Here is a 72,089-nt window from a genome sequence, read left to right as displayed (position 1 = left end):
TGTGGCTAAGAATACATGTCAATACTAGAAAACTTGCCTGCTTAGTATATGTGAGACTCCGGGTTCAACCTCAAAGCAGCAGCGAAGGAAAGGGTCTTTTGTTTTTAGTTTCATAGACAGTCGCGGGCATAGTTCCGAACACCTGTTTTCTTAGCATCAGGAAGTTTAAAGTCCCACAGGAGAGAAGAAAGGTGAATAGGAGAAAACAAGGAAACATTTCCCTGGCAATACTACAGAGGTGCTGGCCACTGAATCTGGGGCAGTAAGTAACACAGCCATTCCTCCAGGACCCTAGAACAGCTTTTAAAGCCTCTAGTGGGTCTAGTACTCTGCCTCCCTTTTTGGTCAGTTGTTTCAGCAAACACTGTTCTTCAAGGTGCTCTGCGAGCTTCCGGCCCTTGTCCCATCATAGGTATTTGACTAAAGTGACAGAATCTGATGAGAGGATGGGACTAACATGAGACAAATCTGGACCCAAAGGACTCGGGCTGGGTATGAGGTGCAGTTACAAGTGAAGTTGAGGTAGCTGACACAGGAAGACTTCCCAGCCTTTCCCTTTCAGGTCCCTTCATGGAAGTAGTGGGTTCTGGCTAGCAGTGGCCTGTATTGTGTGGCCAGTGTCTGAGTTTATTTAGGAGTAGCTCCCTCTGATTGCTGCAGTAAGAAGTTTGGATGCAGGCTAGGCTGGCTTTTGGGAGCACAGGACGTGTTTGCAGATGTGCCACCACAACCATTCAAAACAGGTATGACCTCTAAGAAGCCCTTTCTAGCATCTGTTTTGTCCCTGTTTGAGGGTGTACCCATGGGTCATTTAACTCTTCAGTGCCTCAACACTTTGTGAAAATACACCACAGTTACCCAAGCATCTTGCTAGGCTTTCTGAACTGTGAAATGCATGTATTAAGCCAGGAAGGTATTTAATACAGGGACAGGTTTGTGTATTTACAGGAGGACAGTCCCCATTCAGTGCTGTACCAACTAGAAGTCATTCCCTATTTCCCCCCAACCACAGCCTGTCCCAGGTAACTGCTACTCATCCTCCTGTGTGGATTTGTCTCTTCTGTCTATTTTAGAATCATAGTATGTTATTTTTGTGTCTATCTTATTTCAATAAGATTCTTAATGTTAAAACATGCCACAATTCATTTATTTTTATTTCTGAGTAATATCTAGATGAATTATGTGGCACATATCCATTCACCGATTGGTGGGCATTTGGGTCGTTTACACTTTGGGATCACCATGAAAGAGGTTTGCATAGTTGTGCTTTTGTGTATATGTGTCTCACTTGCCTTGTGCATGTAGTATATCTAATGTAGAGAACAGGATCTTCCTTCTTCCTTAAGGGTTAGTCCAGTGTGGCAAGCCAGGGACCTGAGTAGGAACTACCCCTATTTAAAATGAGTCCACTTAAATGCAAATCAAAACAACCCTGAGATTCCACCTCACAACCAGTCAGAATGGCTAAGATCAAAAACTCAGGTGACAGCAGCTGTTGGCAAGGATGTGGAGAAAGAGGAACACTCCTCCATTTTTGTGGGATTGCAAGCTGATACAACCACTCTGGAAATCAGTCTGGAGGTTCCTCAGAAAATTGGACCCAGCTATACCACTCCTGGGCATATACCCAAAAGATGCTCCAACATATAACAAGGACACATACTCCACTATGTTCATAGCAGCCTTATTTATAATAGCCAGAAGCTGGAAAAAAAAACCAGATTTTCCCTCAATAGAAGAATAGATTCAGAAAATGTGGTATGTTTACACAATAGAGTACTACTCACCTGTTAAAGGCAATGACTTCATGAAATTTTTAGGCAAATGGATAGAACTAGAAAATATCCTGAGTGAGGTAACTAGTCACAAAAGAACACACATGATATGTAGTCACTGATAAATGGATATTAGCCCCAAAGCTGGGAATACCCAAGATAAAATTTACAGACCTGAAGTGGATGCTTTAGTCCTTCTTAGAAGGGGGAATAAAATACTCCCAGGAGGAAATATGGAAAGTGTGGAGCAGAGACTGAAGGAAAGGTCATCCAGAGACTGCCACACCTGGGAATCCATCCCACATACATTCACCAAACCCAGACACTATTGCTGATGCCAAGAGTTGCATGCTGACAGGAGCCTGATATTGCTGTCTTCTGAGAGGCTCTGCCAGAGCCTGACAAATACAGAGGCAGATGCTCCAGACAACCATTGGACTGAGCACAGGGTCCTCAATGGAGGAGTTAGAGAAAGGACCGAAGGAGCTGAAGGGGTTTGCAATCCCATAGGAAGAACAATATCAACCAACCAGACACCCCAGTGCTCCCACCAACCAAAGAATACACATGAAGTGACCCATGGCTCCAGCCTCATATGTAGCAAAGGATGGCCTTGTCAGGCATCAATGGGAGGAGAAGCCCTTGGTCCTGTGAAGGCTTGATGCCCCAGTGTAGGGGAAAGCCAGGGTGGGGAGGTGGGAAGGAGTGGGTGGGTAGGGGAGCATCCTTATAGAAGCAGGGAGAGGGAAGATGGGATGGGGGTTTCCAGAGGGGAAGCTGGGAAAGGGGATATCATTTGAAATGTAAATAAAGAAAATAGCCAATTTAAAAAAAAGGAAAAATAAAATGAGTCCACTTAGTGCTGCTTGCCTGTGCATGGATGTGGGACTGTGGGTAGCCTCCAAAGCTAACCATCTCTGAAGCAAAAGGATTCTCCCTTCCCAGAAGTCATTAATTCCCAACAGTTTCTCAGGTTGTCAGTATTTTTAACCCCGTTCTAAGAGTACAGTAATTTTCAAAGTTGTAACACTTTCTGCATTTCCAGTTTTCACCACAAGGTGTCGATAAACTATGCAGAAGAGCAGTTGAAGTCTTTGGCCAGCAGAGGGCCTCTGGTGTTCCTCGGAGATACCTGAGTGAAATACTAGAATTTCGTTTCTTTTCCTTCCCTTGCTCTCATTCCACCCGGGTCTGTCTTTGTAGTCTCTTTTTTTTTTTTTTTTTTTTTTGGGTTCTTTTTTTCGGAGCTGGGGACCGAACCCAGGGCCTTGTGCTTCCTAGGTAAGCGCTCTGCCACTGAGCTAAATCCCCAGCCCCTGTCTTTGTAGTCTCAACTGTTGCACACCAAAAACCTCACCAAGATTTCTTCCCCTGGGGTTGGAGAACAGTGGCTGGAGTTGATACTTATTGTAAGCCTGGCAGTGAGCTAAAGGCTTTCTGAAACCACTGGATTTCATTAACCAAGGGAATTCTGGGAACAGCCATGAGTTAACCTGGTGAGGAAACTGCACATTGAGAGTCAGATCCGAATAGTATTTCCACTGTGCTTTTACGGCATGCCCCAGAGGTGCAGCCTCAGCTGTCCCCTCCATGTCATGGGAAATTCCTGGGCTTTAAAGACTCCTAAGAAACCTTTTATCCTTTGCACCATGTGACAAAACCCAATGGCTGCCCTTGCATCTTTTCTCTAGTGGAAAACAAGCAGGCGGGAAGCATGACTATTCCTAGAAAAATATATTCCAAGACACCAAAGCCTGCCTGAAACCAGATGGCACTTGTATTTCCTCAAGGATCTTCTCTTTATGTGCACTTTCTGGCTGTCAGCGGTGCCAGAAGCTTAGCCCTGGTGGGGGTCCTCTCTGAAGAGATCAGAGGCAAAACTGAAGAAGGAGAAGAGTGACAGTGGCAAGGTCTTGGGAGAAGGTAGAGTTGCTTTCTATAATAACATATACCTCTCTTGACTTTAGTTACTCTGAGGCCAGAAGCTGCTGGCCTCTGGATCTACTGACAGTTGTTGCTAACAGCAGGGTAATTAGGTAAGGGATTTACTGCCGTCTCTCCCTTCTATGTCCAGGCAGCCAGACACTTCTGGTTAACTGTTTGTGAACCACGGAGGAAGGAAAGGAAAAGAATTAAAAGTCTTTATTCAGGCAGATATGCAGAGACATATTCATACACCCACACGCCGGCTGGGCCGGACCGTCTGTCTCAACTCCACAAGTATCCGTGCAGGCTTACATACATACACATGTAAATACAGACAGACGTGTACATATGGATGGATGGACGGATGGATGGATGGATGGATGGATGGATGGATGGATGGGTGGGGCAGAGCTCCCAAGTCAAGCCATCCAAAAACAAACAATTTTATTTCTTTTTTCTGGCCTTTTTATACCTTCTTAGACAAAAAGTTCTTTAGAAAATTACCTCAGAGATAAAATTACATAAAATGGGAGTTACAGAAGGATGTTGCTATTAAGTTCAAAGCAGTGTTTCCTTCTGCAAGATTGTTTTAAGATCAAAGCAACAGCTTTTTTTTTTTTTTAACATGGCCTTGCCTTATCATAGTGCACACCTGTGGCTTTATCCTTGGACCTAAATGTTTTTCCTTGAACACAAATTTGTCCCAAGCCTATTTCTCCTTTTAGTGTGATTATGAAAGCTCACTGTATTTACGCAGCCTTTATTTACTGTTAATGAGGAGTGGGAACATTCTAGTCTTGATTCTAACATTATTACATCTTTCTAGCAAAGCAGCTAAGACCATCTTTCTTCCTAAAGTTACTGGAATTAAATCTGAAATTCTATAGAATCATCAATTTATCTAAATAGCATTAATTCATGAAAGTTCATCTGTATGTTGATCTGCAGGAAATCTGATCAGTAGGGTGGGCTAATGCCCAGGAATTATTACATCAATTTAATAACGACAAGAAAGGCATATCAGCTACAAGAAGCAATCCTGAGATGAAGTCTTTGTGACCTTGCCATTGAGCTCGCCCATCACAGACCAGGTCCTGCCACTCCCCAATCAAAACAAAACAAAACCTCCAGGAAGGCCACCTGCTAGCCTAAGCCTATCCTAGATGGCTCCTGACACAGTAACTATCCCAGGTATTGACATGATTACTCTTGTGCTTTGAGTGTGTGTGTGTGTGTGTGTGTGTGTGTGTGTGTGTGCGCGCGCGCGCTATACTAAGTGTTTTCTTAGGGCAAACCTTTCAGCAGACAACTATTCATATTTTCTAGAAGGAAAAATGGATAACTTGGATAATCCAAGCCCTAGAAACCATATATATCCATATATATATGCCTACTGCAGTCTCTGCTACATCGACTTTTCGCAAGCTCTGGCTTTTGGAGCAGACCCCTTCAGTCTGGGATGCTGGTTTGGGCGTCTCATTTAAAAAAAAAAAATATATATATATATATATATATATATATATATATATATATATATATGATAACGACGATAATAATACCTCTGGGGTTTGAGGTTAGACTGAAGATGAGCTTGGACCGCGATGACGCAATGAGCTAAACCTGCACTCCCTCGTCACCAAGTCACTCTCAGATCGAATCCCATCTGCCCCCCACCCCGCACCCCTTTCTGCGACCTGCCCAGATGCCCCAGGGCTCTTGTCAGAAGGCTACGATTAAACAAAGGGCCACGCTCCCTCCAAAGCCCAAGCAAAGCAGCAGGGGTCGCCGGCGGGACAGCAGGTTTCTAAACAGATGCAAAAATGGGCCCGCAGCTGCCGCCGAGCACACCAGCACACTGTTTTCTAATTCCCCCTGCCTGCTAAGTGCTGATTACCCGGCTCTGCCTCGGGCCGCGGTCCTTCCAACCACCTGACTTTAGCCAGGGGGCCACTCAGAGAACAGAGCAGCTGGCAGGGCGCACTTCCGGCAAGGACCTAGCGGGGCAGCAGATGCGAGGCACTGATTATTCCGGGGGCGGGCTGCACTAGGGACCTGCATTTGCACTTCAAAGGGGTCTGGCCCCAGTGCTTCACTCTGGGGACCCAGTCTTGTTCTGGGGGAAATCAAGTTGCTTTGAGTGAGTTACCCACCCCCTTCCTAACAGAGGGGCGGGTTTAAACAACCCCTAGAAGTTAATGCCTACTGGCTAGACGTCCCCAGGGACCCTCCCCTGTCTAGCAGTTCTTCTCTTTAGTCTGTTTCCATCTGGACGTTCACGGGGTCACGGCAAACCTATCTATCTCACACTGCCTATGTTTTTTAAAAACAGTCTATGTTGCCCGAAGCTTTCCTGGCAATCACAGAGATCCCTCAGCGTCTACCCCTCAGGTGCTATGAATAAAGGTGGGTACCAGCCTGCCTCGGTCTTGATTCTTTCAACATCCCTTGTTAGGATTTGGACTCTGTGTGCGACACCCCCCCCCCAAATATGCTGATGTCCTAATCCCCAAAGACGTCAGAAGTGTGGCTTTATTTAACAATAAAGTAATTTTGGGTATGATTATTAGGATAAAGAGACCACAGTAGCCAGGGCAGAGTTTGGAGCGTTGTAGCCTCAAGGCAAGAGAGCCAGTGAACTGAAGAGAGAGGAAAGATTCCCCTCACCCCTATGCTCCAGCAGCTTTATGAGGGAGTGTGGCCTTACCAAGACCTTAATCTTGCATTCCTAGCAGCTTCAATCTTGAGAGAACAAACTATTGGCAGGGTAGCCTAGGTTGTGTTACATATGGTGGCCTGGGAAGAAATGGGTCCCTGAAAAGTAACTAAGTAGGTTGTTTATTTCACTCAAGTGGAAACCTCAGAGAGCTAAGGGTTGTGGATGTGCCATTTCTTGGCACTTTCTGGTGCCTCACTATAAAATGAGTCTACCAAGGTGCTAGGTGGAGTAACAAAACCTGATTCTCCCTCCTCTACCCGTTCCCCATTCCCTCCATTCACCCCAACCCCCTCCACACACACACAATGAAGCTTCCAGTAATTAAGGTTGACCAGGGCCCTGACCACTAATGAAATAGAAAGGTGCTGGGGCTGGAACCAGTTCCCCTCCTCCACTCTGCTCCTGAAGCCTCCCTCTCCCCTTTCTCTGAGCAGTAGTGGGTGGGGGAGTTGGTGTTATAATTACATGTATTTGTGTCTTCTTAGCCAGACAGCTAACTCTGAGGACAGAATTCTAGAGCTCATCCCCCACTGCCTCACCTCAGCACATATCAATTTAATTTGAGAGCCTCTTACATTGGATAGTGTTTGAAAATTCAAAGAGAATCAGCACAAAAGGAATCAGAAACAGTCAGAATTGTATTCTCCCTTATGGCTGTGGCTTCTATAGGAACAGAGCCTGCTGCCAGTTTGGTCTCCATTTCAGAAAACACACCCTTTTTAGAAGCTCCAGCCACATAGGTTGCCCATATCCTTGTGCCTCATCAAGGAAGATCTTATAAAGCATGTGCTGTGACATAGCAAAAGAAGCAGTGGTCAAAATGAAAGGCTTTGGGGACCCAAGTCTATGTGTATATCCCCAGCTACACTCTGGGCCCTCCGCTCTTCCAACTTCCTAAGCTGCTTTCACAGATGTGTGATTCTCCTTGCAGGGTTGGAACACAAATTTTAGATGGTCCTAAATCGTGACACTACCCTCTGTCAGCTAGCTGGCAACATAGCTGGTGTTGTTATCAGAGGGTTTAGAAGACAATCCTGAGCCCTGGGGGCCCCAGCAAGTAAGACTGGGCATCTCATCCCAATACACCAAGTGAAAAGTAACACTATCAAAAAGCTGAGAAAGGAGGTTTATTCACTGTGGTCACACTGGCAAGAACAAAGGGGTCTGTGACCTCCAAGTCTGCCTTTGAGTTTATTACAGTTGTGTTTTATAAAGAAAGAAAGGGAAGGAATATGTTTCTTGGAGGCTCAGTAAAGTATGGGGCTAGGGGGTGCCCCTGCGGGCCCATGCTGAAGCAACCCTTCTTCCTGAGGTACATGGTGTAGTGTAGAAGAGAGTTTATTCAGAGCATGGGGAGGAGAGTGGAGAAAAAGGCAGAGAGAGAAAGAGAGAGGGGAGGGAAGGGGAGAGGAGGGGAGAGGGGAGGAGGGGAGGGGGGAGGAGAGGAGAGGAGGGGAGGGGGGAGGAGAGGAGAGGAGAGGAGAGGAGAGGAGAGGAGAGGAGAGGAGAGGAGAGGAGAGGAGAGGAGGCTGGCCATGAGCACATGGAGAGAGGAATGGGGAGAGAGAGTAAGGGCCAGGAGAGAGAGAGAGAGAGAGAGAGAGAGAGAGAGAGAGAGAGAGAGAGAGAGAGAGAGAGAAAGGGAGGGGGGCAAGCAGCCCCTTTTATAGTGAATCCAGAACACCTGGCTGTTGCCAGGTAACTGTGGGGTGAAGCGTAGACTAAATGCCAACAATTACTGTGAGGTTCAGATTGAAATAAAATGCAAGAGATATGCCTAATTAAGGAATCTTGGTCAGGGTGACCAACTCCTCAGTCAGCAGCCTGAGGAGGTCCATTAGAGAGACTCCACCTAGCCAAGACTGTATCTTGGCTTTGCTGTAGAAAAGAATGCTGGGATGAACCAGTGTGAAACTGATTTCAGGGTTCTGAGTGCATTTTAACGTACATCAGAAGCACAGGGGCTTATAAAAAGAGAGGGGCTGAAAGAATAAGGTGGACACAAGTGTGAATGTGGCTTATCAGGATCCTGGTGATGACAGAATGGAGGATTCTGGATGGCTTTAGAATGTCGTTGCTCAGCGGTTCCTCAGTGATCCTGCCCTCCTTTATGTATGTATACGGTAGTTCTTAGGACGTCTGGAATTAGACTGTAATCTGACAAATAAAAGCAGGAGCTACTGGGGTGCACAAGGGAGTGCTGCATGCCCTTTTCCAGCAAAGGGGTTTCTGGCACGTTCTAGAAGTCTGCAGGTTTACAAAGGGGGAAGGGAGTAGGGCCTTAAGCAAATATTGATTATGTTTGAATTCTTGTTTCTCGGCTCCTTTCCAGTCCCGCATCACCACAATTTCCCATCTTGCTGTTCTGCTCACTGCTATATTAGTTTGCTCTCTGTTGCTACGATAAACACCGTAACTAAAGCAACTCAGGGAAGAGAGTATTTATTTAAGCTTATACGTCCAGATCATAATACATCACTGTGGGAAACTAGGGCAGGAGCTCAAGGCATGGACAGAAGCAGGGACCAGGAGAAAAGCTGCCAACCAGCTTATTGACTCACTCTGGGCTAGCTTTCCTACAGAGCTGGGCCTACCTGGCTAGTCAATCTGTGTGGATGTGTATATGTGTGTGAGTGTACATGTGTATAGATTAGATGTGTATGTTCATGTAGCTATACATGTGCGTAGGTGTGGATATATACCTATGTGAGTGTAGACAGAGGTCTGGAGGGTGCCTCACTTTGCTCCACCACGTCTGCCCAGGAAGATGACCTAGCATGTGCTCAGCATAGCCAGACAGAATGGGCCGGAGACCAGAAGCAAGACAGGGAGCTGATTAATAGTCAAATCTTCTCCAAAGACTTTGAGAAAAACCCTTGACCTTATACACACGGTCACAGCAATCTGGCAGGTTCTTGCTGAACAAGTCTCTTATAACTCGCTGCTTGTGAAGGCCACCCCAGGCAGAGGAAGAATCTGTTTCTAAGCTATAGTGCTTTTCAGAGCATCCTGAGAAAGGCCTGAGACATAAGTACACATCCACATGAATAAGCACATAGAAGACCACAATCTATACTCCTCAGTCGTGTGTGTGTGTGTGTGTGTGTGTGTGTGCACTTCTACATGCATAAAATACCTCAATGTACATAGGTACATGCATCCACACCGACACACACACACACACACACATATGTAACCACATCTATACGCATCCATATTCACATGCATGTATAAACATTCTCATTAACCTACATATATAGGCATCCATGCATGAGCATATACATACACACACATAACCATCCATACACAATAGATATATCCATAACCGATTCCCACGCATATTCTTATCTACACCCATACACATACCTACTGTGGTGGTTTGAGTAATATATGTACTTAGTTCCCAGCTGGTGGTGCTGTTTGGGGAGGTTTTGGAGGTTTCCGCTTGCTGAGGGGAGTACATCGCTGGGGATAAGGATTTGCGAGTTTAATGACTTGTGCCATTTCCATCTCTGCTTGGTATATGTGCTTCAAATTGTCACTCTCAGATTGCTTCTTCAGCCACTATGCCTATACCCTACTTCTATTCTACCCCTACTACAAGGATTTTAACCCTCTGCAGTCTTAAACTCTCTCAGGAGTCACTGAGGTCCTGTGCTTTATCACAGCACAGAGAAGTCACTGATACACATACCCACAAACATTCACAAACCTACATCCAGATCCCCACACTTCATACATGCACACTTTACACGCACACTAAAACAACTGCCTCATCCCTTACTCCAATTTCCAACCTTAACTTAGGACAGCATCATGTGTGCACATGGGGTGTCTGTGTACAAGGAGTGATTTGAAAACAGGGTTTTCTCATGTGACTGTGCCCGTGGCAGTCTATAAGAAGGAACATCCACCCCTACCGGTCTAGGACACATCAAAGCTGCCCTGTGGAACTGTGCCCAAGACTCCACTTCCTTAGTGACCAGATGGCTGGGAATAGAAGCAGGGCTTTGGACTGCGGACCTGACTTGGTTTTCTCTATAACTCATGGCTCTCTGTGATGCCAGCCCCCATTCAGAGCTGGCCAGTTGGCATGGATGTAGCCCCTTCTGCTTGCTAAGTTGGTCTTTGGGGCCTAGCCAGGTGGGCACCAGAGCCAACATTTTCCTGGAAAGCATTTGCCTCCACAAGGTAGGTGGGCTGGGAACTGTCGACAATGCTGTTGGGGTTGCCAGTGCGTGTGCGAGGTGCTCCATCCACAATGTGCCTGGTCTTCACTGTCTACAGAGTTGGGGGCTTGGACAGACATCCTCAGGATTCCTACATATGGTACCTTGTGCCTCCAGGACGGTGGAGATGAAAGCCCAGCAGGACAGGTCAAGATTCTAGCACCCCTGTGGTGTGCTTCAGGACTCTGAAGACCCGGAACACTTCAGACCACTCGCATGAGTTTTGGGGGAGGGGTTGAGGAAGTGACCTTGAACGTTGTTGTTCATTTCCTTTATATTCTGCTTCCCTCCTTTCCTGTACACATGCCCAGCTCTATTGTCCAGCGAGGGATCCACCCACAGGACTGAATCCACAAGGTCACCTGACAGAGGACCCAAAAGCAAGTGAGAAGCTTGGGCTATCCCCCCCGGCCTCAGCCAGAAGGCAGTCATCATCCCTTTTGGTGACTGTTAGTTAACAGTGCCCCTTACCTGTTGGAATTCCTTCTAGACTCCGCCCCACAGTTACTTGGCAACAGCCAGGTGTGCCTGACTCACTATAAAAGGGGCTGCTTGCCCCCTCCTCACTCTATTCTCTCTCTAGCTCTTGTTCTCTTGGTAACCCCTCTGTTCTTTCTCTCCCCATTCATGGCTGGTTTCTATTCCTCTACGCCTCGCCTCACCTCTCCTCTCCTCTTCTCTTCTCTTCTCTTCTCTTCTCTTCTCTTCTCTTCTCTCTCTCTCTCTCTCTCTCTCTCTGCCTCTATCTGACTCTACCACCCCTCGACTCCCCTCTCCATGCCCTAAACTCTATTCTATACTATACCTGTTGTACGCCTGGTCCCTCCAGGGGAAGGGATGTCTCAGCATGGTCCATAGAGGCACCCCCTTCCCCTACACTATAACATATAACTCCACCAAACATATCCCTGGTCTCCTTTCCTTTCCTTTTTCTTTTCTTTAAACAAAACACACCACCAGCAGCTGAGCACAAGAGTTCCTGCCTGGAACAAAGGGGCACTTGGATTGGCTGTGTACTCCTTTACGTGAGCCTGAAGCCCAGGAGGATGCCATCTGAGTGACAAGCCATGCAGGCACATTGCCCTGTTATTTTTGGAATGAGAGATTTGACTTGCCTCACCTGCTACTGAGCACAAATTCTGTCACGACAACCCCACCCCCACCCTATCCCCCCCCCCCGAAAGGCAGTAGCCTAGACAGAAGCCACCAAAGAGAACTCTTAAAATTGTAGTAAGAGTGCTGAAGTGTAGCTCTCCACAGCTGATGGCTTCTGAAGGGGATTGGGTAGGGAAACGCTCAGCTTTCTTTAAAGGGCTAGCCACTTCCTAGCCCTTTGATCCTTTGATCACCATCCAGTGAGTATACGGACACAAATTGGACGGTTTATTCTTCTTGGGGGGCTTGGGGGGTAATGGGAGGCTGACCTGGGGGGCGAGTATGCTCTGGTTTCATTATGTAAAATTCCCAAATAATCAATAAAAGTATTATGAAAAGCGAACAAACAAAAAACAATTCTGTCATGGGCCTTCTTGGCTCCCGATTAGTTGCAACTGAAGCAATTGGACCATAGCTCTGTGTGTGTGTGTGTGTGTGTGTGTGTGTGTGTGTGTGTGTGTGTGTGTATGCTCAGGCTGGCACTGCATGACAGAACTAGAAGATCAGAGCAGGGAGGGGAGCTGCTCAGTGTGTGGTAGGTGAGAATATTCACGGTCTCCATTTTGGGACTCAGGGTCACGGTCTGCCCTGCTACATATTCCTTTCTTCTCCCACCTCTGCCCTCTCACTCAGAGTCTTGCTCCCAACAAATCAGTCTTCTAGAGTTGAGAACAGAGAAGAAAAAAAAAAAAAAACCACAAGGCGCCGGAGATCAGAATAGCTGTTCTCACAGGGCAGAGATTCAGCAGGGCTTCATCGGGATCTGAAACAGTGATGTTAACCGGAGGAATGGTTATACTAACACTCAGTGCTGTTGGTGATAACATCTCACATTTAATTGCCCAGCCATCCTCTGCGTCACAAAGAGGTTAAGTAACTTCCACCACTGTTCAGCAGCACCGCTGGAGTCTGCAGGTGAAGTTAGCCAGCCCAGATTCTGCACTCAATCACTGACTGCACCATGCTGTGGGGCTCAGAGATGAGGCCGGATGAGGGCAGACTGGACTCTTTCGGATGGAGATTAGAGCAAAATCCCACAGGATTGGTTAAATTTCCTTTAGGGAACCTTCTGAACCTCGTGGCTGTTTGCTGAGACACAGGTGAGACACAGAAAACAGGGAAACTGTGAGGACTGCCAAGAGGGCCGAACTTCTGATCGGTGGGAGCCATTGAAGGTTTTGAGAAGAGAAAAGGCTCTTTTTCTCTTTGGAAGGACTTTGGGGGAGCACACACCTGTTAGCAGGAATGGGTTAATGGGTTAGAATGGGGACAGAGAGCAAGTGGAGTCAGTCACAGGGTCAAGGTGATCTGGTCTATGGTTAACCAGCCTTTTTGACCTTAAAACCCATCAGACATTGCTGCTCTCTGGGCCTTGGTTATTTTTGTCTACTAAAGACAGAGGGTACATTTCTAAGTGTCTAGGATATCTGGAATGTTCTCTGACTCCCTGATATGCTCAGATTGGCCACCAGATGTAGGAAGAGAAAGGGATGAGCTTTAAGGAATGGGCAGGCCATGCAGGATCCAGGATCTGATTGGGTAGGGAGGTGAGAGTGAGGGGTCAACTGTGGCTTGCTGCCAAAGCACAGGGCAAGGCTGGTAGAACAGAGCTGGGCAGGAAGTATGGATCATACAGCAGGCTGAACAAACTTCTGCCTAATGTGGCTCATGCCTCCTCAAGCCAACGATAGCAACAATACGTGCGGATGAATTCCTTGAAGCTCAACTTTTCATTGTCAAATTATCCAATGAAGGCTGGGGTAAAGCCCAGTGCTTGAGCACTTGCCTAGTGTGTGTAAGGCCCTGGGTTTCATCCCCAGGATTCAATCATGTTTGTTTGTTTTGTTTTGTTTGAAATTTACTTATCTGGAAAGAAGCAGAGATGCCATGTTAACTTCAGCTTCACTGCAAGGTTCACGCCACATCACCAACCTTCCACTCTCGTGTGTGCGTGGAAGAAACACCTGCAAAGCCCGAAGCTTCCCAGAGGCTTCCGATGGAGGCAATAGAGCTTGTTTGAGGTGGGAGGCAGGTGAGGTTATAGGTCAGTCAGGTGGAGAGGGGGACGGGGGTGGGATAGCCCAGGGCACAGCAGTCAGAGGAGAACTGCAGGTTCTCTCAGTAGGAAGGCTGTCTACTGAGGCTCTGAGACAAGAGATCCTTAAGGGAAAGGCCTTGAGGAAAGATCCAAGCTGACATTTTCCTTCTTCTGTACCAATGGATTTGTCACCCCTTCAGACGCATCACTGTCTACACAGCCAGCGTGTACCACCCTGTACGTGACCCTTGTAAAGCTCATTTGCTTGTAGAATGTAAACGCTCTAAGAAGAAAGGATTCTTTTGGTTGTTTTGTTTTTTTGTTGTTGTTGTTTTGGGTTTTTTTTTTGTTGTTGTTTTGTTTTTGTTTTCTGAGGCAGGGTCCCTCTATATAGTCCTCACTACGTAGAGCAGGCTGACCTGCTGGAAATGGTGGCACGTGCCTTGGATCCCAGCATTCAGGAAGGAGAGGCAAGCAACACTTGGACTGGGGAGAGACGTGGGGACAGCATGGCCTTCCAGAATTAACTGAGTAAAGACGCGTTGCTGAAGATGCTCAGGGAGGCTCGGGGCCTGGCCGGCCTCCCTCCTCACACATGGTGTGCACAGACTTTAAGAGCTGGATAAAAATATCTGCTGCAACTGTGCTGTCTGCACCGCCTGCGGAGGCTGAGGACTGGCTCGCTTGCTGTCAGAAGTCCTCTCCCTCTCCCTCCTTCCTCCTCTTTCTCTTGTTTGGATCAGAATGGGAGGAGGAGGTGGTGTGGGGAGACAAACTGCTCCCCACTTTGCTGTCTCTCTGCAGCGGGGCAACCTTGACAGCAAGGTTGACGTACTTTTGTATATTTAAAAAAATTTTTTTTAGTGTCATGGTTTCTGGCCATCAGAATGCTGGCAGGGTCTCTAAAGAAATCCCTGATGTATGTCACGTGACTTTGGCTGGTCCTGGATAGTTCTAGCTGGGATGCTGGGATAAGCGATGCTCTTGCACCAACAGAATAAGAGTTTTCTGATGTGGCAACCCAGGACTCCCAAGAATGTTAAAGTGGAAGCTGCCAAAATGTTCGAGCTTATGCTAATGTTGGCAGCATGGCTCTCCTGCCTAATTCCCCTGGGCCTGCCCCCAGTGAAGAGGAGGGGCCAGCCATCCAGAGTGTAGGGCTATTATGAAAAGCACAATCCTAGCTGGGGCTAGGAAGAGATCTTGGCCACCTTCCCTAATAGCAATTTCTACTGACCAGAGGCACTGCTTTATGCCCATAGGCCTTTGATTCTCTTTGTGTGTCCCTCTCTCTTCTGTAACCATAGTGGCTATTTTGGGGGTTTAGGATTTGAACTCAAAACAGGGAATGCCCATCAAGGTGAACTGGGGAGTGTGTGTGTGTTGGGGGAGGGGAGAAGTTAGAACCATGCAGGCAGGACAGATGGTGGCTGTGCTAATGGCACTCTCACCTAGGGGCCTGGAGAAGTGACAACAATAGTTACTCTAGTCCCTTGCCAAAAAGCCATATGCACTGACTGGGCCGAAGGCTGGCCAGGAGGCTAGCAGCTGGTGGAGGGAGGAGGGGAGAGGCTGAGGCTGGGAAGGAGTATGCTTTTGAAGTCACTGGCACCTGGTCTCCTTCTCCTTCCTCTGGGTCAGCCCAGAGGCTGACAGCATCACAAGTAAGATCACCAGACTGGTGAAGGCAGGGTTACGCAGGTCACAGGACTGCCTTCCTCAAGGCTTCTAAGTGAGGAACGCCCCAGCTGGCACAAAGGGACACTGGCTTTCAGGTTCCAAAGGGAGAGACCACCAGGAGTTGCCTGGCATATCATAGCAGGGGAACAGATAAGAGCTTGAAGAGACAAAAGTGACTGTGAAGACATGAGAAATGGCATTCTTTATTCATAAATAAAAACATAAAAGTAGCAGAAATAGTTTACGGAGCCAACAAAGAACTTCAAAAATAAAACAAAACGAAGCCATCAAGAGCAAAGCAAACCAGAAACAGGGAAGAGAAAAATAACTATGTACTTGGTCTTCCAAATGCCAGTCCATCCGAAGCCAGCCTCTACTGAGGGCTCCAGTGTTCAAGAGGGAAAGCAGTCTCCACTGAGGGGCACTGTGGCCTGTTCTATGGCGTCTGAGGAGAACTCAGGTCCTAGGGAAATCTCTGGTCCAGCCTGGCTTTCCCTTGGACATCTCTCTTACCTGAGACACAGCCCAAGCTGGAGCCAGCGACGAGAGGATCAGCAAGTGTCTCTCAGAGGAGTGATGCCGATCCCCTGAAAACGTTATCATGCTAAAGTTCAAGTGTGCCGAGAGAGGACAAAATCGAGCAAGGAGGTACCCCGTGGGAGTCTGACACTACAAGGCCCTTCCTTGAGGTGATGCTAGCTGCCGTTCTTCCTTCAGAGAGCAGCCACAGTCTGGAACCAGACATCTCTGGAAAGCAGTGTGGAGCTGAGAGACGAGGTGTGGCAGACTACTTGTCTGCCCTGAACCTGCACACCTGAGGCCCTGTTCAGTCACTGTTCCATCTAGCCGTCCAACATGGGCATGGGCCACAAACAGTGAGGATGCTTTAGGACAGGAGAGGAAAGAAAGCCCACACGAAGGCAAGGTTATTAGGTTACAGCACAGTTGCGTCTTGGAGCTACCTTGGGACCTCAGGCTGACAGCAGTCTTGGGAAGGCATCTGCCATCTTAAAGGGTAAGCAGTCCCCAGGCAGAGGTCTCAACGATGACCTCGGCAGGACTACTGGGCAGAACCCCTGTGAACAGAAGGCACCCTGCACAGAGAGAGCACAGGTCTGCCCAGGCCTAGTGTCTGCTTCTGGGCAAGGACTCCATAGCATAGTACTGGACTTCTGGACTTCTCTCAGAAGAAGGAGTCCTTCAATCTAGAGAGAGGCAGGAAACCCCCATCTTTCTTTCTGTCTGTTGGACAGTCTCAATGGGAAGGACTCAGACAAGGCACAGACTGGTACACAACTGAGAACTGAGGGCTATGGACTCTTTAAACTGGGCTGTGACCTGTGTTCAGTGGAGTGTACGACCGTGCAAGTTGGGGGAGTCGTCTTTGGCCTGTAGATTCCAGATTTAAGTGAGCATGTGACTCTGGGCAGTGGTAGACCAGAGAATAGTGTGCTGTTGAAAGTCAGTAGTAGGAGAGGGCCAATCTAACCGCAGGGACAGAAAGTAGTACCACGTACAGGGGAGGCACCTAGCCTGCAGATACAAGGAAGGGAAGAAAGCCCACGGGAAGACAAGGTCACTAGGGCTGGGATCCACCTTAAGGACCAGCATTAGGGAGGTAGAACTCAGGTTGGTTCCTGGACTACCAAGCACACAGACCCTCCCTTACATCTCCAATATCCTGGGTCCCGCCCACCAGGCAAACACATGGCTCAGGAATCCAGCAAGGGCTGGGTGTCCTACCAACAACAGCTGTGGTAAGGGCCAAAAATAGAATATGGAGCAGCTTGGCTGCCTGCTTGATCTGGCTTGCTTTGGAAAACACAGAATGGAAGTGGGAAGGAGAGAGAAGATAATTCCTTCAACCCAGCAACTGCACTTCCCTCTGCCCCTAGATCTGGCTATCTTCAAAAGACAAGGCCAGGCTCCCACAAGCTCACATGCTGCTTTCTAGACTGAATTCTTACAGCCTGGGGTGCTGCCACACGGAGGGAGGAAAGTGGGTGGTTTGGGATATTTATAAGGCTCTTTTTATGCACCCTGTATCTCTCCTGCCTGGACGGCAGCCTATCAGCACACTGACAATGCTATAAGGGAAAGAGAAGCTGCTGACTTGGGCCACAGACAAGGGAGGCTAATGTCCAGCTCCCATGCACACTATCTAAGTGGATGGGCTATTTTGGATCTGAGCCAGCGTCTAGTGTTCTGGAAAGAAAAAACATTCAATATTGGAGGCTGAGGAGGATCCCCTGGCACAGCTGAGAATCTATGTCTCATGTCAGTTCCCTGTACCCCACCTGGGACCCCCAATGTCTATGGCTTTAAACAGAGTGACCACTGAGGTCAAAGGGGCTATGCAGCTCATTTTAGACTCCACTCCCCATCTGCCTTGGTTCTCTCCTTTCAACTCCCACCGGACCTCTTGAGACCTGCAAAGGTTCCGTAATGGCGGACTGTCCATCTACCCCTTCCTCCCATGACTTGCTGGCTCAACTACGTGGCGACACAACCCCTCCACCACCACAGTCAGAGCAGAACAGGCTGTAGTGAAGACGAGGTCCAAGGCTTCTGGTTACACATGGCTTCTTTCTATTCCCAAAGGCATCCCAAGATGCCCAGGGGATGGTGGGGGTTTAGGGACAACAGGGAAAATGTTTCTGTCCTTGGGTGGCCATTTGGCCTGTATGGCAGTTGCCCCCTTTCCTGATGGGGTGTCTTTCTCACTACTTTGAATGAGACCAAAGTCAAGAGAAACCTCAACCAGCACATAAAGCTCCCTGAGCATACCTCTAGGAGAGCTTGGGGTTCGCAGATCAAGGTCTTATAAGCAGCAGGGTTAGTTAGGCTGAGAAAGGCAGGAGGGGAGGAAAGGCTATGTGGTAACCCCTACCCACCACTGGGGACTCCTGAATCTGGATCCCAGAGGTGGCTTCTCTCAGAGGGGCTCTTGGGACAGGCTCAGTCCTCCCTGCTTTCTGGGGTCTAGTCCCCAGCCCTCCATCCCCGAGGTAGCCCCTCAGATCTCAGTGGCTATGATATCCTCATAGGGAATGTCAGCTCCCTCCAGGTCAATTTCAAAGGGCTCCCCTGCAATATCCCCACGGGCCAGCTGCTGCAGGGCCTTCTCTAGACGCTGGTTGCGCTGGTACATGGCCAAGTAGCTCTGTTGCAGCTGCTTTTGGTACTGGATCACTTTCTCCTTCTCTTCCTTCCACACCAACCGCTCATGCTGGAATCCCGAGGACATCTGGTCATGGCCTTGCCTCTCCTCCTTCAGCTCAGCCCGCAGCCGATCCAGCTCCCGCTGCAGAGCAGGGATGTCCTCTGAGAAAGTCAGCCCAATCCCTGGAGGGCCCAGGGGTGCTGCATCTCGATGCAGGGCCGCCTGGGCCCGCAGCTCCAGCAGCTCCTGTTCTAAAAGGTTCACCTTCTCTCTCAGCAGCTCTGCCTCATTCTTCTTGCGCTGCAGTTCATTCTCACAGACCTCCAGCTCTAGCCCCTTGGTGCGCAGGGCGCTCTCCAAGTCCTGTGTCTTCAACTCCATTCCCTCAAGCTTGCCCCGGGTGTCCTTCAGCTGTGCCTTCAGGCTAAGGATCTCACTGGCCTTAGCATTCACCTCCATTTGGGATTCTTTGAGCTGTTGCTTCAGAAGAGAGATCTCACCTGACTTCTGGCACACCTGCCAAGGGTGGGGTGAGAAAGGGTGAGAATCAGTGCCAGAAGTGATTGGCATTATCCTAACTGAGATGACATCACCACTTCCTAAAGGGTTCAGGCTACTCCTGACAAGACACCTCAAACAGTTCTTTTGCAAGTAAACAATCTATGCATTTCCAAGTGTCTACCTCATCTCCAGTTCAGGTTCTACACTCCAGTCTGTGCTCATACCCAAGGTTATATGCAACTCAACAATCACCTGCTTACTCTAGCCAATGCTCCGAGCTCTATCACCTACCTTTAACACCAGGGATACTGGCTTCAGGGAGCCAACACCCAATCCTCACCACTGCATTCATCTCTGGGGGAAGGACCATTTCACCTTGTCCTGCTATACCCCCAAAGCTAGCCATACAACCTGGCCCACACATGTCCTGTATCCATCTGCCAAACAATGAACTGCAGTCTTCCTCCCTTTCTGGCTTCTCCGCCATTTGAACACCCATTGGCCATCAAAGTTGGGCCAAGAGCACATTTGAGTCAGATCACCGTGTCTCTGGGGCCTTGGTACTTTGAGGTCATAAGCATTAGTTGGGGTCATGATATGGTTAGGAGTGGCAGTACACGCCAGCCTATCCATATCAAGGCTGTCTCAGGTACTTCCTCCCACTTCTGACTAAAAAAGAAAGAAAGCATAAAAGAAAAAGTTTTTTTAAAAAGTACACGCTTAGTATATGCATGAAGCCTTGGGTTTGATCCCCACCATAAATCAAAAGAGAGGAGGAGGAGGAAGAGGAAGAAGAGGAAGAGGAGGAGGAGAGGAGGAGGAAGGAGGAGGAAGAAGAGGAGGAGGAAGAGGAAGAAGAGGAAGAGGAGGAGGAAGGAGGAGGAGGAAGAAGAGGAGGAGGAAGAGGAGGAGGAGGAAGAGGAAGAAGAGGAAGAAGAGGAAGAGGAGGAGGAAGAGGAAGAGGAGGAAAGGAAGAGGAAGAAGAGGAGGAGGAAGAGGAAGAGGAGGAGGAAGAGGAGGAGGAGGAAGAGGAAGAAGAGGAGGAGGAGGAGGAAAGACCAGGGCCTTGGCACTACACAATGGACCCTTAGCATAAAACCCTGTATTTCTCCTTTATTTCCTCTCCCAGTAAAGTTCCCCCTTTACTTCTAATGTAGAGGAGAACACTTAGCCTCACCACCATGCATAGCTAGAGCCCAGAACTTTTTGACACGGCCAAGTACAGACCTTGAATGTCTCTCAAAGCGCAGATGTTAAAGTTTTTCAGTGTGTTAACCCTGAGAGTGAGGGGTAGTGGAACCTCTAAGACGTTAGGCATGGTAGAAAGTGTTTAGGTCAATGGCTCTTGAAGGGGACTGTCAGACTCTGGACCCTTATTTGTTTTCACCTTGCTTCCTGGCCATGAGGTGACACTTGCATGGCCACATGCTCCCATGTGATATGTTACTTCATCACAGGCCCAAAGCAGCAGGGTCTGTTAGACAATTTGATCATGAAGTGAACCCTCTAATTTTGTGAGGCAGAATAAGCTCTTGCTGTAAACTGCATATCTTGTGCATTTTGTTACAACGACCAAACAAAGACAACTTGAGTAACACACCAAGCCTACATTAGTTTGATAGAGGGAGTTAGGACAGAGTCACATTAAAGCACAGGCTTTGAATCCAGATCGAATCGCTTATGAACCAAGCAACACAGGCACACATTGACATGGAGACAGCAAGCAGTTACAAATGTGAACTCTGGGATGGGGATGGTAAAATGGCTCGTGAGACAAACATATTTGTCTCCAACCCTGATGAATTCTATCCCTGAGACCCACGTGGTGGAAAGTAAGAACCAACTTTGTAATGTTGACCTCTGACCTCCACATTTGGGCTGTAGCAAGCATATGCCCCCTCCCCCAATAAATAATAACAATGTGAACGCCTGATCCATGTGCTTGCAGTTGACTCTTAGAATCTATCGTTTATCAGATGCTAGCCAAGTCACTTCACCAGCGACCACAGATAATCCGTGTGTCAGTTTCTTTAAAGACGACAGGAGCCGGATGTAGATCGCTCCTGAGAGACACAGCCAGAATACAGCAAATACAGAGGCGAATACCAGCAGCAAACCACTGAACTGAGAATAGGACCCCCGTTGAAGGAATCAGAGAAAGAACTGGAAGAGCTTGAAGGGGCTCGAGACCCCATATGTACAACAATGCCAAGCAACCAGAGCTTCCAGGGACTAAGCCACTACCTAAAGACTATACATGGACTGACCCTGGACTCTGACCTCATAGGTAGCAATGAATATCCTAGTAAGAGCACCAGTGGAAGGGGAAGCCCTGGGTCCTGCTAAGACTGAACCCCCAGTGAACTAGACTGTTGGGGGGAGGGGGACAATGGGGGGAGGGTGGGGAGGGGAACACCGATAAGAAAGGGGAGGGGGGAGGGGGATGTTTGCCCGGAAACTGGGAAAGGGAATAACACTCGAAATGTATATAAGAAATACTCAAGTTAATAAAAAAAAAAAAAGATAAAAAAAAAAAGATGAATTGAAAAACTGTAACACTCCTACGTCTCAATATGGTTATAAGGATTAGATAGAAGAACATAGCATTTTCTAAAGTCTCTAAGCTAAACGGGTTTATAACAATATTTCTGTGAGGATGTATAACTCTTTCCTTATTGTTGTTTTGCTAAGTATACTGATTAGCCAAGGTGGGAACAAGATCATGGCAGTCCGTGGCTTAGTTTCAGACAGGGCCATGAGGATGAACGACAAAAGCCAACACTCACTACTTGTCTCTGAAATACACAAAGGTTCTTTTCTTCACCTGTCTTGTGACTACTTGTCATGGCACAGGGTGAGGACAGGAAGCTCTGAGCAGTCAGGGCTGTGGTGCTCACAGTAAGCCAAATGCCATCCAGACCTGATGCTAATCGATATAAATAGAACGATTGTCATCTTTCCCTACGGAGAAGTCTCTGGAGTGAATGACAGCAGCACTAATGAACACATACCTGGGCCATGGGAGTGTGAGTGTGTGTGTGTGTGTGTGTGTGTGTGTGTGTGTGCACACGCATGCTACTCAGGGAAAAAAGGCTGCTGTCCTACTAGCAGGGTACATATGAGACCCTGACTGCTCTCCAGCTAGGCCAGACTCACATGACTCATTCCAAAGTGACTGAAGGAAATACATCAGCGATGGCGTGCTTTTCTAGAACATGGGAGGTCCTAGGCCTAACCCCTAGTACCAAACAAAACAAAACAATAAAACCTGTCCCCAAAGAATGACTGTGTGTTTGTCCTTTTTCTTCCTCCCCTGTGTTTAAATCTCAGCCAACCAAGTAGAATTTCCACTTATGCCTCAGCAAGGAAGGGCAATTCCATCACTGAGACCTACCACTAATGATATAGTTAGGACTCTTTCCCCTAAAGCATCAAATAGGCCTAATCCTTCTCCCAGGTCCTCAGATCAGACAAACACAGGCGTTTCTCATAAGTGAGGTCAGCCCTTAGGCAGCCTGGCTGAGCCTCCCTTGTCTGGGTTTGGCTTTCCTACCAAAGACGGGGCTACTGAGGGCCATGAGATGATGAGATGATGGAATGAGCAAGAAACACAGATCTGACTCAGAGCATCCCCACACTATCCACTCAGCATTCTCTTCCTTGGTCATAAAGCTGTCTCTCTAGCGGCATTGGCCTGAGGCACTTCGTGTTGATACTGCCTTGCCAGCAAGGATGGGGAGGATATCAGTAAAGCCGTGGCAGGGTGGCGGGACTTTACCTCCCATTGGGTCGGACTAGTGGGGTCTTACCTCCCATTGGGTCTCCTCCAGTGCAGGGGCGAAGTTGGTTTTCTCCCGCTCGTAGGACCTCAGCTTGGTCTCCAGCAGGTCCTGCTCCTTCATTAGGCTCTCTAGCTCCTGCCTCAGCTGCCGTTTCTCCTGCTGCAACTGTAACACCTGCAGCTGGAGTACCTGCTGGGTGCGCTGGCTCTTCTGGGAGGCTGGCTTCAGCTTGCTCTTAGGTTCCAGGCACTCCAGTTCGTCTCTAGTCCGCCGTGGCCGCTCCTCGAAGGTCTGGCCAGAGGCAAACTCCTTCTCATCGAAACTGCGCTGTAGCTTCTGTAGTGCAGTCTCCCGCTGCAGCAGCTTCTGCTCCAGCTCCTGAATGGTGCACTCATCCGTGGAGAGTGGGGAACGCACACAGGAGGAGCCCTTTTCTACCTTGCCTGGGTGAGCCAGCTTGCTGCCCCCATCAGAGAATGACAGAGCCTTCAGGCTCATCATATTACTGTCCTGAAGGATGATGCCTTGTGTGATGTTGTGAGCTGAACCCCCAAAACGGCTAGTAGGCCCCACGGGGGTGACCAGAGGATCCAGCTGGTAGCTGCTGGTGGTGCTATGCGTGGGCAGGCTAGACATGGAGTTCCGGCCCGAGTCAGACAGTGCCCCTGAGCACAGGCCTGGCTTCAGCTCCTGTTCCTTGGGCTTATCTGGAGGCATGGGATGAAGCTGGTGGTTGGTACTCTCAGGTGAAGAGTGGAGAATGGCTCCTGACCGTGGCAACACAGGCTTGAAGGCAGTGGGCCTCACCGCCGCCTTGTCTGAACTCTGGGGAAGCAAAGGACCACACAGATTTGAGCGTCTCTTCCACACCCACCCACTTTTCTCACTGTGGGTGCACTCTCACGAGCCTACCTGAGCATGGAGCCCGAGTGAAACCCTTCTTGGTTGATAGCAAACCTTGTCAGTTGCTCTGGACTGGCTGAGAATAGACCAAGTTTCTGTGTACATGTGAGTATGGGTGTATATACATGTGTGTGTATACACATGCCACAGAATACACATGGGGATGAGAACAACTTACAGGAGTCCTCTCCTTCCACCATGTGGAGTCAGGTCGCCCGTCTTTCCTGCTTGGCGGCAAGCCCTCGACTGCTGAGCCGTTTCACCGACCTCACTACGCCATTCTTCGAAAGGCTGTGAGGGAGCTGGAGGCAGTGGTGCAGAGTACTAGCTGCTCTCCCAGAGGACCGAGGTGTTATTCTCCACACTCACGTGGTGGCACACAACCATTTTGTAACTCCCGTTCCAGGGGATCTGACACACTCTTCTGGCACACACGCATACATGCAGGCAAAACACTCATAAAATAAAAGTAAACAAATCGTTTTAAGAAGAAGGAGGAGGAGGAGGGGGAGGAGGAAGAGGAGGAGGAGATGATGGTGACAGTGACAAAACTCTTAAGGCTGGACATAATGGCACACCCCCTTACGGGCATGTAACTTGAGAGGCAGAGGTAGGTAGATTTCTGTGAGTTCCATGCCACCTTGGTCTATATCATGAGTTCCAGGAAGCCAGGGCTACGTAGTGAGACCCTGTCTCAAATACACACACACACACACACACACACACACACACACACACACACACACACACGCACCCTCTGTACCTAAGAAAGCCTTCAGTGGTGGCCGAGGCACTGTGTTAGTAACCATCACTGCCATCTGGACCCAGCCCTCTAGGGAGGTTAGATGGGGACTCAGGTACAGTGCAGCAAGGACAGCAGACTGTATATGCTCATCACTTTCTTGCACTCTGCCTCTTCTACTGAGCCTAGGTCAAGGCTATAAACCGCTAACTGCTTCTAGTTCAGACGATTTGGAATAGCAACCCCGAAACTTGCAATTTCCCTCAGTAGACAACCGTGCCTTCACAAGGCCTTTGTTTAGAGAACTTTGCACAAACACAGGCACCTTTCTTATTCTAGGTTGAGCATTCCTGGTCCTAAAAATCTCAGATCTGAAACTCTGCAGAATCCGCAAGTGTTTGAGTCCAGACAAGATGCTAAGAGTGGAAAAATCCACATATTAGAGGATTTTGTTTTGTGCATAAATTATTTAAAACATTGTATAATCATTGTCTGCCTTTGTGAGTCAGGTATACACAAAGCATAAATGATTGTTGTTATTAGAGATCTCATTGTGCCTGTGCAAATATTTTATAATCTAAAAGACAACAACTCTGAGACCTCTGGCACTCCCGTTCCCAAGCATTTCCGGTAAGTGGTGTTTAACCTGTGCTTTAAAGCCATTGACTTTGCCTCGGAGTGAGCATGGAGACTGAATGGGAGAACTGTTTCCAACGTGCAGTAGCAGCGAGGCTTCAGAGCCCTGAACTGTTGGAGGAGCTAGATTTCTGAACACTGGGAGCATCCTTTGTGGGCATCCTTCCTCATTTCATAGGAACGAAACCCTGGAACCCTTCTCTAGCCAAGGGGACTAGAAACCACAGGTAGGGCACGGGAAAATGCGTACTTCCGCAAGGCTCCCAGAGAGCACCCTCATCTTCCTGTCCAGTCTTCCAGGCGAAAACAGAGCCTCTCTTCCTCCATGGCCTGTGAACTTGCTGGCCTTTGGCCTACCTGAACCATGCCTGTTATGTCCCAGTAGAGCTCAGAAAGGCTTGAACTTCCCCTCTGCCCTTTGCTGCAGGATAAACCTAAGATTTCCGGTTTAGGGATAGACTTTTGACTGCTGCAGTGAGGTCAAATACTTCTGCTCTCACCAGTGCTGATCAGGCCTCTTGGAGATCAAGACACTTGGGCATCAGGGTATTCAACCCTACTGCCTCTCCTCCTGTTGTAACTCCCCTCCCCTTTTCTACCCAAGTACCTTTGTCAAGAGCCTCACCATTTCCAGTTGACTGGAGAAGGGCATGAGCTTTGGTGGAGTGGCTGGATCAAAATCTACTCCAGTCTGGCCCCCCATGTCCCCACTGGACAGTGCTGTGTAGTCTGGGCGATGGGAGCCTCGGGCCTTCTGGCTGACTTTGATGTAGAAGAAGTCTTCGCTTTTCCCCATTTTGGAGCTGGACTTGCCACGGCCCGAGTCCTGGGAGAAGCCAAACCTCAGAAGCCCATCTGAGTACCGGTTGAGCTTCTTGAGGTGGGAGGATTTGCGCAGTTTGTACTGGGAAGCACGACAGTGCTTGCTGTGGAGACTGTGGCCTGAGATAAGGCTGCTCACACTGCCCATGGTGACGAGGAACCAAGGGCCTGCAGGGCACAAGAGGGGCCTGGAGACAGCAGCGAAATGTAGTCCTGGCTCAGCCAGGGGACTGTGGTCAGAGCAAAAGCTTCTCAGAGCCCGAGAGAGCCATGGACCTGGGAAGAGACACAGAGAGAGTCATAGATCTAGGCATGGCACTGTCACTGTGATGATTTCAGGAGTGCTATGCCTGTCATGAAACCTGGGTGGTAACGAGGTGTACGTCAAATGCTAGCCCTGCCTCTTCTATGAGTCTATTATCATTCTGATGACCTAGGCACATGTACTGTGCATACAGTGGAAACCGGGATATTACATATGATTGTGGGACTCATTTGTAGTGTTATATGGATAGACAGCCCAAACCTATTCTACAGGACCCATTTAACCCATGTTAAGGGGTCAGGATGCTTAAGGGGAGAGCTTGAGAAGGGAGGACACAGTTTTGTATACCCAGGAAGTGCCAGAGTTTAGATGCACCCCTCAGTATTTAAATATTAGAAACTCAATCTCCAATGCCACATGGTTGTGGTATTTGGGAATGTGATTTGAACTCCCTGGGATTAGGTGAAATCTTGATGCTGGGGGCCTAAAGATGACATTAGTGGCTCTGTAAGGGAAAGGAACTCCAGGCGTGATAGCACAGAACTATTAATCCCAGCACTTGAAAGGTAGAGACAGGAGAATGGAGAGTTCAGGCCTAACCTGTGTGTCAAATTAAAGATGTGGGAAGAACCTAGGCCTCATCATAGTAAGAATCTGTCTTCAGTTGTGTTCGCAGCCTTTGCTGCACTGCCGCCGCTCGTTAATGCCAGTGCCGCCTCTCACTTGTTGAACTCCAGTCGAGGAAGGGGGGTAAGTAAGGAGGTGCTCATACCATGGCTCATACAGAGCAGACTGCCCGCAAATCCACTGGTGGTAAGGCAACCAGGAAAGAACTGGCACAAAAGCACCTCGTAAGAAGGTGCCCTCTACTGGAGGGGTGAAGAAACCTCATCATTATAGGCCTGGTACTGTGGCACTCCATGAAATCCGACGCCATCAGAAATCTACTGAACTTCTAATTTGCAGGCTCCCTTTCAGCGTCTGGTTCCAGAAATTGCTCAGGACTTAAACAGACCTGCCCTTCCACAGTGTGGCTATTGGTGCCTTGCAGGAGGCAAGTGAGGCCTATGTGGTTGGCCTTTTGAAGATAGCACCTGTGTGCTATCCATGCCAAACATGTACCAATTATGCCAAAAGAAATCTAGCTAGCACGCCGCATACTCGGAGAACGTGCTTAAGAGTCCACTATGAGGGGAAACATTTCATTCTCAAAAAAAATTTTTCCCTCTTCTTCCTGTTATCAGTAGTTCTGAATGTTAGATATTTTTTCCATGGGGTCAAAGGTACCTAAGTCCATGACTGCGAGTGGAAACCTAGGGGACAGAATCAGGGATCGGTACTTTCTCCATGTTCACTTGTGTGTGGATTTTTAACATAAATGCAAGATGTAAGGCACTAATGCAAGCAAAATGTTTCAGTGAACACACTTCAACAGTTCATCTTTATGACAATTATAAATAAACCTGGTAAAAATTTCTGGACAATGCCAGCATTTGGATTTTTTAAAAATAAGTAAATTTCTTATTGTCGACAACTAAATGGTGTTCGTAGCATTTTATCAGACAGTAGATTCCATTCATTCATTAGACTTTTCTAACAGCGTTGTCCTACATGCAAGTACACGTTTTTAATGGTGTCTGTGTTCCTGTAAGTTTGCTATTAAAACACATTAACCTGTCTTCTTAGAAAAGGAGAAAAGGAATGAGGAGGAGGGGGAGCAGGAGCACAGGAGCAGGAAAGAGACACAACTGGACCCTTGCTCTATCTGGAATGTGCACCCTGTATATCCCACCCTGGGGGGGAAACCTCAAAAAACACCCCTCTTGACAGCAAGAAAGATTTGATCAAATGTGAATGCTCTACCCTTCTTGAACTTTTTAGGCTTCAGACTGTGAGCTGAATGTCTATATGCTTTATAAATGATCCTGTTCATGGCTCTCTGTCATAGCAACAGTAATGTCAGACGTGCACTAGAGGAGATCTTCAGAAACAGAGAAGCAAGCCATGGGAATCTGAGAAGTAGTTTCAAGAGGTCACAGGTACAAAAGGCCTGAGTGCTTGAGGTAGAGTGTGTTCTCTGGCACCAGTTGAGACATCATCCAGGAGACAGGAGAGCTACTGGGTTGACAGAGTAGGCTGGAAAAGCAGCAGCCGGCAGAGAGCCTGCAGATTGGTGCCAGGGAGCAGGGAGCAGGGAGCTTGGGCAACTGCAAGGATTTTAGCTTGACTGAGACAGAAAGGAGGAGCGGCAGTGATGTCAGCAAGGGGCGACTTCATCTCCTGCGCTGTGGAAGGCCACTATGACAGCTGGGTAAGCAGGCTGCTGAGGGTCTCAGCTGCTTGATTGACTAGTTCAGTTGGGGTGGGCTATCTGGGCACCGTTCTAGATATACTTTGAAGGCTGGTCTGATAGGGTTTGCTAATGGATTTGGTAAAGTGAGTGAGAGAAAGAGAAGTCAAGAAGGGTTCTGGGGGCTCTGGGAGGCTGGAGGATGTAGCTCATTGATAATGTGACTGCCTTGGCAACAGAGATGATACTCTGGGAGACACTGAAACAAAGGAACCTAATAATTATAATTTCCCTGGGAATCTTAGTAGCAGGGCTAGGGGGATCAATTTTTTGGAGCACTCTTCACAAGACACTGAGCCAATGATGGGCAGGACTACACCTTTTACCAGGACCCCTAGCCTTCTACTCAAACCAGATACTGGGAAGACAGACTTGGAAAAGGAGTGTCACTCACTCCTCATGTTCCTCCTTTCAGCATGTCCACACCAAATAAACCTCCTTTCTCTGATCGCTTTCACCAGTGCTTGTTTCTTTAATTGGTATACTGAGCATGGAAGAGGATACAGCCTAGCTTCCTGGGACTGCCAGAGCCCAGGCTTTTATTCAAAATTCCATAAACAGTAGGGCAGTTACCTAGCAAGCACAAGGACCTGGGTTCTATCCCTAGGATGCACATGCGTGCACACCACGCACACACAGGAGTAGGCAAAATCACTCATTTCCAAAAGGTAGTAAGCCTGCTATACAGAAGGAAGATGTATTTCTCAGTCAGAAGACAAGAGGTTGAATCCAGGGAAAAGAGATGACCAGCTCCCTAAGACAACAATGTAGAACAAACCTGTGTCCCGCCATCTGCTTTAAATTAGGACATTGATCCTGCAGGGGCCACAGAATGTCCAAGTGGTTCATGGGGACATCATGTGCACTGGTGAAAGGGGCTTTAGGCTAATTATCATATAACTCAGAATTCCAGAACCCATGTAAATATAGGGCGGGCACGGTGACCCACCTGTAATTTTAGTTCTTAGGAAGATCCTCCGAGCAACCTGACTAGAATCAACAAGCCCAAGGTTCAAGTTAGAGGCCTTGTTTCAATATAGACAGGTAGGCTCAAGAAGGATGCATGACATCAACTTCTAGCCTCCTTGCCCACAAGGATACATGAGTACTTATACATACACACAGAACACACACACACACACACACACACACACACACACACACACACACACACACACACACATACATGCCAAAAAAGAAAAAAAAAACCCAAAACAACAAAACTCCAAAAGCTGTGAAGAGCCCCGGCTGCACCCGGCTGCATTCTCTGGCCACCATGCCTTCTCTGCCTTGATAGGCTGTGACCCTCTCTAACTCCCTTAAGTAGCTCCCGTCAGGGTATTCTCGTTCAGCAACAAGGAGTGAACGTGATAAACCTTCTGAACAAACGTGTGTATGACTCTGCTATGCCTGCCTTCTCCTCTCCCCTGGCTCCTGAATCAAAGGCGAGATGGCCGATGCTTTTCTCCACTTGTTTCACACGTCACAAACACTGTACGTCTACAATGCAAACCCTTCCAGGCTCCCTGTAGTTTTCACAGTAAACCGCAGGGCTCCTCTCCACATCCTGTATCTTTCACTGACATCCATGGAAACAGCCCCACTGCTTCTCTCTGTGCACTGAGCACAAGAGGCTTTGTCCACGTAGGCTGCTGGCCAGCCTAGCCTTCTTGGGGCTCCATGTAAGTCACCCTCGTCTTTCGTCCTCAGCTCACCTCCTGTTGCCTTAGAAAAGCACAACCCCTCGCCACTTATTCTCCACACTTTACATTATATTCTAATATTTACTGTAGCCTGTAACACTCTTATTTAAAATGCAGTCCATGGCACGTATCTCTGACAGAATTTGAATTCAGTGGCAACCAAATACTATGTATCTGTGACTCTCAGAACAAAACTAAGGGAGATTAGTCAGCAGCTCAGAGAGCTTGGTCAGTCCGCTCAGTGCTGAGCAATGCAGGGCTAGAACCTCAGGTCTGCATGACACCATCAGTTAGATACACAGGGATCCATGCTACCACGTGCTGTCGGGGACGTAGACTCAGAGATGTTTGGTTCCTGTCCCAGTGACCAAGGTGAATCCCTGGGGTCGAGAAAGAAAGGAAAGGAGAGAGCAAGCACTGGAGCCTCCAGCCACACCTGCGATTCCTTTATGTACCAATGCCAAGCCGGTTCCAGGCACTCTGGGTGGCAGCCTGGGTGGCTCACTGGGCGTAAGTTTTTGTGCTGGGTGCTCAGAACTGGAAGAAGTCAAAGAATATTAGGAGTAAAGGGGATAGGTGGACCAAGGGTGGACAGAGGGTTCTAAGAACAGCAGTCCTGCCCATTAACCCATGCATTCTGCACACTACCATCAGGTCTTAACACTCAGGGAGCTGTAAAGTTCAAGGTTACTCCAGGATTCCCTTGAAAGCAAGCTTATTTCTCCTTAAGTGTCGAGACTCTGTTAGCATTCCGTCTAAGTTCCACCCCCACAGTTACCTGGCAACAGCTAGGTACGCCCGATGCTATAAAAGGGGCTGCTTGCCCCCTCCTCACTCTCTTGCTCTTTGTGCTCTCTTGCTCTGACCCTCTTTCCCCTGTGTCCCCTCTCTTTCCATTCCCTTACCCCATTTTCTCCATGAGTTCATGGACGGCCTCTAATCTAACTTCTCTATTCCCTCTTCTCCTCTTCTCTCCTCTCCTCTCCTCCCCTCCCCTCCTCTCCTCTTCCTCCTCCTCTTTCTCCTTCTTCTTCCCCCCCTCTCTCTGCCCTACTACCCTCTTAACTCCCCTCCCCATGCTCTGAATAAACTCTATTCTATACTATACAATTGTGTGGCTGGTCCCTCAGGGGAAAGGGATGTCTCAGCATGGGCCCAGTGAGGCACCCCCATCCCCATACCTCATACCTCCATAGAGCATATCCTCACTCTATCTTTTTATAAACACAACAGACTTGTTCTACCATCAACTCAGAGAACATTCTGGCAAAGGTGGTTGTAATTCAGCCTTATTCTCACTCAGCCCCATCAGACTTGCTGCCTCTCTCCTCTTGAAGGACAGGGCAAAGAGGCAGCTTCCAAAGCACTCAAAACATGTCTTCATTGGCCCAGAGGAAAAGCAGGGGCCATACAGTCTCAGGAGACTTTGGAGGGGAAAAGAAGAGGGAAGAAGCCTCTAAATGTGGCAGGGCAGCCTGGACCACATGAGCTCTTAGGGACTTCACAGATGAGCTCCTATTAGCAGGAGAAGTCATCCTCCTCCAGATCCAGTGTGCACTGAATCTCTCTACACCAGTACAAGAAATGGTCCTGATGACCAAAGCCCTGGCTTTTGACCTAGGTGAGAAGAGGGGTAAGATACCTCTGCTGCTCCTCCATGCCTGCTTTGCACGCTCCTATCCAAAGGAAATCAGGGCAGAAGCAGATGTGATCCATTCCTGTTTATCCCCTTCCAGAAAGAGGAAGGAGAGACATGATGTTGAAAGGAGTCTGTCTGAACTCCAAAGCAACTTCCTTCCCACAGAGAAAAGCTGTTGGCCTAGCCATGAGCGTCAGGCTTAGGGGGGAAGTTCTGGGTGTTAGCATTCCTTATCTTTTTATAAACACATTACTAGGCACCCATGCATATATATATCCTTTTCCTCTCCCCACAGTCAGAGAAGTCAGTGGCCAAGCTCAGAATGAGCAGGCCCTAGCTGCCCCACTTGGTTCTCTCCTTCCTACGGCTACCCGTTCTTCTGTGGGAGGGGTCTTGGCTGGAGGGGTGAGGTAAGGAAGGGCAAATCAGCTTCTGGTCTGACACTCATAGCCATGCCACAAACCCTCTTGCTGTTTTCAGGAATGGCTGTCAAAGATACCGTGTGAGGAGTACCCAGGGCCATAGTCCCTGTACATGGAATCCCACACAGACTCCACACACGGTTCCTGTATCAATCGAAGCTTGGAAGTAGGCAGAGACCACAGTACGACACTGAATTCTCATTGCCGTGAATGCAGAGCCATTGGTCTTCCCTGGGTTCAGCTTCCAATCACAACATGAGGCTGAATCTGATTCACTTTTGTGTTTTCAGGCTTCTTGAGAATTTAGTAAGAATTACTGTGCCCTTGTCAGAAAAATACCCCCTGGCTCAGTCTTCCAATTGTTCTGTGGCCACTAATGCCTGGCTCTTGGATTGGCTTAGCGTAAATACATGAATATATCCAGCTCTGGGGGCTCCAGTAAGAACTTTGGGGAGAAAGTTTGGCCTAGGATTACGGACTTGACTTTTCTGCTTCCCTCTGGGGACTGGAAATATGAGAGATGGGAGCAAGGATAGGGTGAATAGGCCAAGAAAATACATGGCATGACCTCAGTTCCCTCACAACTCCAGGCTCAGCTGCCTGAGTTCCCAAGATGAGGGAGGGCATGTTCGAAATGGACTTCCAAAGGAATGCCCAAACCAGACATGGTGGTGTACTCCTTTGGAGACTGAGACAAGATAAAAATTAGTTGGGACCAGTCTGGCCTATATAGCAAGGCCCTGTCTTAGGAAAATAACAAGGATTGGGGGCAGCAAGTATTTGGATGGGGAGGACCCTAGTTGTGCTCAGGGTACTGTCTCAAGTTGGCTGGTCTGGTACTTGGAAATCCACTATGCCGCCTTTGTTCTTGTGTTTCATTCTTATTTTAATACAGGTTTTTTAAAAAGCTGAAACACAAAATTAACCCAAAGGCTCAAAGAAGATCTGATTAAACTCCCAGAACCCACGTTGTGGCTCATAGCAATCTGTAACTTCAGTTCTGCGGGGATCCAATACCTTCTTCTAAACCCTAAGAACACCAGGGAAGCACAAAGTGCGTACACACACACACACACACACACACACACACACACACACACACACACACTGGAAAAACACTCATTCACAGGAAATAAATATTTTGTTCTTGTTGTTCGTTTTATTTTTTATTTTTTCAAGATAGGGTTTCTCTGTGCAGCGCTGGCCTGGAACTCACTCCAGGCTGGCCTAGAACTCAGATTCACCTTCCTCTGCCTTCTGAGTGCTGGAATCAAAGGCATGTGCTGCCACTGCCACCACCCAGCTCAGAAAATAAATATTAAAATTAAAAAGTACTCAAGCACTCCATGACGTATTGACAATCCTTAAAGTACTGATGTGTTGATTTCAGAAATAAAACAGGGCAGGGTTGAACTCTAACCCACATTTGCCCCAACCCCCCCCCCTCTTACCCCAAGCTCTCTCCACAAAGGAAACCAATCCCATGAATTTCACAGGAACATTTTTAACATGTCCTGTGTGAACGCCATGTGGTTCTTATACAAATGTTATGTTACTTACACAGTGCTAGCATCTCCTAGCTATGCCCATTGCAATGTTCTCTGCTCACACCTAGCCACTGTGCTGCCAAACCTCTCTTATATATGACAATTTTGACACATACATGAGAGTTTTTCCAAGTTTTATTCTAGTGAGGTCTTGAAAACTGTCTGGGTTTTATAGGCCCCTGTCTTTAGTTGAATTCCTCCAGGGCAACAGGTACCTAAGCTCCTTATTAGCTTGGAAAGAATGCAGGAAGGTACACAAAGCCCCAAGGCAAGGGCCAAGGGGTCTGTCGCTCTAAGGCAGGGCAGGGTCTGTAACTGTGATTGTTCTTAAGAGATGCCATTCTTGTGGAGTGGGTAGGAGGAATCCTGAGCATGAAGAGACTTTAGTAGAAACTCTGAAACTCTGCAGCAGCCACAAGGGACAAATACCATGTCCATGGGGCCTTCTATAACATGAGTGCCAGAAGGACCTTTTACATCCTATGCCTAAATGTTTCATGATATAGAGGCTATATTGAAGCTCCAGTACGAAGGGAATATACCAGATCACACCTCAAATTACAGGCTGGCAACCCAGTTTTTAGATACTAGTGGGACAAGACCATCTGGGTTTCATTTATAGATGGGACCAGTCATAGAGTAGCTCTAACTGCTCTCTGTGGGTGATATATGGACTGGTGTGTGTGTGTGTGTGTGTGTGTGTGTGTGTGTGTGTGTGTGTGTGTGTGTGTATGTGTGTGTGTGAATGAATTTAAAGTGTATAAGAGCATATTTGGGCACGATGATGAGTATATGCGTAAACATGAACACATTTGTCTTTGTGAGGAAGTGTGTGTGGTTGTGAGCAACTGACCGTGTGCATGAGTGCACGTGAAAACATGTTAGTGCAAGCCTGTTTGTATAAGTGTGGAGGCAAGTGTGTATGTGTAAGAATGTATGAGTTGGAGAGTGAGAACGTGATTGCATGGGCTTGAGTGCGTGTGTTTTATTACGAGAGTCTATGTGTGTCTGTAGGAAGAGGTATCTGTGTGATTGTTTCTGTGAGTCCTGTCTCCAGATATGGCTGGCAGCTTCTGGGTAGGGTAGGAGCTCTGTACCATCCCTCTCATCCCTCTAAGAGAAGCTTCCAATCTTGGCTATTGAAACCACCTCCTTATTTTTCCTGTATTAAGCTCTTTCTACTGAACTCATTGTAAACACAGTTCCTTGAGACAGACCATAGGCAAATGCGATGGAAAGCAAAGTCCTCCTGCAGAACTAGAATCTGTTCAGCCATTTCCTCTATAAGAGAAGCTGAACGCCCTGCCTGGTTTGGCTCAATTCTCACCTTCCTCTTCTAAGCCGATGTCTGAATAAACCCCAGAGAGAAATGAATTTACCCTCTACCACCCCAAAGTGGTTCTGTTCAAAGCCTTTGGCCAAGACAAAGAAATGTAAGCCAGAGGATCTATTTCCAGGATCTGAGAAAGATGCCAGGTACATAGATAGACGCTAGTAGGAGTTTAAACAGCAACACAGATTTAGCTGAAAGGCCAAGATGCTTGAGTTTGCCAACCTACTTAGAGGCAGGGCCCCTCTGGCCCTAGTATAGGAATGCTTTTACATGACTCGTGTAGGAGGCAAATGTTCAGTCTGCAGTTGTCTGTCCCATCTCTCAGACACCGGCAGAACAGGCCACTGTTTCTTGCCCTGTAGGTTCCTTTGCTTCAGGGTCCAGTGTAAAGGATGGCTATTCTCTGTGAGGAGCCCCACAATGGATAGATGCTAGGCAGAAAGTTAGGGAACCCGAGACGATTTGGGTTCTGCCTCATTTCGCTTCTAGGCCCCTCATTTCACTTTCTGGACTTTGCCCACCGTTGTTCCTAGCTGGCAGGGCCATAGGCACACAGGAAGAATCATTCAGCTCTATTCATCAGTCCCCACATCGCTACATACCTGATCTCAACGAAGGAACATAGATAGATGGGCCCACTCCCATCTGGTATAAGAGTCGTTATCAATAAGAATCACTGTTTCCTTGAGCGTCAGATAGCCACAGCTGAGAACAACTCCAGCCATCACCCGCACTGAAGAACATGACATAGATATATGTTGACCAAAATTAAGGCAGAAAAAACACTGACAGACTAATGGCTAACACTGTGAACTTGATAGGCTTCAGGAAAAAGACCTGGGGTCATGTGTCCGAGAGGGTTCTAGTCTGGCTTATGTGGGTGTTGCAATGCCATGGGCTCGAGTCCCTGACTACATGAGAGGGAGAACATGAGTGAGGCTTTAGTATTGTCCTCTTCTTCCGGTCTTGCACATGAAATGTGACAGCTGTCTCATGTTTCTGATGCCATGGTTTCTCTTTCACACGCATTCTCCACACTTGCCCCTTCACACAGCCAGGGAGAGCAGATAGTGGCACCTTTCACTCTTCACCATTGGGATACGCAACCCAGTTGGTCCCCTAACCCATAAGTAACTAGAAAGAATGTGGATTGCTTCATGATGCCTCAATGAATCCTCCAATGGGGAGCCAAAATAAGCCCTTCCTTCCTTCCTGAGGTTTCTTTTGTCAAGGTACTTTGCGACCACAGTGGGAAAGGAAACTAATACAGTGACTGCCAACCGGTCAGTTGGCTAGGAGGGTGTGGGGAAAGATGTAAGAACTCCATGTTCATATGTCTTCAAGTTGGAATAGTGAGTCCTGGCACTGGAGAAATAGCTCAGTGGATACGGTATTTACTATGCAAGTGTTGAGGACCAGAGTCTGGATCTCAAGAAGTCACATAAAAGCCAGCAGTTACTTGTAAACCCTGCATGGAGTTAGGAATCAGCAGCATGACTTGGCTTGCTAGCTCCAGGTTTATCATGACCCTTCGTCAATAAATAAAGTAGACATCAATGGAGAAAGACACCCAGTATCATCAACCTTTAGCCTCTAGAAGCATAATACCCACACACATACACCAGTACACACACACACACACACACACACACACACACACACACACACACACACACACAGAGAGAGAGAGAGAGAGAGAGAGAGAGAGAGAGAGAGAGACCGACCCTTCAGGTACTCCCTATACTTTCTCCCTTGCTATAAGGATGAGTTCATGGCATCTTCTAGGCAGAATCGCCTCTGCCTTCAGTAGCAAGGCAGCTGAATCTCAAACTCCAAGGAATGTCCACTGTACCAGATGGGCCTCCAGGCAGCTCTCCAGAAGGGATCTCTCAAGGGCTAAGGGGCATGTTCCTTAGGCTCATTGAGTATCCTTTGACAACACCACCCACCACAGGACCTACACTGCTCTTCCTGATTCAGCTTTTCCTATCCAGGACTCCTCCCAGGGTTTTAGCTCTTGTCCTTGACCTCCTCCCCGCCATTTGCTGCAGGGGTAGGGGTCAAGTGGGGAGCAAGGCTAAAGAGGAGGCGAACCCAGTTTGCAAGCTTCAGATGCCTGGAGGTCTCCATGTGCAGAGCCCAATACATACTTTCTGAGTGAATAGATGAATGAGAAAAGAGGCAATAACGGAGGAGGAAGGGGTGGGAGTGTGGGAGGTGAGAGGCAAGACTGAGGGTGCCGACGTGCTAATGGGGAGCGGGCTGCTGGTGGTTTGAGAGCGAGGGCCCACACAGCTCTCAATTAAGTGAACTTGGATTCAGAGGCAAGGCAGAAAGGGAAAGGGTAATCACAGGCAGGCTGAGTCATTCCATCCATTGCACAAAAGCAATTCTGCTTCCCACTGCTCTGGAGGAATCAAAAGCCACTCTGCCTGGCAGGCTTTTGTGTGCAGGTCCGCGGTCTGCTGCCAGCTGAGCCTTCCTCCAGATCGGTGCGCAGCGTGTCTCAACAGCGGCTGATTGACATTTCTCCTCAGGAATATGATTGGCAACCAACCCCAGCTTTCCCCATTTCAAACATAAAGCCCCAGTTATATGAAAAGCTCAAGCAAATGTACCCTGCTGCCTTCAGTGTAGCCCCGCCTACAAAAGCAAGCCCAAAGCATTCTTTCACATACATGGCAGTCTAGGCAGTACTGGCACAGACAGACAGACGCACAGATGGATCAAAGAACAGATTCTGATCTTAGACAGTAGGATTTGTGAGGACACGAAGGAGGGTCGAACGGTATCTAGATGGGTAGATGTTTTGCCATCTCATGTGGACAGATATAATGGCTCTGAGGCCAAGCTCGGGTTGGGAAGGATCTGAGAAACCAATGATAAAACAGACATGGATTAGGGGACAGGATATGTTACCATACTGTTTGCACCATGACACTCTTGGCTCTGAATACCAGAGTTGGCATGTGGTCAGCATTTGGCCAATGAGATATCCCGAGTCTCCACCTGGGCTGGACATCTCTCAAGCCCCCTGAATTACTGAAGGACTAAGACTCTGGCGAGTACTTCTGTGACCTTCTCCGAAATTCTGATTTTTCCAGCCACTGTTCCTAGGTCCGTATGGAAATCCTTTCCACTGACTTACCCATCCAGAGGCAAAGAGCCCATCATCAATGGCATCCTTTGAACAGAGGCTGTTGTGATCCCTCCTGTGCCACATGGGGGCAACCCCTCCCGCAATCTGAGCCTTAAGCCCATCTGGCAGACAGGGTTAGACCCCAGGGGTTGGAAACATAGAAAGAACTTGACCCCGGGCTGCAGATGAAATGACAGATGGAGAAGTATTTTTGTCTGTTTGCTTTTTAGGCTTGTTTTTCTAAGATAGGGTCCTGTTGGGTCTGGTGGTTAATTCCAACCCTGGAGAGGCAGAGGCAGAGGCAGGGGCAGGGGCAGGGGCAGGGGCAGGGGCAGGGGCAGGGGCAGGGGCTGCGGCAGGGGCAGAGGCAGGAAATTAGATACTTAGGTAGTCCATGTCCGGCTACAAAAGTCAGATGGTGCTCCCACATCTCAGCCCCTGCCCCAAACAAACAAACAAACAAACAAACCAGGGTCCTATGTAGCTCAGAATAGCTTCAAATCTCTACCCTTAAACCCACTACACAGCTGAGGATGGCCTTAAATGTCTGATTCTCCTGCTTCCAAATCCCATACGCTGGGATCATAGGGACTGACCATCACACTTCCTTTACGTGGTACTAGGAGCTGAACCCAGGGCTTCCAGCATTCTAGGGAAGCGCCCTACCATAATCTGGGCTACATCCTCAGCTCTGGAAAAAATACTTTTAAACACAGAAATGCTTCAGTACTCTACAGTAAGGAGACCCAGCAAGGTCTGTGACGGGTCTGAGGCCACTAGTGAAGCAGAAGCATAGCACCCTAAGCCTGCTTCCTGCTTGTGTCTGTCTTATCCTGTGGAAAAAAAGGAGGGTGGGGATAGCAGTCCAGGTTGAAAGGTACCATAAAGAAAAATTCAGATCAGATTCAGGATGAGGTCACAGGTCTCATCCTACCCAGGGGCCTGCACCCCAGCCACCTGAGACTTCCAGTGTCACCACTAGTCATCAACCCTGGCCAAAATTTGTAACTCGTAACAAGAGATAAAACAGGGAAAAAGTAGAAATCTTTTTGCAGGTCCCAAGACCCTAAGGAGGGCTCTGCCATAAGCAGGGAGAAAGGAAAACTCCAGCTGGTAGGCAGGAGTAGGAGAAGGGTGGGGAGGTGAAGTAAACAGCACAGGAGAGCTGCCTTTGGCCTCTCCTTGCTTTGCTGCTCCTCCATTCCTACCCTGTGCTAGCACCTTCTTACCCACTTCGATTTGTATGTGTGTGTATGTGTGTGTTGGAATGTGCACGACTGTTGTGGATATGTGGTGAGGGGTAAGGGGTTCTTGTGGCATGTTTGTCCTGTATGTTTGTGTTGCATTGTACTGGGTGGGAGTGGGTGGGTGTCCTAGAACACAAGAGAGACTACAAAATGGTGGACTACAAACTATAGCAAGCAGTGCAAAGCCCTGGTCAAGAACTCAGCTCAGCCCCTCAGCTCTGGTCCTTGTTAAAGAGTTTGGTTCCATGAGGCAGGTCCCTTTAAGTAGTGGGTGCACCCGAGTGTATTATTTTGCACACTCCACAGCAAGGGCCATTCTTGAGGTCTCTATCTGTCTTGAGTTAAAGACCTCTTTCAGTAGCATTTGATGAGTTTGGCCAGGGAATGTGATTTCCGTGGCACCTATGTCCTGACTTCTCTGCTTACCCTTCTTCCAGGACTTACCCCTGTCAGAACGAGAGCCTCTCTGAGTATGGAGCCCTAGAGCCAGCACTCCACAGTATCCAGTGGGACAATGGAAACCACAGACCCTTCAGAAGTCCTGGGCATCAGCAGGTTGCCATCCAGGCCCCACCCCAGCTTTTTCATCTGTCCCCTTAGCACCTGTGAAGCTTGTGGAGGTTGGGGGCGTGAGGCTCTATTCCAGGACCTCTTTGCACTTCTGGCCCCAGTGATGCTATCCTGGCATGCCACCAGAGCTCCTCAGTAACTTTCCACATGCTTGGCTGTCTGCGGGAATGACCTTCCCTGACCCAAGGAGGCTGCCCAGGTAGGCGGGTGCAGGGAATGTGGAGAAGTGCCTTTCCCTCACCACCGCCTTGCTTGGCTGTTTCTGAAGAAAAGCAATCAATGCCAGATCTGTGTGAAATCAAATCCCAGCTTCCCGCCCCCCCTTGGCTGGGGGCTGCTAAGGGTGGACCGATGTACGGAGGCCACTGGAAGACTGCTCAGAGCTGAGCCTCTCACTGGCACTGCACACACATCGTCCACGGATTTTCTTTGCACTTCTCTCGCTTTCTTGGTCACAGCCTGACCAGCTCCTTGGGAATAAGCATCTTGTTTTATTTTCCTCAGAAAATTAGGGAAGTGTGTGTGAATTTGAGTTGGACATTTCTTTTACATTTCATCTGAATATTTAACTCCATCAAGACAACAGACAAAAGCTGGGATACATAGACCACCTTACCGAGTATGTCATGGGTCAGCCATACATCTTCCCGGAGGGGCCATTCATGGGTGCAGATGGCAGGGGAAGTTTGGCATCACCATTTTTTTTTAATAGACAGGAATTATACACCACAGGCTTGCCCTGACTTTCTCTATAGCTGAGAATGCCCTTGAACTTCGGATACTCTTGTATCTACCTCCTGGGTGCCAGGGTTAGAGAAGTATGTCACTGTGCCTGGATTATACAATACTGGAGAGCAAATAAAGGGCTTCATGCATTCTAGGCAGGCACTCTTATCTGCTGAGCTGCATCCTCAGCCCCAGATAGTTAACAATGTATCCAGTACCAGACCTTGGGAGGTAAGCAGGAAGTTAGGTGCCACAGCTAACTCATTAGCCGCTCCTGCGTTCTCCTGCCTGGTCTTTACCTCATCTGTTCCTACTACGACCCTGGGCAGGCATTACTCACAGCATTAGACACAGGGTTTCTTGAGGTCATGGCTTAAAAAGCTGACTCTAGAAGCCAGGATTTGTGGTTCACAGGCCACAGGGCACTCTTCCTCCTCATGGGGCAGCCAAGGTAAGAACAGGGTTGGACCTGGCACGATGGGCCTGGTAGGGAAGGCACTGCCGAGTTCCACCTTCCAGAATGTGTATCATTGTAGCTTGTACAGGAAGACAGATGCACTCAGAGGGGAATTAGCTGCCAGAAACACTGCACTGTCATAACAACCCAAGTATGTATTGCACACTTAGTGTCTAGTCACCACCGGGGTCCTGTGACTATAGCAGTGAGCAGCACAGAGTCCTCTCTTGCAGATGGACAAAGTTACATGAGAAAATGATAGGGTTGTTTGGCTTTAAACTCCCGTACAAGACCATCCTTTCGTCCCAGCTCATCTCCCACTATCCAAGCTAAACTGATTCTGCCTGCTTCCTTCCATCCATAGAATAAGGAGTCACTCACTGGCATTATCTGGATGGCACAGTCATTTCTGACTGTGTGTTCAGAAAGCCTTTAGTGTTGATCAATTTTTGTGACCACCATCCCCACATTGAGTTGTCTGTCCTCCTATGGCACTGCAATCCGCAGTTTCAACCCCGCGTCGGATGGCATCACCAGCTCCTCTCTCTCTTCCCACTCCACTCCCTGTGGATTTTCTGTAAACCTTTCCTTCCTTTCTCTGACCCACCCAGGCTTCTCTGCTGTGCTCCCATGCCTAAACCCTGGGGTTGTTTAGACAGCACAGGGAAGCTGTGTTTGAAAGGCACCCACCCTCTCTCTGCTCCTTTTACCTCTTCTTCAATTTGAGATTAGACCTTCGTGTATGGCCCTAACTAGCCTTGAACTCCTAATCGTTTCTGGCCTCACCTCCTGGATGCTAGGATGATAAAGCGGGCAGCAGCATGTTCAGCCCTCTCCATTCTTTCTTAGAAGAGCATCCATCCATCCATCCATCCATCCATCCATCCATCCATCCATCACAGCCAAGTGTCTTCTATAAGATGGTTTTATCCAATACCATATTCCCAACTTCTAGCATAGTTCCTGGCCCAGGAGTTAGCATAGGATCGTCATTATCCTAAACTATGATTATTAGAAATAGAATTTTATCTATATGTCACATGGACCTCATGAGCCAGGGTTTCACTGTACAACAGCCCTGGCTGTCCTGAAAAGCACTTTGTAGAGTCAGCTGGCCTGGAACTCACAGACATCCACCTGCCTCTGCCTTCCAAGTGCTGGAATGAAAGACATGGGTCACCATGCCTGGGTTACAATGTTTTCATTTTTAAAACGGGGTGGGGCAAATGCACCTTTGATCCTAGCACTTAAAAGGCAGAGGCAGGCAGATCTCTGTAAATTAGAAGTCAGCCTAATCTATATGCTGAGTTCCAGGACATCCATGGCTATGTAGAGAGACCCCGTCACAAAACAAAACATCAAATGTTTTCATCCTTAGTCCCCAGCCTAGGGGAGTCCTTGGAAGGTATTAAGTGGTCCTAGCACAGTTGTGACAAACCTCAGCACACAGTAGGTAGGTTCATTAGTTACTTGCACGTTGCTATTACAGACAGTTGACAAAGCTCCTTAGAAGGAAGACAAATTTACTTTGCCTCTCGGCTTTAGTGGGCTCAGATCCTGACAGGGAAGGCATTTATGACAAGAAACAGAAAGGGAAATGCCAGTTTTTTTCTGCCTTCTCATCACCTCCCCTCCTCCACAGCCTTGAGGGTGGTGCTAGTTACATCCATGATAGGTCTTCTTTCTTCTGGAAATGTTCTCACAAACACAGGAGATGTGTTCTCACAAACACATCTCCTGGGTGACTCTAAATCTTATGAAGCTGGCAATGAAGACTACCTGTCACACTGAGGCAGTACGGACACTGGACCTCTGGAGCACCTCTGGTCAGGCTGCGGCTGTGCTGGGATCTACATACTTGTGTTAAACCTCCCTGGTGTGGATTTCAGATTACACCACTGACTGACATAACCTTCCTGGGTGTAGATGTGGGCGTGAGATCATGGCTCTGTGTGAGTGCCAAGCTGTGTTTCAGGAGAAGGATCTAAGACGTACGGAGCACCGTGCTGTCCTAATTTGCCTGAGGTTTTGGAATTCCTGGTGTATAAGACCTCAGTCCCTAGAACTGACAGACTTACAAGTGTTAACAAGCTTCTGCTTGTGTTAACAAGCAGAAGCTGGGATTTGTAGAAAACAAAATTAGTCAACAAAGATCTGACCTGACCCTTGGCCCTCATCGAGCAGCTTGCTGGGGTAAGACGATTAAACAAATGGGGAGGTCCAGTAGCTTATCTGTGTTTCAGGAGAGCTGCCTCTCAAGATACTGATCTCGAGCTTGTTTGTAGGCATAAAAGAATATTGTATGGAGAAGATGGGTGATCCATTAAACTGGGGGCAGGAGAGCGAGTAGTACGAGAAGGGGCAGCACCAACCCCACCCTTCTGCCTCCTCACAGAGGCCTCCATGCCGACACCAAAGGGTAAAGCAGAGGGAAGGAAGAGAACCTGAGTAGGTGGGAGAAGTCTAAGAAGATGGCGGAGGGAAGGGAGTGAAAGGAAGTCTGGAGAAAGGGAGGGTTGGAGAGGAGCAAGAGACAAGGCAGAAGAAGCTGGAAAGAGCTGGTTGGATCCAAATGAATAGCAGGAGCACGAGGGGCTGGCCAGGGACCCAGAAGTGGGAGTTGATTGTGATGAAGATAAGTGTCCCAGATGAGGGAAGCTACACAAGTAAGAGGGATAGAGCACAGGCAAAATGGAGGTGCAAACTGAATGTGGGGGCTACATTGTAGTACCACTGCTGCTAGAGACTGAGATTTCTTTTGTGTGTATGCCACAAGCTGGGTGAGCTGTGACCAGAAAAAGGAGTCAGGGCTTAGAAGCAAGGAGGTGTGGTTTTGAGGCCTTTGTAGGATGGGTGGAAGCAATCCTGGGGACTGTAGAACGGAAGGCAGCTTTCAGGGACTAAATATATTCCTCTTAATGGTAACAGAAGTCTATATAGCCAATGGCCACCTACCCACTCCGCCACTCTCCAAAAAACAAGACAAGAAATATATGAGGCTTTCCAGTTATCAAGAAATAGATGATGAGGAGTGCTGGTACATGCCTGTAGTACTCAGAAGGCTGAGGCAGGAGCATTACCAGTTCAAAACCAATCTGAAGTACAGTAAGACCCTGTCTCAAAAATTTAAAATAAATAAACTAATTAATAAAAACACAGCACATCAAGTGTACTACCCTGAATGACTCTAAGTCAGCATCCCACAGAGAGACCTGCACATTCACACTTCTTGCCGTAGTATTCCCAATAGCCATCAAGCCAGACTACGAGGTAGATAAAAAAATATATACACACAATGGCATTCCTACTCAGCTGTAAAAACAATAAATGATATCTGCAGGAAAGTGGAAACTATTATATGAAGTGAAAAACAAACATGTTTTCTCTTCCATGTGGAGTCTAGAACATATATGGCATGGCATATATAGTATATAAAGATATATAGCATTAAAGTAGAAGGGAATTATTTGGAGAGAAAGGGAGGGAAAAGGGAGAGACAGAAGGGAAGAAGGAGGATATGAACAGGTGCTCTGTGTATACCATAGCAAAAAAACACCAAACCATTATCTTGTATACTAACTAAAACATAATTAATTTTAAAAGTTTTTAAGAGTTAGGATCTCATTAGTAGCTCTGACTGGCCTGGAACCCACTATATAGGCCACCCTGGTCTTGCTCTCATAGGTCTGACTCTGCCTTCTGAGTACTGGGAATTAGGTCATATTGTCACAGCAGGGTCTAATTTTAAAAAATTGTAAAGAAAGTTTAAAAAGAAATGATAATCAACATTTTGTTTTGTTTTGCCTGCTTGCTTGTTTTAGTGGTGTCTCTCTCTTTGGCCCCAACGGACACAGAGTTCACTATATATAACAGTCTAATCTCAAACTCATAGAAATTCACCTGCCTCTGCCTCCAAGTGCTGTCTCCACATCTGGTACTTCTGGTACTATCAATGTCTTTTTAAAACCAGGGACATGAATCAATCAATCAATCACACACACACACACACACACACACACACACACACACACACACACACCCCACATACAAACACATACTGCAGGCTGGAGATCAAAGCTTGGTAGGGCCTTTTATACAAAGCAACAAAATTAAAGCTGATAAATTCACAGTGGGAAAGCAAAACAAATAAATAAATAGTGCAATCTTAGGTTAGATTTGTTTCATTTGACTCATTAAAAGGTGTACTGGCTTAATTATTAGAAATATGTCTCTGACACTGGATGTGAGACAAACCATGAAACATGTGGTCTAAGAACTGAACCTTTCCCTGTGAATCTAAAGTCACCCCATGGCATAGTCTGTCCTCAATGTGCCCTCTTCTTTTGCTACCACCACAGAGCCAGAGCCTGAAACAGAGCTTGTCAGCATCCTGGCATCCTGGCATCCTCCCAGGGCGCTGTCCATGCCTACTGCCAACTCTGGCTTGATGCAATCTGGAAATTCTGGTACTGAAGGAGAGCTGGTAGAAGACACTGAAAGAGAAAGGCTAGCCAACTGTAAGAACTGACAACTGCCACACTCACCACTGTACCATTGAGCATTGTGCCTGGCACACAGTTGGAGCTTAACAGATGTTCACTGAGTGAATGGACAAACCCTTCCACTGTGCTGTAGCTAGAAGTTATGTTTTTAAAATACCGATGGATCCCTCTCAGCTGGAAACCCTGGTGACTTCTCTGAAATCACTGCCTCAATTTCCCTTTCAGAGATTAGCACTTGTTAAGTTACGCTTTGGATCTGAAATCCATGCTACTTCATGATGAGGAGTTTAAACATTCGATTCCCTAACTAATGATGCTGCTTTTGAAGGCTATGGAAACTTTGGGATCTGATGACGTTAGCCACTACAAATGGACCTCTGGGGATCCTGATGTTTAATTAATTAACAAGATCTAGAAGTACCCAGGAGACAAAGCTCTGGGCATCTGTGGAGAGACATTTTAAACTAAGAAGCAAAGATTTATCATAAATGTAGGTGGTACGATTCCTGGGCAGGTCTGCAATAAAAGGGTGAGAGCTAACTGAGTACCAGCTTCCATTGCTTTCTGCTTCCAATGGAGGACATAGGCTCCCAGCGGCCTCAAGCCTCTACATCATGTCAGATTGTATCCTTGAAGTGTGAGCCCAAATAAGTCTTTGTTTCCTTCCTAAAGATCTATTGTATCTGTCAGGTATTATATTGTCCATGGGTTGTACCAGCCTCCAGCTCTAGAATAATATCTAATCCATCAATATAAAGGGCTGATACCTCAAGCTGCTAGCACTGTGTGTAGAACAGCTCTCGCTGTCATGCCCTCCTGGCCATGATGGACTGTTTCCTCTGAAGCCAGGAGCCAAAATAACTTCCTTTAAAATTGGTCTGTCAGGTATTGTGTCACAGAGTATCATCTTAGCCTCTGATTCTTTCCAGTTCTGTTCAGTTCTTCATCTACCACCAATTCCTCCCTATTCCCTCCTGATAATATTCAGCACATACCACCCTCATGGTCTTGCCAAAGCTGACGGCTCACCTAGCATCTCTTCCACAACATGGCACCAAGGCCAACACCTCTATCACACTGAAAGCCTAGTCTTCCTGGCCTATGTCAAACACCCCTCCTCTACCCTTACCATTCCAAACCAGGAAACCTTCCTATATTTACCTCTCTGCTTTGTCTGATCTTTCTCATTCAAACAGTTATTTCTAAAATCACTTGGTTTTTTTTATCCACATGTCACCTTTCAGAAACCTTTGGGATCCCTTTAGATTAACCCTAATTCATTCATCCTTATATACCCAGCTAAACTGTCTATGCAGAGGTGGCAGTGAGGATGTGGAGAGAAAGAAGGCAAGAGAGGTATTAGAAAGGATCCAGGAGGTTGTTTGAGGCAATGTTAGTGAGTTGCTGTTAAGAAAATAATAGTAAAAAAGAAAGAAAAAAATCAGACACTTAGCTACTGACCTCAGAAACTGAATGTTCTTTTACCAACTGAGATATTACTAAAAAGTAGAAGTATCACTAAGACTAGAGATGATAGAGCTCTTATAACATTCCTCTCTTAGGTATTGTCCCCCTCAACTAATCCCAGGTTTCAGCAAAGAAGACATGGTCACACCTTCCTTCTGTTTTCTGTTCTTTCATTGGAAGAACTAGCTCTGATCTCAGACAGTTCCATAATAAGGGCATGTGCTTCTTCCTGCTTCCATCTGCCCAGTCATCTTGCTAATTGGGGGGGGGGGGGGCAGAAGGGGCTTTAGTTCCCCTGGCAGCCTGGTTCTGTCAGGCAGAAAAGTCCTCCCCGATTCTCTGGATGTGGTTAGTGTCCCTGCTGGTCCCTTCCTTAGGAGTTCACTTGTAATTCGGGCCTCATGAAAGACCCCCTTACAACCGCTCATTCACTGTAGTTCATTGTCTCTGCCCATTCATCCACATTCATGGGGATAATTCCTCCTCCAGCAGCCACATGCACGGGGCGTGTGCACATGTGTTGAGACCCCGTGTCCCCATTAGCACCGAGGGCACTTGAAATAAAAGGCAGTTTGCTTGAATGCAGAACTGCTCCCTGCTCTAACAGACAGGGAGTCTGTTGTACTTATGTTATTTCAAGAAATAACAGGAGAATGAGTGGCTGCTGAGAGCTGAGGAGGAGGAGGGGCAGGTCAACCCTGGCAGCCGCCTTCTTTAAAATACTGTTAGACACTTGGCTCCGAATACTGCAGCTGGCTCCCATCCTTCCTCTACCAGCCCATTCTGGAGACACACTCCACCTTTAACTTGCCATGAATGGCTCTCTCACACTCCCTAGGCTCATTTCCACACTCTTCACACAATGAATCCTCCTTCCCTCAACTAGCGGGTCTGGCTCTTTGAAATGATTTGTTTGTTTTGTTTTGTGAGGTGGTGCTGGAACTCAAGGTCTTATGCACGCCAGGCAAATGCTATACCACCAAGCTAGGCCCCCGGGCTCTTTGCAACACTTTTTAAGATTGATGACGGGTGCATGCTTATTAGGATGACAGGAAGCAGAGTAAAACTAAGAGCATGAAATAGGAAATAAGAGAAAAAGAACCAAAGAAGGACCTCGTTAGTTATCATCTGCTATTTGACCCCTGAGGGGTGCCTGCTGGCAACCCCCAGGTCCCCAGAACCAGCCTTGATTCTCCCGGGCATTAGGGCTTGGCCATCTCAGTATCATGTTTAAGTCAGGGCCTATCTAATCCAGCCCATCACTGAAGGAAACTTCTGGTTGCCACTGGCCCAGAAGCCAGTGGGTTTCTTAGTAATATCCTGCCAGCGCTTCATGGTCTCAAGCGATTTGAAATGTTGGGTAGGAAGGGAACAGACTCCAGTCTCTGTAAATGTTCAGCGCACCTGATGGGAAAGGGTTTGCAGGTCAGTAGCTGTTTTGGGGCCTGCCTGGCTCGTGATCCAGCAGACACAGGTTGATATTTGCTTGCCTGTTGAGAAACACCAGAATGGCTTTTCTCTCCCAGGATAGATCCCACCGAGAGGGCAGTTGGTCCTTAACAGGGGTGATTTGTAACAGAAAAGACAGAGAGACTCTGGGATCATACAGAAGCAGGTTAGAACCCAGAACTGCATTGACAAAAGGCCTTTGGGAAACCTCTGAATTATTTTGAACCAAAGCTTTTCCTTTTATACTTATATGTTTCTCAGTTATGGGATGCTAACAAATCAGACTGGATACTGTCATTCTCCATATTAATAATGCTTGGTCAATACTGGGCCACACATTCAACAAAAGACACATTCAATAGTCTTATAGAGCTATTGTGGGGCTGAAAAAAGTCTTGTCGCCTAGCAATGTAATGATGCAGTATGACATATTACTGGTGTAGTTTTGGCGACACTGTTATATGGAGGTATATACACACAATTACGTATGTCTCTACTACCTGTTTTACCGTGACATTGGCTAATCTTTATGGTTAACTTGACAAGTGTATAATTACCTAGGAGTCGTGAGGTGGGAGGATAGAGCTTGTATGTGTATGGTACCCCTCAGTGGGCTGGGGTCTCAGATTGAATGAAAAGGAGAAAGGTAGCTGAGAACTAGCGCAGATCCTTCTCTGCTCTCTGATTGCAGATGCCTGTGGTCAACTTTCCTACACCTTTGCATTCCTGCCAGAATAAAGCCTTCCTTTCTTAAGTTGCCTAATATACTGGCTTGTGTTTCATATAACACTTTTATCACTGCTTTAGTGTATGTGCTTTCTACTTAGAAAAAAAAGAGGTTCACTGTAAATGATACACACACAACAGTCACATGCATGTCTGATCATAAGAGTACATGTAGAATACTGACCTTTACTTACTGTTAGGTTCACTGTAAATGATACACAACAGCACATGCATGTCTGATTGTAAGAATACATGTAGAATACTGATCTTTACTTACTATTAGGTTCACATGCATGTCTGATTGTAAGAGTACATGTAGGATACTGACCTTTCTTACTGTTAGGTTCGGCGATTCACCCCAACTGATGGAGACACATGAATAAACCAGAGGAAAAGGAACTGACCATTTGGAGGACTTACAATAGAATAAATGAAATTTTAAGCTACTAGCTAGTCAGGTAACGAGCCCAAGCTTATGGCCTAGGCATTTATAAATGAGATAAGTCAGTCTCAGAGTTGTTACTTCAGGGAACAAGAGGCTGGTAGAAGAACTTGCTATTACACTCATGCTTGCAGGCAAACCCTTTACCAATGAGTATCTGCCTAATATCACAACATCTCTTTCTTAATTTTTTTTTAAGATTTTATTTATTTACTTTATATAGGAGTACACTGTCGCTGTCTTCAGACACACCAGAAGAGGGCATCGGATCCCATTACAGATGGTTGTGAGCCACCATGTGGTTGCTGGGATTTGAACTCAGGACCTCTGGAAGAGCAGTCGGTGCTCTTAACCACTGAGCCATCTCTCCAGCCCTCTTTCTTAATTTTTAAGAAGTATTACTGTGGTCTGCATGTGATGCATGGGTGTGTGGGTACACGAGTCGGAGCATACGTGCAACTTTGCTCCCTGACTATCTCATAACTTAATACTTTTTTTTTTCTCCTTCAAGTTTTCTATGGGTTGCAGGGATAGAACTCAAGTCATCTGTCTTCATGGCAAGAGCTCTTATCCAGTAAGCCATCTCACCAGCCCTTAACTGTCTCTCTTGATGGAAGAATAGCAGTGATAATGGATTAGACATTCGGTGACCAGGTTTGTTTGTCAACACTGGTCACTAGGTAAGTGGCCTCAACTGAGTACATTCTCTGTAGAGATCCCTCTTTCATCTGTCAGTGCTCCCTAAAGTGCACTGGGTAGATCTATAAAGAACTCAGTGACCCACTCTGTGGAGAAGGAGGGGTTATTGATGAGTTCTCACCCACCACAGAGATCAGTCTCCCACTGAGGTTTAAGGTCATGCCAGAGTCCCTTGAGGGAAAGTCAGCAGATGAAAGGCGCTGAGCTGACAGGATGAGCACAGACCAAGGTCACGGCCAGCCACCTCAGGAAGGTAGAGGTCAGGCCCTTCTAGAGATTCATGAGATCTGAGACCTGTGGCAGCAGAGAGAAGGTTCAGCAGAACAGCCGGAGGGGAAAGATTTTATTGTTTTGGTTTTAATCACAAGATTAGCAGAGAAAAAGTTAAAAATATATACACTTTTTTCTTTTTAACCAAGAATTGAGAACCAAGAACTCTAAAGGTATGGTCTGCAGTGTGTGTGTGTGTGTGTGTGTGTGTGTGTGTGTGTGTGTGTTTCACTGACTGATCTGTAGACTGGATCCTGGGCACATAACCACATTTAAAGGTCTCCTCTGTTTGTGTCACATCTGTCTCTCATCCTCTACTTCAGGACCTGTCCAAGCTTATGCTCTATGTATAGTGACAGCCTAGAGGATGTCCTGCTTGCTCCCTGCCTCCAACTTGCTGCACAAAGGTCATTGCAGAGGTGGATTTCAACATTCCATCATTATCGCCTGATAACCTCTATGGCTCATGGCATCAAAATCCAAGCTACCACTCGATAGTCTCAGAAAACATCTCCACAAAATCATGAATCAATCAGCAAACAACTGACTTTTGTTTTGAAACAGGGTCTCAATAGGCTAGCCACCGTCCTCCTTTTTTTATCTCCTGACTCATTGTTCAGGGTTATAGGTATGAGTTAGGATAGGTGGCTTTAAAAGTGATGTGTGAGAACTATCTTATCATTTATTTCCCTGTGTCAGATGATGTTGGCTAATCTCTCAATGCCCTAAGTCGAAACCCCTCTCTCCCTTTTTTTTATATATTGTTTCTTCTTTATTATTATATATGAGTACACTGTAGCCATCTTCAGACACATACAGATGGTTGTGAGCTACCATGTGGTTGCTGGGATTTGAACTCAGGACCTCTAGAAGAGCAGTCAGTGCTTTTAACCACTGAGCCATCTCTCCAGATGCTCTACAGTTCTTACCTGGTGTCTCCATAAACACACAGCGAGGATCAATGACACAGTCAATGTCAAAGGGCAGAAGTAATCATCGAGCTTATTTCTATATTTAAACCTCCCTCAGTCAAGATGGTCCATACATTGTTTCTCTTCATTTAGATTCTTCTTAATTTACTGGTTGGGTAAATCCTGTTCCATAATTTCATCCATCTTACAACCCCACACTTTCAGTCACCATGAGATCCATATCAATGAAAGCTAAAGCAGGAGGGTGTAGGTTACTAAACATCAAGACTTAAGAAGTAATCAAGACAGAGCAGTGCATGGTGACATAGTCCTGTGATACCAGCAATTTAGTAGAGGCAGGGGATCAAAAGTTTAAAGCAGTTTCCGGCTACAGAATGAACTTAGGTCAGCCTGGGAGGCGTGAGATGCTTTCTCATTAAAAAAAAAGAAAAAGAAAAAGCAAGAAACAAACAATAAACCAAAAAAACCTGCACACGAAAAGAAAGTGTAATACCTACAGACAGTTAGATTGAACGACACAGAAGAATAATTTCAGAAACGAAGCTCCACACAGGATACCTGATCTCTGACAAAGGCAACACCACAGAGCACAGGGAAAATAACTGCTGCCGAGTCCCCTGTACCCATTTAGACATAGGTTCTGTCTGTCATCTATCTAGACAGTTCTTACTGTTATTGGTTTGGGTGTCTGTGAGACAGAGTCTCATGTAGCAGAGGCTGGCCTCAAGCCTGCTCTTCAGTTAAGATGACCCTGAACCCCTGATTATTTCCTGCCTCTCCCTTCCAAGTGTTGGGATTTCAGGTGATTAGGAAATACATCAAAAATGAAACAAAACAAAACTCAGGGTCTCAGTTAGGCCCAGTCAGCCTCAGATTTACTCTGTAGCCAAGTGCGACCTTGAATTTCTGACCTTCTTGCTTCCATCCCACGGGCCCTGAGACTACAGGCATGTTCCAACAATCTGGTGGGTGTAGGATATCAAAGCCAAGGCTTTGAGCATGTTAGTTAAACATATTACCAACTATATCCTCTGCCCAAGAAATTCATCATGACTCCTATTTAACACTACACAACATGTACATACATATATAATACTATGTATAAAATATAACATGTATGGATTCTATATTATGTTATATAATATATACATTATTATATCATATTATATGTAGTGTGTAATTACATATATTTCCAGGTATAAACAATGGATACAGAATGTAAAAAGCTAAAACTTCTAGAAAAGACAAAGGTTATTTTCTTGATTTTTGCAAATACTTCTCAGGCAGGGCATAAAATGTACAAACTGTTAAGGAAAATTATTGGTAATTAAGAATTTTTCTTTGTCAAGGAGCTCCATTAAGAATACAAACACAAAGCCCTGAGTGGACAAAGAAATTTACAATACATGTGTTTGGTAAAGGACTTTTCAGAACACACACAGAAAAACTGAACTCATAAATTCCCACTTAACGACAAAGGCTGAGTTCAAAATGAGTGAACAATTTATATAAGTGAAATGTAAAATAGGATATACAGATGTCTAGGAACGATGTTTATTATGATCAATTTTCTGGAAAAAAACAAGCTAAGGTTATAAGCAATGACTTCTAGATAACCACTAGAATGGTGAAATGAAAAAGCCTGATAATACCCAATGCTGTGAGGATGGGGAGGGTGTGACCTTCATCCACTGTGGACAATATTATACATGTGCTTGGGGACCCTTTAATGTCTATTCAAGCTGAATGCATGACCCAGTGGTTCCATTCCTACAAACACTGGGAGAGATGGCCACATGATCACTAAATCATGACAGCATTGTCCTAAAGGTCCTCAAGTGGAAAGGTCTGGAAACCTCAATGTCTGCTATAGTAGAAGGATACATTCTTAGAGCAGAGAGTAAGGGAAATAAGAGTGCCTTCTATATACAGCAGCATGAGCAACTACAAGGAAGTGCATGGTATGTTTCTGCTGCTGTGAGAGAGGGAAAAGTCACCACCATTCCATTCCACAGGTCTGGAGAGATGACTCAGCAGTTAATAGCACTAGCTGCTTTTCCAAAGGTCCTGAGTTCAATTCTCAGCAACAAGGCACCTTATAACCATCAGTAACTATAGTCCCATGGGATCTGATGCCCTCTTCTAGTATACATACACTTTAAGTTCGGTCATTCATTCATTCATTCATTCATTCATTCATTCATTCATTCATTCTAGACTAGTTTCTGTGGTAATTTTAAAGCTATAGTCTCCTTTGTTTTCATTTTAAGACAGGGTCTCATGTAGAGCAGGCTGGCCTCAAACTCAATGGTAGCTAAAAAAGACATTAAACTTCCTGCTCCTCCTGTCTCTTCCTTCTGAGTGCCAGAATTACAGGAGAATGCCACCATATTGAGCTAAAGCCACTATGTCTCGACAAGTGTTCTATTGATATGAAATATCAATATTTGTCACTCATGAGTTGACCACGTTTCTGTATGTATATATTCAAACACTTCAATGCATTTCTCTTTAAAACTTCTCAGAATAATCTTGAGAAGAAAGATATAAAAAAAAAGGACAAGAAATGTGTCCATTGTTTCATGGGGATACGAAGCAGATCCAGGACTCTTGAGTTCCTACGCTTTATCTCCTGTGTTTATATCTACATTTCTAACTCAGATCCTCACTGGGCTTGGAAGTATCAAAGGCAGGGACTTGAGCTACGTTTTGGCAGTTGTAAATGGCTGGAATCCATAGGTCAGAGCATGTTCAGTTATGAGTGGAGGTCAGAAACAAAGTCCCATCATTCACTCACTTGCACATTCCCTCCCTCACACATCTTTACACTCTTGCTCTAACTGACCTAAGCTCACCCTGAATATTTTTACGTCTATGAACAGCTGGGGGTGTAACCCCAAGCAAATGTTCTTCCTCTGACTCCCACTCTCAGTAGCCCCAACTCTTGGCTCTTATTCACTACTTAGCCAATCCATACCAACTTTGGGGCAGGAAGACTTCAGTCATATACTCAGAAGGGCAGACAGAAGTTCACAAATGTCCATTATGATGGCTCCTTTCTCCTGCTTAGGCAATCAACCCACCCCTCAGGTATAGGCGCCCTGTGCTCACAGAAGCAAAGTGTGTGTTTGGCACAACTCCATGTGGTATCAACTTAGACCACAACTCCCATCACTCTCTGACCTCAGGACTCCATTTTCTCCATACCTAGCTAACTTCTCCCCCTAAAGAGGGAAGGAAGAAGTATCTGTCTGGACTGGCAGCTCAGTAGAATAAGAAGCAGGACTGTCTTCCTGTCTCCTCCTTCTCCACACAACAGGGATCCTTCCATCACTGCCTACCAAAGAGCCAAGAGGAGAACATTGATAGGAGCCTCTGCTGAAAAGGCTACTTGCAAACCTTCCCCTCCCCAGCTCAGGAATCCAGTGGCTGTCTCCCACCTCCAACCCCAGGCTATCAATAGGCCAAGCCCCATGGGAAGCATTAGTGGATTTCAAGCTAGGGGACAGGATTTCCTGTTAGCTGCTTTGGGCTTCTTATGCATCTGCTACTAGACAATGCACGAAGTATGCAAAGGGAAAACTTCATCCCATTTCAAAGGGAGAGTCACCTCCTCCCACCTGATAGCAGTAGGGAACTCATTACTCTGGGATTCATGCCTGACTAATGTCAAAGCCATGCAGGCTGTGGTTGACAGAGCTCAAGGACAGTCCAACACACAAATCCAGGTTTGGGCTGTTCATTTGTACCCTGATCCTTACCCTTTCCCAGTAGGTTTCCCTGAACCTACCCTGCCTCCTCCACAGGCCTAGCCCTCCCCACCTTCCTCATTTTCGTCTGTTGTAACCCTTGTGATACTTTCACTCTTAGCCTTGGGCCCTTGCCATCCATTCTCTGGGTATCTGTTTCCCATCTGTAACCTGGAGCTAAATGTTCCTCCCCACTGGGTAGAAGGCTTTGGGAGGATTGAGGGAAAACTCTTGTCTCTTGTGTGAAAGGAATGGGTTATAATTCAAGTTTGGATTTATGGTTTTTTAAAAAAAAATATGGGACATGGTGACTTCAGCCATTAGTGAGATTACTGAGGCTCAAATCCTTAATATATTTTTCTCCAGATTCACAGGTTCACAGGGCCTTGGGCTCTTTTCCTGTCTTTTTGTGATCAAACAAATTTGAGAACATTTTCATTTGGATGCTTTAGGGATTAGATTAAAATAAAGATCAGTAATGTAAGGATATTACTATAACAGATTAGAAATTACTGTTTGGAAAAATGTTTGGAGAGGGCCCAGCAACCACTGATCAAGCAAATAGATTATAAACTCTCTGGACAGGCTGCCTGTCCAGTTCAAAATAGGATCTCCAGGGCCACTCTCCAATTAAAGGAATTGCCAGAACCTCCTTCAAGACTAGGGAGAAGTAGCCCCTAATCCCTCCCATCATAATACAGAGAATGGACCCAGAGGGTTTCAGTTGAAACAATCTCCTATTTCCCTCTGCTTACTTTGCCTTGATTCTTAGGAAGGCAATAGCAACCCAAACCCGATGTGGATAAGATCACTCATCCAACTTTTGCCAGAGGTACTTCTGTTGAATCACACCTAACATCCTCTTGACTGTAGCATGCATGGTGCTGGCCTCCTTCTGTTCCTTGCCTTTATGCTACACCCTAGGTTTTCTCCACCCTTTAGGAAGCCTAGATAGTGTACTTGTAAGGTGTCCTTTCCTTTTGGATCTTGGGGTGGTAGAGAGGAGAACAGAGGGGATACATGAAACCTTCTCACCTTATGGCATGGGCCATGAATAGTAAGGAGTTGGTTTGCAGGGGTTGGGTGCAGGGAGGAAGTCAAGCACAGATTTATTGAGGTTAAGACATCATCCATGCTTTTAATTAAGTACCCTATCCCTGGGCTATATCCCCAGTCATGGGGTGATGGTAGTAGTGTGGTATGTGATGTGTGTGTGTGTGTGTGTGTGTGTGTGTGTGTGTGTGTGTGTGTGTTAGTATGTGTGCACATGTGGAAGCCAGAGGACAATTCAGAATGTCTCCATATTGGATTAGACAAGTATGGCCTTTTATGTATATACCACATATCTGCATGCCACCTAACTCATGAACTCATGCTTGTATCACAATACTTTACGAGGAGATATACTTGTATTACATTCTCTCTGAGTTTTTAATTTTGAGATAGGGTCTCCCTAGGCTGGCTTAAGTTGATCTTGAACTTCCTCTGCAACCGAGGCATGCCTCGGTTTCCCACAAAGCAAGAATGACAGGCCTACGATGCTAAGCTTGACATGGGATGCTAGTTTGTCTCGGGATGCTGGGTCACTGGTACAGGTTGTAAAAGAAGCCTGCAGTCAGGTTTCTTGAAATGTCAGACACCTACAAGAGATTCCGTAATATCACTCAAGGTTAAAATGGACTTGCCTGCCAAGTATCAGATTGAGAAAGCCCCTGTCAACAAGAAGACCACGCAGACAGGTGGCTGGTCAAAGGAGGGTTCCCTTACACTGTACTAACAGATTTCCTAATCCAGCTGCCTGGGAAGCACAGGTCCGGGCAAGGCCAGGAGACCAGCACTGCAATTAAACCAGCCTCACAATAGGAAGTTACCAGATGATACTTGCCCAACTCCAGTTACCTCGTCCTGGAGTTTGCAATGGTGGGTGAAAAGCAGGGACGCAAAGGAGGGCAATGGACTTGTTGCCATCTCTTCATGTTTCCCATAGTGGGGATCCATCTTCCTGGGACCTTTCTTGGTATTGACACCTTAATCAAAGACCTCAAGGCGGCACCATGATTTTGACTTCTGGCAGGCATCCAAAAAATTCAGTAAGGTGCAATTCCAGGCTGCCTTGTGCTTCATTAACAAGTTTCCTATCTTTCCTCAGCTTGGGAATCTCCGAAGGAAGGTCAAGTGGGAGTTTATGAGTCTTCTCTGGGACTGTGCAGAGGGAAGTCTTTGAACTCCACCCACAGATGGGTGGTTCCCACCACTGAATAATTTATAATTTAAGCGGGAGGGATGAGATTGCCCGGAGGGAAACGCCTGGGCTTCATAGGGTTTCTGAGCCACTTAAGAGCCATCTTCCTCACACCTATTTTAAAATCAAAAGTTCTACAAACTAGGCTGTGGAAACCAGCCTCAGCACCCCTCTTCTTTACTTCTAGGAGCTACAAGTCTGATCTGTGTAGAGACACCACCCTGTCCCAGGTATATGTTAACATATCAGGGAGAGACTTTGACAATGTGGGTTCTGACATCAGATCCTCAGATTAGACACTTTAGTGACTGTATATCTTCAAGGGAGTCACCACAACAGCCAGCTACACCTTTAACAGGGAAAAGTTTCCTCCACAGTGTGTGGAGCTGGGCTAGAGGGGGTTGGACAAGGAGGAGAAGGAAATCAATACAGAGCTCTCCTGGAAGGTGCATTAAATTCCAGCCTACACATTTCCTGTGGGAGCATTTGGATGTTTCCTTGGTAGGAAAATGTGTCCTAGAGAAGCAGCTTCTCCTAGCCCACTCAGTCTGCCTCCGCCCCGACCCACCCCACCTTGTCTAATGCTGTTTTAGAGATAAGCTTCCCATCCTCCCATGCAGAATTCAATCCTATCATGCCTTGCATCCTCTTGGGGAGAACCAGCCAGACCTAGACCATGTTGCTTCTGAAGATTCCCCCATCATGTGAACACATGGAGAGGTTCTTATTTATTTTCCTTCTGGTCCTTAGGTGCCAACACAATCCTGGAATCTGTCAGTCAGGAAAGCTGTTGGCTTTCAGACAGGGGACAGGAGAAGAAGAAGAAAAAAATGTAAACCCCTTTCCAGACAATGGTCAGTTGGAGTAAAGAGCTTCCTGATCTGGATCTGTTCACTTCTTCTGTGGGAAGCCCAGCTGGCTTGCGTGGTCCCTGGCCTTGTCCTCCTACCCGTCCCCTCTCTTGTGCATTCTGCACCAGTCATTCTGAGCAAGAGATCCACTTTCAGTGCTGACTTGAAGACTCATGGCAGCTCCTTACCCAGCATCCTTTCTGCATTTACAGACTAGTCAAATGGACAAGTGAGATGGAGACCAGGCTGTTAGACATTCCAGAACCACACAGGTCACCAGAGAAAACTGATAAAAATGTTAACGTACAGCCTGACCCCGAATCTGTATCTCCCTGTCCCCCACGAAACCCCCAGACCCCTCTCTCATACTCAGAGAATTAAAAGTTTCAGGTATTTTGCTTTCAATGAAACTAATGGCGGGAGGGGGAGGTCACTGACAAATTGGGGTACCACCATGTTTCACATAATTTTGCTTCTACTGGCTCCTGTCTCATGTGAGTCCCACAGCAATTCTATATGAGACACAATTAATTTTGCAAATACAACACTGAAGTTCAGAGAGACCAAGTGAGCTTCCCCTCAACCCCCAGCACACAGACAGTAGGAAGCACAGTAGGTTCTAAAGCTCAGTGTCCTAGTTTGATGTCTCTTGTTGTGTTAAAACACACTGGCAAAAAAAATCAATTTAGGGTAAAGAGTTATTTAGCTTACAATTCCAGGAAACAGTCCAGTGAAGGCAAGTTAAGGCCAGACCCCAGACCAGCTACTAGCTAATCAGAAGCAGTGAGGAAATGAAGATATGTTCACATCTCTTTCCCTGCTTATCTCCCATTCGGGGCCCAAAGCCAGGGAATGGTACCATAAACTTTCACTTTTTATTAAACAATTTTATTAAAAGTTAAACTATCTTCCCTCTCCTTTGCTTCTCTAATCTCTCCCATGTCACTCAATTTGATGGCCTCTTTTTCTATCACTTCTAGTCTGAGTCTACCCACATCTGTTAATATAATAATCAAAATAATTCCTCACAGACCAGCCTGATATAGACCACCCTTCACTGAGACTCTCTTTCTAGGTGATTATAGACTGGGTCAAGTGTGAGAATTAAAATTAAATATCACAAACGTTTTATCAATTGGCTTCCTGAGTGCAAACCCTACTTTTTCATCACTAGCAACCTCCCTAGCTGATCCATGGGTTGGTACATATACCTTTAGGGCTCCTCTAGTCTCCTGCCACTCAGCAGGTTGCTGCCTCATTGAGGGGAACTCTCCCCAGAGACAGCAGCATGGATGGCATGGCATGGTTAGAGGTGGCTTCTGAGAAGTACATGGCTGCCCTGGCACTTAGTTCTACTGAGCCTGACAGATGTGCATGTGCACCCTAAACCACATCAAGACATACGTCTGTCCAAACGGGAGTCTCTCTGTGTGCTTTGTCTGGGTCGAGAAGGCCCATGGACTGGCAACAAGCAAGCTATCCACATTGGAAACAGTGCCAAGGAACTTTGTGTCATTGTAATAATGTGCTATCTGGGAGTGATGGCAATGGGCACAGCAATCCTTCACTGTCTGTCTTAGTCAGGGTTTCTATTCCTGCACAAACCATCACGACCAAGAAGCAAGTTGGCAAGGAAAGGATTTATTCAGCTCACACTTCACATTGCCTTATCACCAAAGGAAGTCAGGCCTGGAACTCAAGCAGGTCAGGAAGCAGGAGCTGATGCAGAGGCCATGGAGGGATGTTACTTACTGGCTCGCTTCCCCTGACTTGCTCAGCTTGCTTTCTTATAGAACCCAAGACCACCACCCACAATGGGCTGGGTCCTCCCCCCTTTATCACTAGTTTAGAAAATGCCTTACAGCTGGGCCTCATGGAGGCATTTCCTCAACTGAGGCCCCTTTCTCTGTGATAACCTCAGCTTGTGTCAAGTTGACACACAGAACCAGCCAGAATACTGTCCCATTAGCTGGGAACTGCTCACATCCTTGGAAGAACAAGAGAAGGCAGGGGAACATGAGGAAAGATGGACAAAGCACACACCACAGGCCACCACCTCCAATCCCCCCCACCCCCTATCCCCCATACCCCCTCCTCTCCCACCTCCACACCCTCATCCCTCCCATCCCCTATCCCCCACACCCCCCTCCCCTCCCATCTCCACACCCCCCTCCCCTCCCATCTCCACACCCCCATCCCTCCCACCCCCTATCCCCCCCACACCCCCTCCCCTCCCACCTCCACACCCCCATCCCTCCACCCCCTATTCCTCACACCCCCTCCCCTCCCATCTCCACACCCCCTATCTCCCAACACCCCCTATTCCCCCGCACACACACACCCCACAAGCAGGCAGAAAAGAATGGAGGTCATGGGAAGGGGCTGTCACTGAGGCTCTTCTAGGAATCTCCTAACTTTGGAGATATTTTCAAAAAACCTGGAGACAGCGATGCATATTTGTGTCCCCAGGAAAAACCTGCCCAACCCTTGAGGAGTCAGGATCTCATGGAATCCTTTGGCTCCTTACACTTGGTCCACAAATTACAAGTGAGTCTAAAGTAAGAATACTAGTTACGAGGGAGTCTGAGCAAATCCTTCCCCTTTTCTGAGCTTCTCTGTCTTCTATATTGTTTTGTTTTGTTTCAGATTTTTGTGTACATTCATGTGTAAATGTTCATATGCTAGTGCACATGTACATGGTTCATAGGTAGAAGTCAGAGGACAACTTTGGGTGCCAGGCACAGGCATTTTCTATGTAATAAATTATGTGTGTATGGGTGTACATATGCCTTCCACCCTTAAGTGCATTCCAGATTCAAACCCAGGCCACCATTTTTACAGGCGAAGCCATTTCTCTGACACCTCACTCCAACCTTTTTTTTTTCTTTATTCTTTTCTTTCTTCTTTTTTTTTTTCTTTTTTTTTTTCTTTTTTTTTTTTTTGAGAGAGAGGATACTTTGTTGACATGGGCCATTGAGTTCCCCATAGATCTGTTTGTCTCAGCCCTCCCTCCTAAAGCACTGGGGCTTTGGAGATCCAAACACAGGTCCACTCAGGCAAGTGTTTTACTGACAGAACATCTCTGTAGCTTGTTTTGTTTTTAACAGAGTCCTTTTTGATTTTATGTAGGTCCAAAGCAGAAAGGTGTCCAATTAGATAAGTAAACATAGAGCCAGGCACCTTGACCTTACAATAGGAGGTTTACCCTCCTTGAAGCCTCAACTACCCCAAACGGTCCAGGCCACAGGGCCTCTGGGAACACCTGCTATCAAGTAGGAGAGAAGAGTAGGGTAGAAAAGCATTTAGATAAGCACTGCTTGAGAGCAGTCTCACGGTCTTCATATCTGTTCTATACTGTACGACTCTGGCCAAGGTCTACTGACTGCCTCTCTGTCTTCCACATAGCATGAATACTTAACAGTTGAGCACAGGCCCTTTTCCATTTGATTCCAACAGACCAGGCAAGGCTGGTCGCCATATTGCCTTTTGTCAGCCATCCTACCACCAAGGACAGTGACATCCTTCTCCCTCAGACCTTCTCAAGCTCTGCGTCCTCCAGGAAAACACTTTACAAAGAGTCTTTTCACCCATGACTTTTTTTTGTGTGCTTGTTGGTGGCCAGGGATGTAGATCAGTTGGTAGACTGCTTGCCCAATAGGCATAGAGTAATGGGTTTCAGCCCCAGCACTATACAAAACTGGGCCTAAATCTACAAGACTTAGAAAGACAGAGAAAAAGGATTAGAAATTCAACATCCTTCTCAGCTACATAGGAAGTCTGAGGGCAACCTGAGCTAAAGACTGTCTCAAAACACATATGAAAAAAGTTACTTGTCTCATCCACAGCACCAGACCAGATTCCTTGTGGCAGATATAGTATCTCCTGCTCCTGGGACCTAGAGTCTGTCTATGATTAAAAACCCTATGATTTTAAGAATGGAATTAGATAGAAAGGAGTTGGTTTCTGTGAGTTCAAAATAAGATTTCTTAGAGCTGAGTAAATTAAAAATAACTTTGGGAACAATTTTTGTTGGGTGATGAGGGGCAAGGAGTGGGTGTTACAGATAGAATGTTATTTAGGAATTCTACCCTGGATGTCTGGCAGGCTTTTTAAGTTCTCTGAAAATCTGCAACCTTAGACTTGAACCCTTGATTATGTATATCCTGTGTAAACGTAACTCCAGGTTTCTAAGTCAACAGAGGTCAGCAGGTAACTGTTGTAGAGTTCAAGGAGGCTGAATACACAGCTCTCCTAATCTAATACATGATAAAGTGAAGGCTGAAGAAAAAGCCTTGGGTGCTGCCCACACCTGCCCACCAGCCACTGGTGGTTGAGATTTACTCAAGAGGCAGCTGCAAGTCTGGCTAGGGGAGGAGCCCGAGGCAGCTGGAAGCCTTTTCCAGGGCCTCCTTCAGTAACTAGTTCCCTTTACTGTGCAGATGGAGATGGGAGTGGCTTCTCTAGGCTTCTCCAGTTTTCCCCCACCTGCCGGTAGTGAGGTTTGTCTGCTAGAGTCACGGAAGCCTTAAGGCTCAGAGAACTTTGATTAGTAAAGAGGGGGTGTTGTCTCAAGTTGAGAGTCCAGTACAAACCCCACTACCTCCTCTACTTGCATTGCAAAGATGCCCTTATCCCTGCATTCTGGGCTCCTGGGACTAACATCTGAATGCCGCAACAGTAAGATACCTGTTGTGTATTTCGGTTTCTCTTCTGAAGCGTTTCTCATCATGACCCTGCTGCTCAGGGACAGAGTGGGTCCAGCTTAGGAGGAGTCAACCTTAGAAGCTGATGAAAGGTCAAGCTCACCCCTAGAGCTTGTGGTCAGTTTTCAGTGCTCCTGGCTCCCTGGTTGTGCTCGGGCCCTTGGCTCAGGATTTCTCTATTATCTTGCTCAAGCAGAGGGCTGGAAGGAAGGCTCCTGAGTCCAGGAGCACAGTAGCTCTCAAGCCCACTTGGGTTAGGGTTGTGTCCGTTCCTCTTCCTGGATGACCAAACCCACGCCACCAGCATTGTAGAGTAACTCCTGTCCAGGTTGCTCTCTCCTCCCTACCACAGCCCCAGATGCTAGTCCTGAGAACCCACTGGGCTGTCCAGCTCCTGCAAGCCCCAGTACAATACTGGGTATAATTCATGTTGAAGGAGTACCCTGCCTTGTGGGGTGTGTGTGTGTGGGGGGGGTGTCATCAGAGTTTCTATTTCTCCGCACTGACTGATCCATGTGTAATTCCTTCCCTCCCTGAAGCTTCTTTCCTAAAATGGTAGCCAAGCCCTTCAGGATTCCTCAACATTACTTCCCTCTTCCTGACTGTGTACCTTGGATGGCACAGGAAAACCTAAAGGGTGACCATAAGCCCAGCCACCATCTCAGCAGGCTGAATTCAGCCTGTGCCAGGACATGTGCCACTCGGTGTAGCAAGTTCATAGTATAGAATTAAAGGACTTTCTCTCCCTGTGTCTCCTGACCCTCTCACCTTCCATTTCAGCAGGGATGTCCCCTCAGAGGTGGTGTTTCCCTGACATATGGCACAGCCCTACCGCCCAGTGTCATTTGGCTCTCCAGGGAAAGGTGCTGGCAAACCCCAAGCTTTGTCTCCCTGCCCCCTTTCGCTCCCTCTTACCTCCTTCCCTTTCTCCCCTCTCTGTGCATGTCTCTACTCCATTCTCTCTCTTTACAGCAGGAATATAATGTTCGGTTGCTTTACACCCACTCCGAGTGCTGCCAGCGAATAATGACTAAGGTGGTGGGTGGAAGGTACAGCAAGTTGAGACCAATTTAGCAGACCAGGGTGCCAGGAGGAGGGTGATTTAGCATCAAATGGCTTTGCAAAGAGAAGGAAGCTGCCCCCAAAGCCAGCAGGCCACTGAGCCAAGTACACAGCCCTGCCCTGCGTGCCTGGGGCAGGAGCTGCACCAGCCACCTGGAAGTCTACTGGGTAAGATGCATACACAGGGTTTCAGAATGAAGAGCAAATATGACCCCCATCCCTCATCTCAGTTCCACTCGAGGGACCCCTCCCTTGTATGTCCCTCAAGCTGGGCGTTTCAACCAGACTGGTTCTGTCTAAGAAGAATTCATAGCTATCCAAAACTGCTTTAGGGATGGTAGAGATTGAGGCTCTGTGGTGTGAGGGTGTGGACTGACTGCCCACACCTCAGGTCGTGCCACAGAGAGGGCATTCAGGAAGACAGGTGTGGATCTTTGGGTCTTAGGATCTTGAGAGTCACACAAGGTCTGTGTCACATGTTGAAATGGTCACATATTTGTGCATGGATACCACAGAGGAGGGGGTGAATGAATTGGTGGGAGGGAAGGAGAAAGAGAGAGAGAGGGACAGAGAGAGAGAGAGACAGAGACAGAGACAGAGAGACAGAGAGACAGAGGAGAGAGAGAAGCCCTGTCGGCTGCTCTGAGGGCAGTCTTCTCTTCCACAGTGATTAAGTGACAAAGCAAATCCATTGGTGTTCTGCAAAGGACAGCCTTTGTTCCGGGTAGTGGACACAACCCACATCACATCAGCTTAGATGCCAATTGAGCCTGTCACTTAGTAAGAAAAGGCAGACTTCTACTGTATCGATTCGAACAATCCCCTCTCTGTGCTGTCTCTTTCCATTCTCCCACCAACGCTTTCTTCCTGTGGCTCTCATCCTGAACGAGGGGAACCTTCCATATGTGATAAACTCCAGTCTGGCTTCCACACCTGTTGACTGTCAGCAAACATGGCCGCCATGTTTTATTCTGGAACTTACCCGCTGTATATAAGGTGAAATCGGTTAAAGATGAATCTTGCCTTTCCTGGGGCATATCATTAATTCAGCTTCCTTGAAGGAAGCATTGGCTCTAATTTCAATGTGGACCATATCAATAAATAACATGAACTTACTAAATTTAAGGAGAAATTTAACACATAGAAATCATTCTGTAAAGCAAACCCCAAATTGACATCTCATCCTTGGCTACTTCCTGAGTTGATCTGAATGTAACAGATATATGATATGTATGTATATAGCATTTAGGGGGTAAAAGAAGCACAATAAAATGAAAGAAAAGTTTGTGGCCTTTACCATCCTCAAATTACAGTAATTACTAGAGTAGCTGTGCTCTTATGATTTAAAAATTAACTTATAGGGGTTGGGGATTTAGCTCAGCGGTAGAGTGCTTGCCTAGCAAGCACAAGGCCCTGGGTTCGGTCCCCAGCTCTGAAAAAAAAAAAAAAAAGAAAAAATTAACTTATTTATTTGTTCATTCATTCATTTATTTGGAGCCATTCATGCTTGATGCCAAGGGTACCTTGTAAGGGTCAGTTTTCTCCCTTCACCATGTGAATGCTGGCCCGAAATTTAAATATATCTCTTTATTTGTTTATTAGGCCTTTGTCAATGACTTAGGGAGTCTAAATCTGTTTAATTAATAAGGTCAGGAGCTGAGAGAAGAGCTCTGTGCTAAGGTACATTCCCAGTACATGCAAGACCCTGGGTTCTACATTGAGCACTATTCACTCAACACAAAAGGAGAAGAAAAATCAATGAATTCCACTAGCCTCATAACTATATTACAACCAGTATTCATGCTGGTTGGCTTCAGTGCTCAGTTGAAAACCCTGGGTAAAGTTCCTTTGCCTTACTCAGTTTCCTCACCCGCCATATGATAGAAGGAATAGCATAGGGCAGTTGGATGTTATCAATGATGATGACAGGAAGTCCTCTTTTAAAGTGTAGTTTCTATGAGTGTGTGAGTGTGAGTGTGTGTGCGTGTGTGTGTGTGTGTGTGTGTGTGTGTGTGTGTGTGTGTATGTGTATGTGAGAGAGAGGGAGAGACAGAGAGTGGGGAGGAGGGGGAGAAATTGTTGGGGGAAATCTGGATCCAAAAGCAAACCTGGACCTGTATAGGCACAACTCTAATCCTAACACTTGAGAGGGTGGTCCTGGAGGATCAGGACTTCAAGATTTGTAGGGAGGGAATAGACAGTTCAAAGCCTACTTGGGTTATATATGATCCTGTCCCCAAAAAAAGCTAGGAAGAAAAGGGAAACTCAAAAAAGTCTTGACATAAATTGCTTCCCAGGCAGCTGTAGTTGTTCAGCAAGACCTCCCAACCTCCTCCTCATGGCTCTGGAATTGTTTAAGGAGGTGGAAGCCAGGACCTAGAGAACAGGAACCTACAAAGGTGACTCTGGTAAAGGGCCTGGGAGACCAGCCTAGCCAGGCCTGAGGTTAGGCAAGGTATCTTGCCCACTCCACTAAAGCTTAAAGAAGTAGCTGTGGAGGCCAAAGGGCAAACTTACTCAAGCTAGTTCCCCTCCACTTTTCATTCACCAGCTTTCAAGAGGGGCTTCCCAGAGGGTTCTCTTCAGCTCTCAGCTGCAAGCTGGAATTCTGACCTTATTTTTCTACCAACTCTCTTTACACACCTGCTTTGGCTCATATTCTAGGCCGAGTCCTGACCACCTACATCCTCTCTAGCAACTTCAGTTCACCTCCATCTTGAGAAAGCTGTTGTACTAAAATTAGTATGAGAGTGTTAGTTCAATGGGATTGTCGCTAATTAATTATTTCTAACTGACAACACCAATTTTAGGCTTAATTCATTAGTTCCCCTCTTCAAAACTTAAGTCATTTCTCTAGCACCTGACATGGGCGAGACCTGTAACGTGCTGTAACGTGTGTGTGTGTGTGAGCTGGGGGCATAGCTCAGTTAGGAGAGCTTGGGTTTGATCTCTATACTGAATTAGGTATAGTGGCACATGCCAATAATCTAAGTACTAGTGAAAGAACAGGAATCCAAAGTCATTCTTAGCTACTTAAAGAGTTTCAGAGGGGCTGGGGATTTAGCTCAGTGGTAGAGCGCTTGCCTAGGAAGCGCAAGGCCCTGGGTTCGGTCCCCAGCTCTGAAAAAAAGAACCAAAAAAAAAAAAAAAATGAAATTCAGGTTGTCGAGCATGAGTAATGCTCTCCCAAAGAAAAACTTAAATGATCATGGGCCCCTGAGAGCATACGTGGTTATCACAATAGGAGACATCCTGATGGACTCTGCTAAAGATACGTAAAACTAGTGAAGCATAAAGCCTGGTCACATTACCTCCCAACCCAACAGCCGTTCACATTCTCCAAAGAATCCAAAGGGCAGCACCAAGGAGATCCATTCAAAGGCAAATTCAAAGTGCTGAGATGTACTTGGCTTGAAGAGTCCCCAGGCCGTCGGAAATTTCTCCTCCGGCCCCCCTTACCTTTGTCCTGCGACTGCATGCCTGAAGCTCTGAACGTACAAACTCTAGACCCCAGGTCTGAATCCAGTCTAGTACCTTCTCCTCCCACATCTGCTCTCGTGGGTTGACAAACACAGAAAGAGTAGGCAGAGTGAGGATCCCCTTGATTCTAAACTGTTAGGGCCAGGGCCTGGGATGGAGCAGGCTTGTCCAGGCAGAAGCCCTATAACACAGCAAGTGAAGCGAGAGCCATATCAGGGAAGTGTGCCCGTGTAGAAATCTACCACTGGAAAGAGAGCTCCCTGCCCACCCTCTTTCCTAACAGTTGGCTAATTAACTACTTACTAAAGGCCTCGACTAAGTGGCAGACCCTTTACCCTGAGCTGAGAACTCACGGTGTGGCCTCGTCCCCAGAAACTCTGTAGTTCTTGGGGAGCCAATGAGTCAGTGTGACAGCAGCACCAAATGGTAGAAATAGCTCAGAAGAAGGAATAGGATCTGGACCTAAGGGAAAGGTGGTTGGGGGACTATACTCCAGTGGCAGATGCCTGTGGTTAAAACAATGGCGTGAAATTCGATGGCACTCAGTGGACGGTGTTAAACTTTGTTACAATATTATTCATAAAAAAATTGAATTTAAGTTGCTTAAAAATAGATTCTTTGTCAGGACCTTATTTGGTATTTTTTATTGTTGGGTTGTTTGTTGTGGTTTTCTGCATTTGAAATTGTCTCAGTTAGCAAGGCTGATCCTGAACTTCCTATGTGGTCAAGACTGGCTTTGAATTTCTGACCTCCTATCTCCACCACCCGGGCAAGGTTTGGTTATAATACTGTGCCACCATATGAAGGTTTATGTAGTGTTAGGGGCTCAAACCCAGAGACCCTGCAATTTCAAGGAAGCGTTCATTCAAGGAAACAAACCCCAGCCTATGGTATTCATTTCTGAAGTTCACTATGGGTCCCAAAGCCTTGCATCTTGTAGCATCCAATGAAAAGTTGTGGGGTGAAATGTTAAACACACACAAAGGCATAAAAATAAGTGTTCCCGAATAGAGACCATTTTAGTTCCAGTCCATCTACTTCTTTGCCCACACATGCAGACATCTGGCTTCCTAACCGTGCATGGCAGTGGAGCACTCTCACATTCTCAGAGACTGGCACACCCAGACCACTCCCCACAGCAAGGTTCTTCTATCTCAGCTCCTGTCAGCCATGTGAGGTAGATTGCCAGACTAGGGTATCTCCTTCAGTTTCAAGAGTGTACAGACTGAATGGCTAAAGCAGGTTTGCCTTGCAGAGTGTGCCAAGACATATGCTAGAAAGAGGAAAGGACAATCATCTTGAGCAAAAGCAAATGTCTGCTCCTTCCATGAAACCTCCAGGAAGGATGCTCCGATTTCTTTTTCCACAGACAGTTCTCAGTTCTAGCACATGCGTGCTCTATACTCCTATCGACACAGCTAAGACATGCTTTTCCGGATTCCATTAATGGTGGACTTGGCTCCCACTAGCTATGGGAACACCCTTCCATTTTGGTGCCTCAGTTTCTTCACTGGCAGACCCAGAGTAAATCACATCTCATGCTAATGTGGGAGTTGTGCTGTGAGGATAAAGGAGACAACAAATGAGATAACATCTATGATGCACTGAAAATGGTCAGAAGAAAGAGCTGGGTAAATACAAGGTGTGGGCCATGCCTCATTAAGGTGCATTCCCTGCCCACAGACTCCTGCCCACACTCTGCTCTGTGCCAACCTTGAAGACTCTTACCCCTGTAAAATCTAACTCTGATACTTATGTGCATACACCTTTCAAACACCTCCATTTTCCTTCTGTCTGCCTGCAGAAAATTGTTTCTGAACTTGAAGGAAGCTCGGGTTACAAATCCTCAAAATCCCTTACCAGCAGCCTCCTCCTCAGGGTCTGGGTGCTGGAAGAACTGTGTGCAGACAGCTTATCTCTCCGTGGATGGGCTGAGACTAGACTGTGTTTCCCAGGAAAAGACCCTTTGGTGGTGCAGCCTCTACAACAGCTACCCAGAACCTAGTACCTCTTCACCAGCAATTCAAGGAGCATGCAGAAAGCCTGGGGGCAGAAGGCACGGTTCTTGGATCCCTAAACATCTCTCATGCTTGGGAAACTGAGGACTCTACAGCACTTTCCCAGGCCTGACAACCAGTGGGTGAGCAGAATACTCACATGTGCCATGGTTTAATCTCTTCCACTTGCAGCAGGGAGGGGAGACAGTCACCTGGTCCCTGGTGTCTGGGTCTCTATTGCTGAATGAAGCCTGGGCAGATGAGAGGCAAAACAGAGGGGATCTGACTCCCTGTGGTGAGTGAGAAAAAGGAGTGAACTGAGGGGTGTGTGTGTGTGTGTGTGTGTGTGTGTGTGTGTGTGTGTATCTGTCTGTCTACCTGTCTGTGTATCCGTCCAAGTTCATTTCTGTTCCTTCCAGACACCTCAAAAGTTCCAGCTAGCAAGGTAAAGCTCACTAGCCAGTCCCCAGCAGCTGTATCCTCTGTCTGTGGCCTCAGTTTCTGTGGCCTCACTTCCTCACCTCTCATATCTTCATCTCTGCATTCATGTCACCTAATGCACAGTCTCCAAGATAAAATTCAGATTTGCGAGGAAACAAACCTCCCCGGTCTCACGGACAAAGACAGAAGGATTGACTGATGCACACCGTTTCCTTCCGGCTGGGGTCAGATTAGAAATACAAGCAGTGACAGGGGAGAAGACTCCCCCACACCTACCGCTGCCCTCTACTCCGATAGTTACATGTAGAAACAAAGACACCTAGACAGACGCGGACACAGACAGACAAAGACCGACAGACGAGCGGACTCACTCCCGGAGTGGTTTGCTGTAGGGAGAGCAGCCTTCCCTGTGCCTGGGCCATCCGCGGGACTGCAGACATTGCGCGAAGGAGGAACAGGACCCTGAGTACCCGTACCTTACCTGTCTGCCCTCCTCCGCCTCGGAGATAGCTGCAAATGGCTGCAGATTTTGATTTTTCGGTGTGTTTTGTGTAGTACCCCTTTCTCTTTTTCTGGAGAGCTACTGGAGCCGACTGATCCCGCGTCGCTCAAGTCACACTCCCAGGAGCAGCAGAAAGGCAGAGAAACTTTCGGACTCTGAGCTTGTCGCAGCCGCCCAGAGCCCGCCAGCTGGCCCGGGCGCTCTGGCCCTTGCGCTGGGTCCCTGGCCGCCGGCGGGGCGGGGCGGGGCGGGACGGGGCGGGGCGGGGCGGGGCACGGGTAGGGCGGGGCCAGAGTCAACGGCATTCATTGGCCCGCACTGCTTGCACCCAGTCCAGCTCTCTCCCGGGCCTTTGTTCCCGGCTGACAGCTGGGGTTGCTCCGACCTCCTGGCTCCTCTCTACCCAAAGCTCGCGCCGGTCAGGCTCGCAGTTTCTTAGCTCTCGCTTCATCACCCTCGGGGATTCCCGTCTGTTCAGCCTTTCTCTCCCTTTCCTCATCTTCCACTACTCCTAGTTCTTGCTTTCTCTATCTGCATCTATTCGCCTTCGCGTTTTCTTTATCCATTTTCTGCATTCCCCTTTTCTTTGCTACCTCTTACCGGTGATTTCTCCAGCCCAACCCCCAACCACAACCCCAACAAAAGGTTGAGTTTCTTGGTTTAAGGACCACACTAAAGGCCTCGAGGTGTTATGAGGGTACTGCTTCCTCTTGCTGTGATTACAGACCAGAGAACCCAGAACCCAGAACCCAGAGACTTTACTCCTCAAAAAAGATCCAATTCAAATTTTGCCACTTCAGAAGCCTGGCCTAGGTGATGCAAGCCAGAAATCCCAGGGACTTGAGAGGCTGAAACAGGAGGATTATAAATTCAAGTCCTGCCTGGAACACAAAATGAATTCAGTGCCACTCAAAGCACTGAAGTGTGACCTTGTCTGAAAATTTAAAGTGGAAATATATCTGCAGGGCGGACTGGAGAAGTTGCTCAGTGGTAAAAAGGCGTGGTCTTAATTTCAATCCCGAGCACTAAAACCAGCAGCCATTCACCCACCTTTTCACCGCCTGTCTGAGGGTACACCGAGGTAAGATAGTGAAAAGCCAGTCAGTATA

General features: G+C 47.1%; 1 protein-coding gene across 1 annotated transcript; it reads right to left on the bottom strand.

Moving 5' to 3' along the window:
• Positions 1–15,692: 15,692 nt before the first annotated feature.
• On the bottom strand, positions 15,693–71,173 carry Lzts1 (leucine zipper tumor suppressor 1). The gene is given in 4 exon segments (NM_153470.2): positions 15,693–19,198; positions 22,993–23,790; positions 25,872–26,344; positions 70,960–71,173. Coding segments are annotated over 3 exon segments (1,806 nt in total). The 5' UTR covers positions 26,217–26,344; positions 70,960–71,173; the 3' UTR covers positions 15,693–18,535.
• Positions 71,174–72,089: the final 916 nt, after the last annotated feature.

This window comes from Rattus norvegicus, chromosome 16 (genome assembly GCF_021556685.1).
Source record: "Rattus norvegicus strain SHRSP/BbbUtx chromosome 16, alternate assembly SHRSP_T2T, whole genome shotgun sequence".
Lineage (NCBI taxonomy): Eukaryota > Metazoa > Chordata > Mammalia > Rodentia > Muridae > Rattus > Rattus norvegicus.
This window is presented reverse-complemented; position numbering and strand designations above follow the sequence as displayed.